Below are 72,089 nucleotides of genomic sequence, written 5' to 3'. Positions count from 1 at the left end.
CAGACGCACCTCATTCCTGGCGGTGAAGAAAGCACTGCGGGAAGAGGGGCTGCAATATTCCTTGTTGTTCCCGGCCCGACTCCGAGTGGTGATGGATGGGGAAGCTGCCTTCTTCAATGACCCTGCAGCAGCCTGGAGTTGGTTGGAGTCGGCCAGGCCCCGAGCGACGGCGCGTGCTGATGGAGAGGGGCCACGGGGTACTCCGACGAAGAACCGTCGCACCAGACGTAACAGGGCGAGGACGGCGGGGGCCCGATCTCCGGGTGCATCCCAGACAGCATTGGAGAGGCGAGCCGCGTTGCGGGCGGTCTCTGTGATCTCCGGGGCCACGGCCTCCCAGCCCAGTGTGGATTCGGGATCTAGAAAAGGCACGGAGGACTCCCAGTCGGATGGCGCTGTCGACGAAGTGGAGGAGCTGCCAGATGTTACCCCGGGGACAGCGGATGGCATGTTGGACGCTTGAAGGTTTGGGGAGCGCTTGGGGCCCGGAACTAAGGGACCTGGGTTGGGAGGCCTGGGTGCGTGTGGAGCGGGACAATGCTTCGGGCTCGCTGAGGCCCACGGAGAGCCGCACAGCGGGATGCGCCCATGGCTGGCAGGTCTGGAGATTCTGGGGGATCCCGGGGGTGGAGGTGGGGGAGCCCACGGGGGATGGACTGCTGGGGGGGGTGACATTGATGGAGCCTGGGCATGGATGCTTTGAAGAGGACCTTTGTCAACCCGTCTGGCGTAGAGTCACCACCTCAACCTCACGGACATAGTGAGACTCTGGTGGCTACCAGAGTATTTGGTTTCTGTTTGGGGGAGTATTTGGATGGGTGACTGTGGTTTAGAACCTGTTCTGGGGAGGGGTGGGGAATCGGGGAGTTGGGGAGTTTTAGGGAGTCAAGGGACTGTCAGTGTGCCTCGGAGGGATAGGATGGGATGGTTGATCAGACGATGGGATGGGGACCCCCCTTGAATTGAAAATTGTAACTTGGAATGTGAGAGGGCTCACCTCTATGGTGAAGAGACATAAAATCCATGCATACCTAGTGCGGAGAGGGGTCCAGGTAGCCTTCCTTCAGGAGACCCACTTAGATAAAGAGGAGGGGAAGGCATTGCAGCGGCGCTGGCGGGGTCAACTGTACTACACCACCTTCTCGAGGTTTGCCCGGGGGGCCCTGATCTGGGTGAGAGCGGGGGTTCCTTTCCAGCCCCAGATGACATTGGTGGATCCGGAGGGTAGATTTGTGGCAGTGCAAGGGCGACTGGATGGGAGGGACTTGAGCATGTGTAGCATATATGCCCCTAATGTGGACCAGGCGGCGTTTTTCTCTAGGCTGTCAGGGCAGCTGGCGGCGTATCTGGCGGGGCCGGTGGTATTGGGAGGGGACTTTAATTCTGTAACGGATGTGGAGTTGGATAGGTCCCACCCCCCCCTGGCACAGTCGGCAGTGCGTCGGGTGGCCACTGCTCGGAGTGGCTGGCAGGACACCTGGGGCCTGGTGGATTCCTGGCGTGTTCATCACCCGCTGGACAGGGATTACTCATTCTATTCCACCCCCCATGAGTTGTACGTCAGATTGGATAGTATACTGTGCTCCTCGGACGTCCAATCGCTGATGCGCCATAGTGAGTATTTAGCGAAAACTCTCTCGGACCATAACCCCTGTCTGGGGGTATTGCAGTGGACCAGGCAGCGGCAGGCTATTCCGACGTGGCGTCTCAACCCACTGCTCCTGGAGGACCCGGTATTCCGGGCGGAGGTTAGCGACTGCTTAACCCAATATTTCGAGCGAAACTCGGGCTCGACGGCGAGCCGGGCGACGGAATGGGACGCGCTCAAGGCGGTGGTCCGGGGGGTTTGCATCTCATCCACGGCCGGGGTGAGGAAGTCGCTGCTGAAGGAGGTGGCGGGGGCGGAGGCCCTGCTGCGGGCGGCGGAACAGGCGCATCAGTCGGGGGCTGGGGAGCTGGCTGCGGTGGCTGAAGCACGCGAGGCGGTAGCGATCCAGGTGGAGAGGCTCCGCTGCTTTGACCATAAAGGCTACCTAATGAGAGCACACGCGGAGCGTGATAAGGTGGGATCCCTTTTGGCTTGGTTGGCGAACCCGGCGGCCCGAGGGGAACCGATACTGGCCCTGACTGACGCAGGGGGCGCCCCGGTATACTCCCAGAAGGGGATCAATCAGCAGTTCGCTGACTATTATGCTGGGTTATACGACAGCACCATGGCGGGGGAGCCGGAGGGCCTAGCGGACTTCTTGTTGGAGGCCCACCTGCCTCGCCTAGACCCGGAGGTGGGGAAGGAACTTGGCGGTGCCATCTCGCTGAGCGAAATTCGGGCGGCGATCCGACAAATGGCGCGCCGGAAAACCCCGGGGGCGGATGGGCTGCCTGTTGAGTTTTATGCGGCGTTTTCGGACCTGTTGGCCCCGCAGCTGCAGGCCCTCTATGGTGAAGCTTGGCGCCGTGGGTGCCTGCCCGCCTCGGCTCGGGAGGCGATTGTGATTCCCTTGTTAAAGCCTGGAGGGAAGGCCGACGCGCACACGGCCTATCGACCGCTCTCCATGTTGACGGTGGACTACAAGATATTGAGCAAGGTGCTGGCGTCGCGCCTCCTGAGTCACATGGCCGCCTTAGTCCACCCAGACCAGGCGGGCTTCATTCCTCGACGCAGCACTGCCACCTCGGTGAGGAGGTTGCTGCGGGTGATGGAACTGAACCGGGAGGACTTCCCGGAGGCCTGCACGCTGTCGGTCGACATAGAAAAGGCCTTCGACAGTGTGGAATGGCCCTACTTGTACCGAGTGTTGCGGGAGTTCGGTCTGGGGGAGGACTTCGTGCGCTGGACCTCGTTGCTTTACAGCGAGGCCACAGCCCGGGTGAAGACGGGAGTCACTGTATCGGCCTCCTACCATGTCCGGAGGGGGACGAGACAGGGGTGTTCCCTTTCCCCCCTGCTATTCGCGCTGGCCATTGAACCGTTGGCGGCTCATGCCCGACGAGGGGGCGCGTATGTAGGGGTGGCCTTGCGGGAGGATACGCATTATATCTCCCTCTATGCGGACGATCTACTGATGTTCTTGGAGGACGCGGCGGGTGCGTTGGAGGGAGCGGTGGCCCTATTGGAGATGTTTGGCCGGTTGTCTGGACTTAGGGTCAATTGGCGTAAAACCTGTTTGTTCCCGCTGTCGCGAGGGGGACAGCCACCGCAGGCGGTGGGCCAAATCCGCTGGGAGGGCAGCTGTCTCCGTTACCTGGGGGTTAACATCTATCACACCCAGGCGGATCTGTTGGACGGTAATGTAGGTAGGGCGCTTCGTGGCCTAAAGGGCAGCATGGGATTTTGGAGAACGCTCCCGCTCTCGTGTGCAGGGAGGGTGGCGCTGCTGAAAATGGTGGCGCTGCCGCGGCTCCTTTACTACTTCCGCACCCTTCCGATATGGATCCCGGCGTCGTTCTTTGCGGCGCTGCGGGTACTCTCCACGGGCTTCATTTGGGGTTCGGGTAGGCGTCGAGTGGCGCTGACCACCTTGCGGCGGCCGCGGGCGGAGGGAGGCTTAGCGGCTCCGGACTTCGAATGGTATTATCTGGCGGCCCAGCTCCAGTGGCTCACACAGGCGGTGGCCAGGGAGTACAGGGGCCCGGATGGCCCACAGGGCAGGCTAATCCCGCGCCACGTGCTGGCCTTTATAATCCTTCACCAGAGGCTGGACCTCGCCCAGCTCACCATGGAGGAGCGGACCCTCCGGTTATGCTGGAATAGATGCCAGAAAAAGGCCGCCGTAGTTCACCCCTATGCCCCTGAGATACCCCTGGGGATGTGCACGGCGTTTCCGCATGGCGGAGACTGGTCGGGGTTAGCGGTCTGGGAGGAATTGGGGGTCCTGATGGTGGGGGACCTATTTCGAGAAGGAGTACTGCTGCCTTTCCAAGACTTGCAGGACTCATATGGGCTTCCGCGGGGAGACTTCCTGCTTCATGCGGCCTTGGTGGCGAGCCTCCAAAGGCACTGGAACATGGGGCTGTCGGAGCCCCCGACGGCCACAGGTTGCCAATATGTAGTGATGGCGGCGGGGACGACCAAAGCCATCACATGCCTTTATCGTAGGTTGTCGACTGAGAGTCTCCCTCCATTAGGCGCCTTGAGGGGGAAATGGGAGGCAGACCTGGGGAAGGAGATCCCTGAAGCTACATGGTCCACGCTGGTGCGGAGGGCTTGGAAGGGGACGAGGAACGCCCGGTTCCAGCTAGTCCAGTTTTTTACGCTACATAGAGCGTACCTGACGCCGGCTAAGGTCTTACAACATTACGGGGGAGCGCACTCTCAGTGTCCGCGGTGCGGGGTGGACGGAGCAGACTTCAGGCACATGTTTTGGGCCTGTAGGCAGTTGGGGGACTACTGGGAGGCGGTGGTGGAATGCCTGAACCAGGTTACGGATCGCTCCATTGCCCCGGAGATGGGCACCTGCTTGCTGCTTTGGTTCCCACATACCCGTCGCACAAAGGTCACGAGCAAGTTCTATGATTTAGGGCTGATATTGGCCAAGAGGGAGCTGACGCTGCACTGGAAGTCCCGGGGGGGACCCAGTTTCCTGCGCTGGAGATCGGCCCTGGAGCGCTGGGCGGGGGCTGAGGGCACGCTCCGGGTGCAGCTGGCCCTCCGGCAAGATGATGAAAAAGCGCTAGCGACAGCCCGGGCGTGGGAAGCGTTGGTGGTAGAACTCCAGGGACTGCTGGCCGAGCCGGAGGAGGAAGGGAGTGGGCCGGAGGAGGGAGTGGTAGTGGGGAGCGGGGAGTAGTGGAGGCGATTGGCGGGCTCTGACCGATTGTACTCTGGATAGGGCTGGGGGGGGAAGGCACTATGGCTGTAGGGAAAGGTGGGGCTCCTGTATTGCATTGACCGAGGAGTGGGGAAGCATCGAGAGTGGGACAGGGGTAGCAAAAGGGGGCACACTGACAGAGGGTGGGGGGCGGGGGGGGAGGGGGCCGGGCGGGGCGGCTGAGTGGAAATGCTGGTATCGGAGGGGTATTTCCGAGCTGGGGCGGGGATTGAACGTTGGTTGTTGTATTGCTGTGTATGAAAACAATAAAAAATGTTTCAACAAAAAAAAAAAGAAACATTCCCATAATGCATTCTGAATCTGAGAGCGGATGTGACGTAACAGGCAGAGCTGCAGACTTTGGCCTTGGGGAACATGACATCGGCGTCAGCACCACATCCTGTGATCCTGGGCAAATCACTTTAATTTTCCCGTGCCTAAAAAAATGAGCGTGACTTTATGTAAGGTAATTGATGCTCATATAAGCAGTTTCAATACCCCCCCCCCCCCCCCCAACACCTCTTCCACCCCAAAGGGGCAGGCTCTGCAGGAAAAACTGGCGTGCACAACCCTGCATGATCCCGATGTTACATGCAGCGTGACGCATAAGCAAAGGATATTTCAATTTATGTTTAGGCAAAAGGAGGCTAGTTTTTGCGGGGGATAAACATTTATACCAACATTCCATTGAATACGAGCGCTGAACTAGCATTTATTTCAACGTTAAAAAAATCTACTTTCAACATTCTGCATGTCGAGACAACCCGAACAGCCAACATATCATAATAGTTGCCCTACAACTTGAGTGCTTGTACAAACGTGTAGTTCCAAGCGCCCCCCTCCTCCCTCTGTAAAGTGCACGCCAATGACACGGGAATTGAAACACGCAGTTCGCTGACTGTACATTCCTCCTCACACATACCTCCTTCCAGCATTAGAGCTGGTCTGGTTTTCCAAGGGTCGTCCTGTAGCCGACCTCTGGAAGTTAAGCGTGCTCCCTACTCAACGGCAGCCGCGCGTCTGCACCCCGGTTCCCTGCAGCCGAGCACGCGACCCGCAGTGCGCCCCTCCACGGCCGGGATAAAAGGGTGGATGTGTGAGATGAATGGGTGGATGAATGGATACGTTGATAGATGGTTGCATGGATGGTAATCGGAAGTATGAGTGTGGAGATGAATGTATCGAGGGATGAATAGATGGATGGATTGACAGAACGATCACTGGATTCATCCGTGAATGAAGGGGCTGGCTGAGGAAGCGTGCGGATTTAAAATGCTAAGATTACATGAAATATACAGCTGACATGCACGGAGAAAAATGACCCGGTGTGTCAATGACGTCATTTCACCTGCAGTGCTGTGCAACCTGCTGGCACTGATGCACCAACATCAAAATACTGGCGGTTCATAGGAGGAACATGTTCATTTGTAGTGCCTAGTGACATAAACCCACACAGTGCTCAATATAAACACTGGAACCACACAGGCTGCCGCACGAAGATGTTCTTCAGTTCCACCTACAGTATCAATGAAGCCCTGTGCACTTCGGTGGTACTCTGAGGGCCCCCACCATGTCTGCCGGCATGAACAACAGTGCACACAGACCCACCTACGTCTCCCTCTCGGCAGCCATCCTCCGGGCTCACTGCGATCTCAGATTCCTTAAGCCAGGTCCAGCTTTACATCCAAAAAAAAGTCCCAATATCGGAGTCCAAAAGATGAGAGAGACCCCGGAAACAGCCCGATGCGGAGAATACCCCTTCCTCTCCGGCCTCCACTAAAACAGACTCATTCACGGGATGCCAAAAATGCTGCGTGCACCTCTGTGCCCAAATAGGGTGTGGGCAACTTTAAACAAGGGCCAAGCCCCCTCATACCCCCCCCCTCCTCCGATTACTTCTGGCACTTCTTCCTACTGGGCTCCCACTCACGCGCATAAACTCTGCCTCGGAGCCTTCTCAGCGCCTCAGATTCATTGGCGGTCTCGAGAGGCCGTAGACAGAGCGACGCATGATGGAGCGGGGCATCTCTTGGCTAAGCGTGCCAGGGGTAGGGGTTAAGTTATCAACTTCCCAACTAGTAGCCACGAGTTGTCTGCCCTGCTTCCCAACTGTGATCCTGGGCAAATCGCACACGTGACCAATGCCTAGATGTTTTGTGAACCCACGTTCATTTGAAGTAATCCAAAAATGATATTTGCTGTCAAAATGTAGCTGTCCTACTTTGTATTTTTTTAGGACTCCCATACACGCTTGCTACAGTACAGAAACATCCACTGGTAAAACGCAAAAAACAACTGCAAGTAGCACACTGTAAAGAGAAAACACAGAACTTAATTACTACGAACAATGAACCAGGCTTACCAGGACGAGCACACCACCGCCTTTCTCCGAGGCGAAGCAGAAATGCCTCGGAGAAAGGCAGCGGCGCTTTCGGATTCGGGGGCGTGTTCTCCTCTTGCCATTGGCTGTAGGAGATAATCAGAAAAGTTGAAAAATACACGCCCCCGAATCCGAAAAGGACGGGGCCTGTTCGGAGTGACGAAGCTCGTCTCCAATGGCTGGCCAGCATTCAAGAGGCCAGCCAATGGAGAAGAGGGGCGGGTGCAAGCCCCTCTTCTCCAAAACATTAAATCTCCGACTTCCGGTTCTGCCTTCGGCAGACCGGACGGTCCTCGACCTAAAAATGGTGTAGGAAGCTGGCTCTCTAAATTGTGCACTAAAAAGAAGTACACTGAGCAGAGTCCAGTTGGTCCCCAATTGGCTTGCAGAGTCAAAAGTAGATAATACCAGCACTCTCTTTTGTGGTAGTGTGTACGAGCAGTTAAGCTTATCAGAGGATAGTGCTAAGCATTTGTAGTGCTCACAGAGGCAATAAATGGGACACACGCTCAAAGAATAAATCTGAGACCAAATTAGAAAAATACACTTCTTTTTTATATATATTGGAAAACAAAGAACTATGTTCAAAGATAAGTACATTCTTTCGCAATAAATTGTACAAGGAAAAATCAAGCTTTTACAGTTGTGCACTTTAACACACGATACATTCCTATGGAAGGGAAATCAAAAATGCGATATCGGTAGGTACAGCTGGATTCAGGGGTGCACCATCAGAGTTCAGAGTGGTAACAGGCCAAGGTTCGAAGTACTACCAGCAGTTTGTTGCTATAGGCCAAGATTCTGCCGGGAGCAGGGTGCAGGGAGGCTAGTAGCTGGTGTGCTACGGTGAAGAAGAGGGGGGCGCACCTGGAAAAAGGCTGCACAAGGGAACTTGCGGGCAAGTCCGAGGGCTCCCAAATGGGGGATGAGATTACAAGGATCTTAGGGACAAGGGAGCACAGCCAGTTCGTCGTTGCCCAGGGCAGGCAGACTGGGTGCAGAACAGGTAGGTGATCTGAGCTCGATGCGCAAAGGTGCTCCCCACCGTCAGGGGCAAGCAGCTTGGAATGAGGATTTCAGGACTGCTGGGCCACTCACAGAGTGAGTCTTAGGGTTGCTGGCATCCCTTGAAGGGTGCTTGCTTCCTAGGCAGTTGAAACCCCTGCTGTACTCTTAAGGTCAGTCTTTGTTGCAGGGTCTCAGTACCCTGGGGATTGGTGCTGCATTGATCCAGTTGGTCCTGGTGCCTCCACACTCGGTGGCAAGGCAGATCTGACCTTCCAGAGTACGAGTACCTTTTCCTGGTCTGTTGCAGTGCCGGTCGGGCCAGGGAGTGGCAAGTCGGTGGACCGAACTCTGCAGTTCGGTGCCTGCAGGCTGCAAGGGAGTAGCTCTTCTTCACAAAGGGAGTTCATAGGCGATTAGCGATGGGCTGGTGGGACTCTGGGGTTCTTAGAGGCCACACAGTGGGAGGACAAGCCCTTTCACCTCGATTGTAGAGTCTTGAAGCATTAGGCAGAGTTTTGCACTAAAAGTCCACATCAGGCACTTATGTTCTTTACCTCAACAGCTCTTCTTTGTCCTTTTCTTTTTCAGGTCCGTCAAATCTGTTTTTTGGGGTAAGGGGTGCCTCCTAAATACTCAATTTAATGGCATTACAGGGTGTGGCAGGTAGTAGCCAATTGGCTACCTATCTTTAGGGTGTCTACACCCTCTATGTATTGTATTTACATTTTTATAGCACTTACTACCACAGGCGTTGAAGCGCTTTTTCGTACGCTACTCCGGAACCCATAAAGGATTACTATTGAGTTAGTATAGTGAAATTTCAAAGTAATTTGAGTAGTAGATATTAGTCAGTTATTTGGATTGAGAAGGATAGCGGAGTGATAGAAGGGGGGAACAAGGTTTGCATTTATATAGAACTTACCACCATTAATGGGGTGTTAAAGCGCTTTTTTCGGCGAGTAGCACGCTACTTCGGAACCCATAAAGGATTAGTGGTGAATTAGTATAGTGAAATATGAAAGTAATTTGAGTAGTAGATATTAGTCAGTTATTTGGATTGAGAAGGATAGTAAAGGGATAGAAGAGGGGAAAAAAGGTTTGCATTCATATAGCACTTGTTATCCCTAATGGGGTGTTGAAGCACTTTCTTGGCACGCTACTCCGGAACCCATAAGGATTGGTGTTGAATTAGTATAGTGGTGAATTAGTATAGTGAAGTATGAAAGTAATTTGAGTGGAGGATATTAGTCAGTTATTTGGAACTAGAAGGATAGTGGAGGGATAGTGCCCCCAAGAGTTCATGTGATTGCATTACCTTAATCTGGATCTCTTATTTTTTCTGGCACATCTTCATATGGATAGATACCCCACGTGGAACTGGAGGTTTCCAAGGTAATGATACAACCTCCGCAGTGCATCTTTAACTCATCCTCTGGGTCTCTTTATACAATACCATCCGATTGGTACTCACTCTCTCGCTCGCTTTCCTGTGGGAAGTGGGCTTACCCCTGACCCAAGTTGCCTGAATCCATCCTACAACAATATGGAAGAATCTGAAAAATAGGGTCCAGATCACCTGGCTCACCCTAGGGGAGGTGCTGGCTGAGTTTGTGCACACCTTCTAATCTAACTAATTTTCCCGCCTATCTTGTCGCCTTAAGTGGGTGCAGGAAAGGGGAGGTGGGCATCTCCAGTACCTGGAGAGGCCCAGGGTCGCATAACAAAGGTGGCAAGGCCTTTGAAGCTTCCCGCCCCGGAATGTACATTGTGCTTAGAGGAGGTGTGAGCACCTCCGTCCAGAGTAGGCTTTGTTCCTGGCCTCCGAAAGTGTTGGCTCTCACCCCAGGAAGCCAGAAACCTGTCTAGGGTTGCTGGCTGATCGAGACCGGTCTGTGAGCACACTAGTAGTCGGTAGGTTTTCAGGGAACCCCCTCTAAGAGGTCCTCTGTGTGCATTTATTAATAAATCAAACATTGGCATCAGTGTGGGTTTATTAAGACAAGGTGTTTGGTACCAAAGACCTTAGGGTACAGTGAAGCCATCATGTAGCTAGGGGAACTCGTACTGACGAGTGTCCAGCACATGTACTCGTTATGGCTTCCCTGTGCACTTGTAATATCTAAAGTTTTGCTTCGATATTACAGGGACACTTCTACTCGTACAGATGTGCCCACACATTGGGTATAGTGCACCCTGCCTTCGGGTTGTCTTACCTATACCACATGCAGTGTGTTGCTGGCATGGCACACATGCAAGTGTCTTTTACAGGCCATCATCCCTGGATGGATTTTCAAACATTCACACACATGTGAGCTTACTAATTAATATCCATCATGTAGGACATTTTGCAACCCCAAATATAAATTACAGCCCCTTTCTCGCTAACCAGTTGGTGTGGAATTTGCACATCTATGGGGGTGGGACTGTGACTTAGATATAAGGAGAAGTAGGAGGTCAGACACATTAGTGGAGCGGTGTGTACATCTCAGTAGATGAGTAGTGGGAGGGCAGGAAATCACCAAGTGTAGATCTTACTATGTTCAGGAGGTCATTACTGTGCTGCATTAACAATGCAATGTGTAATTGGCGATCCTGAAATACCAGGCATCGATAAAATTCAGTAAAGAGATGCATGGGCAAAACCGCATGCAATCACAGCCCTGGATTTATAGGGTCGCTGGATTATTATTCAGTGGCACTGCTGCTTTGGTTGTATTATTTGAATTAAAATGGAGTTTGCTACATATCATTAATGTGGGGTGATCATACATCAGTGAAGAGTTTTTAGTAAAGATCCATCCCAAGCACTGGAAAAGCAATGGGCGATGTAAGTCGGGAAACAGATGCATCAGCAGATTTGTGAGTGGACTCTTGTACAGGAATAGGACTGTGTTCAAATATTTAAGTTTGGGGTGCATCAGTAGTTTTGTGCGTTGGTTCTACCCCTCTGAAAACAGATCTGCTACCGCTGGGCATCACTGGCCCATCTGTGTAAGGTCTCAGTGCTGGAATGAAATGGATGCTTCAGTTCAAGTACATAGGTCGAGATTTGTTGGTTACCCCCAGTATTGCGAAAGCTGACTGGTCCTATGGGACCGCAACAAAGTGCAGAGTAAGAGCTGTTCGTGTGGGTCGCAGAGCTGGAACTGTCAGCAGTGCTGCTGATCAAGAGTGATGCTCCCAGAGTTGTGGTTTGGCCAGTGCTTAATCTGTAAAAGAAAAATGTGCTGGATCCGGTTAGGAGGCCACTGCAGCTTGCACCACTGGTTGCCAATGACAGCACCAACACACTATTAATGATCACACTTGTTACAATTCTAGTCCCCCAATTCTATAAAATGGCCTGGGTGGTAAGTATTAGTCATTAGGTCTCACCTAGGCAACACTTGCACTGTCTCTTTGAACATGCTGTATCTAGGCTATGGGCTTGACAAAAGGCCCATCTTTTTCATTCGTTCCTGTTGCTGTTCATTAGGAATGCTGGTTTTTCATTGATGAATACTCTTAGTAGTCCCTTCTTTTGGAATTTTGTATCCTCCCATGAGGATTGCCCTCCCTACAGGTGGTCTTACTGTTAAGCGTATTTATACTTAGAGAGAATTCTTTTTTTAGTTGGCCTGCCTCTTTGCTTGTTAATTGTTCGATTTACTTGTGCAGTGAAACTTCTGTCACATTATTTGCTTGCCGTTGCTTTATCGCCTGTGCCTCCCCCTCAACCGTCCCAAAACTCTGCTTCAGTTGCTTCATATCCCTTACTCCCCTCGTGCCTTCCTCTCACCCATGGGCTTGGGGAAATTAAACAATCAGCCCATTATCACCGGATGTTGAGCCTGACAGCAGACTTGAACTGGGATCCCCAGCTCACCAGTAGGCTCTCACTGCTGCGCCATATCCTTTGCCGACTCATGTTGCAGGGTGCAGTACCATATGTGGCCAAAAGAGGTTGCAAGGGACACCTAGTGGCATCCTGTGATACTGCACCCTCACAACACTGCTTGTTTTATGTGCATTGCCTTTATGTTTTCCCTGCAGACAGCGATGCCCTTGCGCAGACCTTCTTGACTGAGAAGCTCCTCCTCCTCTACCCATCAGTTGCCCCTGGAGCTCGTTGTAAATATCATACTGTTTATGAGGGGCTCAAACAAAACTGCATACATAGCAACTGGCTACATGTACCACAACGGCAGCCACAGCCCTGGCACCTCGTTCACATGCCCCTGCCTTGCTGCAGTCAGTATAGAGAAGAAACATGCAGAACACTGCGCACACACGGCAACCAGTTCAACAAACCTACTTGGAGCACCCAGGAACATCACAGCGCAGAGGTAAAGCCTGCAATATCGCCCAATAACTAAGCCAACTCCATTCCATAGAGAGGCGAACGTGCTGCTGCTGTTCTCACCCGAACCTCTGATCGCAGCCAGGTAGTGATGTGGGCCTGACAACATTGTGATTACCGCTCCTAACCTCTCTACTTCACCGGCCGTCCAGACCCGCCGCTCACCTATTGGGCACCAGCCTCCAGTCCAATAAAATCAATATGCCTTCGGTCACGCCTAACCACCACATCCTGACCACTTCAAACTACCTAAAACCGCACGACCCGAACTCCCACTCGATCAACTTCCTCCCCAACCTCTCACCCAAAGCGCAAAAAAAACTTAAACACAAACTGGTTAGACAGCACTAAGAATCACGATTCGCGGACATATCCGTGCTCTTCCAAAGGCCAGATTAAAATGGATTTCATCTTTCACACGGAAAGTCCCGATGAGTAGACTTCCATCTTTAGATCACAACTTCACTTTTCCAAAACGACGAATACACCCCTCAGTTGCAAACTAACGATTTCTTTCCTCAACCGCTAGAGGCAGAGGGGGAATACTTCTGTGATCATATACCCCAACGGCACAGTCCTAATCCAAGCTAACAACGACAACCTTGAGGCTTTTGACGCACTCTTCCCCTCACTTCGGTCTACCTCCTCTCATGCCCCCTTCCCCATCCTACCCACCCCCTCTCCCTGGACAGTCGGTCCCTCCAGCAGAGCACCCAAACATCTCACGTGCACCCCAAGAACAACACTAGCCTCCTGGCACATGACACCACCCTCTCAGCTGTCACCAAGAACGCGGCTCCCCCCTTCGATAGTCTCCTCGACCACCCCCCCGCCTACTACCCTACCCAATCATCAATGATCAACTGCAACACTCAGTCGATGATCCCCAGCTACTTCCCTATACCTACACTCATAAGAACGCGGCAACCACAACATAACCCTCCTCCCGCTGTGCCCGCGGCCCTTCCCACTGACCACACAAACAACATACTATCTACCAGACGTCAAGGCAGCAGCGTCAGTGCTCCCCCCTCTAGGGAGGGCCCCTTTCAGAACCTCCCTACCCACTCCCTTGAAGAGACGGGTCAACGTCTCACCCTGCTTGAAAACCAGCTTGCAATTGTTATCAAGGGCTTCAACGAAATCCTTACCAACCTCGTCTCACTCCGTAAACCACACACAAATCCCCACTTCTCCCCCACCATCAACAACCCTACTTACCAGTGGCGCCCCACGACTCCCCTCCACAGAGAGACCCCAACCACCCACCCAAATTAAAATCGGCACCCAGACCGTACCAACAGAACTAGAATAGCTATGTCCCCAAGTGAAGCAGCAGATCTGGCTGCCTCTTACGACATCCCTTCCACCACCACCTCTCTATCCAAAATCCTGGTGATCACAGGATTCCGAAGGGACCACTCCCCTCCTAATCACCCTAGAGCCCCTGCTTCCCTTACCAACATCCCCAGGGCCCCCCTTAAGAAGAACCCCAATAAAGAGGCACCCACCACTAACTGCATGCTCATCAACTGCAGATCAGCCCCTAAACATGCTACTGAACTAGCAGAATCCATCCTCACCCATGAGCTAGACATAGCCTTCATCACAGAGATGTGGCTAAACGATTGCTTGACGCCTATCATGGACACTCTCGTGCCACCAGGCTTTGTAATCCTCAACAAAGATCGAAATGACCAAAAAAGCGGAGGTGTAGCTATCGTCCATAAAATCAATATATCTGTGACTGAAATTGATACCTTTAACTATAACACCTGTGAATGCCTTTCCGCCAACATCAACACAAGCGACAAGTCATTCCAGTGCCATCTTCTATATCATCCTCCAGGAAAAACCACCACATTCACCAAACATCTGTCCGACATGATTGCTCAATGCTCACTACGAGACACCAACAACCTAGTTCTGGGAGACCTGAACCTACACTGGAACGATAACAACAACACGGTAATCCAGAACCTAAATGAGCTGCTACACAGCAACAACCTTACCCAGCAATGTTCAGCAGCTACCCACGACAAAGGTGCGATCCTTGATGCCATCATCTCCCAACGGGACACTATCACAATCGATCAGATCCTACCTATCGACTGGTCTGACCACCACCGTATCCTATTCCACTTCACTCAACCAATCAAACATCAACCCCCTCACCCAAGACCCCCCCAAATGGACGAGAAATCTTAGGCAGATCTCCATCAACGACTTTGAAAAAAGGGTATGCTCACTCCTGCCCACCTCCACGGATGATCTCTCTACAACGGAACTCACCACTCAATATAACTCTACTTGGACTTCCATCCTTGATGAGGATCCGCGAGGACCCCAACTACCATCGGGACAAACAAAAAGGAGGCAACAGGTAGCTGGCAGGACCCGGCTTGCGGCAGCCTCAATAGCGGACATATTCCCTAAAGTCGTTAAGGAGAAGGAGAAGGGGCCTAGGGTTGCGGAGGGCGATGTGAATTCCCTGGTGGATATTTTAGCTGGCAACTCCCCTTTGACTACCGAGGAGCGCACCGACTCGACCTTCTGCCCCGATATACCCTCAGTTAATGCCTCAAGCTCGATCTCTGTCCCCGCAGATACAGAAGTTGCTCCAAAGGAGTCGGTCCCAGCTGAGGTCGCCATGACCCCCTTAGACAGGGGAAAAGGGAGCGGTGGTACTGTAGGGCAGATCTCAGGGGGTGATTGCCCAAGAGGTCAGCTGAAGTTAGGAACAGCAGTAGATACTGAACTACTGAAAGTTGAACTGTTGCCAGGCGCTACTATTATCAAGAGGGAAAAAGCGCCAAGTGAATACTTCTTCTCTGTCTCTGATGGGGCGGAGTGGTCTGAGGAAGAACGCAGCTCCTATCTTGGCTCAGAATCCGACTCTGAGGATGGTCTCCCGGCAACCATAGTGCGGCCTCCTGTTGTTAAGGGCCAGACTCTGAAAACCGGTCACTCTTCTCGAGAGCTGAGGTGGGATCACTCTCCTGACTTAGCCTTGCAGGGTGGGCCAGCGGCGGATAGCACTCATCGTTCACTTTTGGAGACCATTCATCAGGAGCTACTGGCGCACAGAGAAGAGACTCGCCAGGATAATCGCAAGGCTCAGGCCGCAATGAGGAAGATGCAGGGAGTGGTCAGAAAGCGATCTAAAGTTTGCACCAATACGGGGGATAGAGTATCCAATCTGGAAGAGAGGGTTGTATCCACGGAGGCTGAGGTAGCTGTGGCCACTAGCAAAGTCAATGCCCAATGCTCCCAGGTTGTGGACTTGCAGTGGAAAATGGAGGAGATGGAGAATAGGCTCCGTAGGAATAACTTGAGGGTTCTGGGGATCCCGGAGGGGATGGAAGGGTCGGACATAAGGTCATTTATGAGCAAGCATTCCCAGAGCTTTCAAGTTGGAACTGGTCCATCGAGCTACAACGAGTCCACCGCACCCCCTTTAAGATTCGGAGCAATGCTAAAGAAGGAGACAAACCTAGAGCAGTATTGATTTTTCTGGGCAACTTTATACTGAGACAGTCCATCGCGGAGAAAGCTAGGCCGGATGCGAGGAGGAGCGGTGATGGGTTTTCTTTCTTTGCCCGCCCAGACTATTGCCATATGACGGTGGAAAGGAGATGGCGATTGAGGGAAATGATCAAACCATTTCAGGAGAAGAGGATTCAAGCCTATCTTATAAATCCGGCTCAGCTTAAAATCATCAACGAAGGGAGGGTTTTATTTTTTTCGTCAGAAATTAAAGCGAAGGAGTATTTGGACTCGCTGGGTAAATAAGTTGACTAGTTTGCAGATTGGTCACTGAATGGAAAATAATCTCTCATGAAGGGGGTGTGGGTGGGTTGTTTGTAGTTAATGTGATTTGAGTAAATATACAAAAACAGGCTTAGGGGCTTTAAAGGGGTTCATGTATTCCGTTATTTTTTGTGCGTGCCCTCACTCTGCTCACTGTGGCTCCATCACATGCACAGACTAGGTCTGAGCGCTTCACTAAGGAGGGTTTGGGGGAGGGATAGTCAACGGGGTGGGACTCACAGTGGGAGAGAGGGAGTTTGAGGTGGGAGGGAGGATGCTAGGGGTTTGGGGGCTAAGGGGGGAGAAAATAGGGGGAAAAATGCAGTTTGTTTCATCTTGTTTATGTTTTTAGTCAGATTATGGATATAGAGAGGCTGAAGGAGTTTAAAGCGCAGGTTTATTGCTATACTCAAATAGTCCTTCAAGATGGCCAGCATTAGGCTCTGTTCTGTCAATATAGATGGGTTAAATGATTGGAGGAAACGACCAAGGTTGGCTTACTTTGTTAAAAATAACAGGATTGATATTCTTTGTCTGCAGGAGACCCACCTTCCATGGTCCAAAAGGAGCCTTATGTCCATCCGTGGTTTCGAGTTGGTGGCTTGTTCCACCCAATCCTCAACAAACAGGGGAGTCGCGATCCTGGTAAAAAAATTTTTGGAAGGGGTTAGGCGGATAGCTACGGTAGATGGGTCTTAGCGGAACTGGAAAGGGGCCCGACACTGTGTAGTGTATGGGTCAAATGAAGATGATCCTGAGATCTTTGACTCCCTAGAACTAGAGCTTGCAATCTGGCCAACCCCCATAATAATCTGTGGCGATTTAAATATATCCGCTGATTGGAGCGACACTGCTGTGTATCAAGGACGGAAACCAAGAGTCTTTAGGGCAGTTAAAGCCCTTATTAATTCCCACGGGTTGAAGGATGTGTGGGGGGAAAAAGAACCGACAAAGCCCGGCTACACATATTTCTCAAATCCTTACCAGAAGTTCTCTAAATTGGATTATTTTTTTATATCTGCTACTGAAATAAATAAAGTAGGAATAATGAAACTTCCGAAACTATTGTCTGATCATAACCCTTTGTTATTGTCTTACGAGTTTTCTGGATCTGACAGGGTTAGGACTAGATGGACATTTGAAAGGCGCTTATTGGCAGATATAAGATTTACCGAGCATATCCTGAAATGGGTTGGCAAATTTTTTGCAGCTAACAGGTATAGTGCCTCTAGAAATGGCGTTTGGGAGGCATTTAAAGCTGCTCTAAGGGGAGAATTTATAAGCTTCGGTGCCAGGATAAGAAAGGAGGATAAGCAGGAAGTGGAGAGGCTAATGGGTAATTTGTCAGACGTTGAAGAACAACATATGAGAGATGTAATCAGTGGAGGAGATAGCAGCAAGAGTCAGAGGGAGATGCTGAAAATCAGAGCAGAACTTCAGAAGATGATTACTCAGAAGGCTACGGGAGAGTATCAAACATCAAGGGCCAAACGCTATGAAACGGGAGAGCAGGCCGGTAGAGTGTTAGCGCTGCAAATAAGACAAGGGAAAGCAAGGAATTTAATTCCCTTGATTGAAGAAAATGGGGTGGAATTCACGTAGGCCAACGAAATAATACAGGCCTTTAAAAAATTTTACCAACGCCTGGATGATGAGGATACGCGGGAAAGCAATCAGGGGGACGAGGTAGAGGATAATGGTCCGCGTCTCAATGTCTTTGGGAGAGATGAACTGGACAGGGATATTAGCGGGAGCGAGATAATTGAGGCCTTGCACGAGCTTGCCTCCGGTAAGGCCGCAGGCCCAGATGGGATCCCTTTGGAGGTCTACAAATGTATAGAACTAGAGATTATACCTTTATTAGTGGATTTATTTAATGGCAATGTGTACAGGAGTGGTTCCAGCTTCCTGGCGGGAAACTAATATTGTAGTCTTTCATAAGAAGGGGAAACCCCGGGAGAAACTAGGTTCTTACCGCCCAATATCGCTAATTAATGCAGACACTAAGTTATATTCAAAGATCTGGGCGAAGAGGTTGGGCAGGATCATTGGCGGTCTCGTCTCCCCCTGGCAACATGGGTTTATACCGGGGCGCAGTACTACGGACCATATTAGAAGAGCAATAGCACTGTTCGATGCCCGGGCGGCAGGGGGAGGGGAGATGGCCATGATCCTGCTCGACGCAGAAAAGACCTTCGATCGTGTTGTCTGGGATTTCCTATGGGGTGTATTGGAAGGGAGAGGATCTGGGGGGATAGCTATCAGAGCTCTTAAAGCTATGTATCAAGATCCGGTTGCGAGGGTAGTGGTTATGGGGGAGAGCTCTAAGAAGATAGTCATAAAGAGAGGCACTCGTCAAGGGTGCCCCTGTTCCCCGATCCTCTTCGCTCTGTACATTGACCCACTGATCCAGAAAATATTAGGGTCCCCCAGGATTAGTCCGGTGGTGTGTAATGGCCACTCTAGTAAAATCTTGGCCTATGCTGATGATTTGGCAATTATTACAACTAACCCACAACAGGCGCTCACGGCCTTGGTCGAAATAGCAGAGGAGTTTGGTAAGTGGTCAGGTTATCTCTTGAATGAATCCAAAACGCAAATAATTTGTACCAAGAATATAGTTAAAAGCGATGCGAGATATGTGGATTCGGCAATATATTTGGGGATTAAGATCAACGCCACTGTCGAGGAAATAGTAGCCGAGAATTTTCCACCTCTTATGAAATCTATCGAAAAAGAGCTAAAGAGATTAGACGTGCTACATCTCTCTTTGATTGGGAGGGTAAATGTGTTGAAAATGTCAATATTCCCAAAAATCCTTTATTTGTTCAGAGCCATACCCCTTTTTTTGGAGGAAAAATTAATTAAAAGCCTTGATTCTATGTTTATAAGATTTATCTGACAGTATGGCAATGTCAGGCGCTCTACAAACCTTATGTCACTCCCTAGGGAAAGGGGAGGGTTGGCCCTACCAATTTGAGACTTTATCATTGGTCCTGTCTTCTGACACCAAATGTCTATTTTGTTTCAGCATGAATCTAATTGTGGTATTACTAATCCGGCAGCCCAGGATCTACCCTCCATTTTTGAATTGTTAATTGGGGGAAAGGCTATCGGGCTACTGTGGCCTGAAGATTTTGGAGGGGGTTTGGGGGGGGTCTGGAGGGCCTTGTTAAGGCTATGCAAAATCCCATAAAGGTTAATCGAAATCTCTATTTGTGTAACTCAAGCCTGCTTCCTCATGTGGGGGCTGATAGGAACTTGCAGGTTTGAAGAGACCTTGGTATTAAGACTCTTGGGGATATATGGGGAGGATTGGAACCGCTTGGGTTTGATGCCCTCCAACAAAAGTTTGATATTCCGGTCAACCACTGACTTTTGTATGGCCAAGTAGTACGGTCATTAAAGGCACTGAGGCCAAAACCCTCCCTATTGGAGGACGTCACCGTGATAGAATTGTTAATTAGGGGGTGTAACAAGATAAAATGGGCCTATAAGATGCTCATTGCAGAACTCCAAGATGATATGGAAAAAACGGAGGCCGCCTTGGCTACAAAATTGGGAGACCCTGATGTTGATCTGGATTTGCCCCTCACCTTGAATTAAAAAAGTATTTAGATCTACTAATTTGAGGGCCCAGCATTATAAAACTGTTTTCAATCTATATCACTCTCCCGCAAAATTATTTGCCTGGGGAGTCAGGGTGGATGATAGATGCCCTAGATGTAATGCCGGGCAAGCCGATTTATTGCATATGTTTTTTTACTGCAGCTCACTAACCCCAATCCAGAGGGAATTGGGAAAGTTCTGGGAGGGGCTGCTAGGTCATAAGATCGATCTATCCCCTACCCTGATGCTATTGGGCTGTGATCATAAGCTGAAATTGGTTAAGGCTGAAGAAGCTTTGGTTTTTATTTCCGTGGCTGTGCTTCGGATCTTAATTTCTTCGGGTTGGAAGGATACATCGGCCCCCTCTTTCACAATGTGGCTCTCTAGGCTGTTGAGCATTCATAATATTGAGAGATATCTGTATGAGCAGAAGGGTAAAAAATTGCGGGATTTTGGATATAGTCTATGGGCCCCGATATCAACGTGGAGGGAGTTGGACAGCAATCAGATAAGATAGTGTCACAAGTTTTAAATCTGCTTTGAGTCTTGTTCTTTTGTCTGTATCAGCTGTGTTTCTCTGTTGTATTGATGTGTTCAAACTGCAATAAAAATTTATAAAAAAATAAATAAAAAGGACTTCCATCCTTGATCAAGTAGCCCCCCTGAAACTAAAAAAAACAGGAACATTCCGTCCAGATCATGGTTCAACTCCGACATCAACGCGGAACGAAGACAAGTAAGAGCCGCAGAAAGACTATGGAGGAACAACCCCTCTAAAAGCCTCCACAAGCAACTCAAAGAAACCCGAAGGAAATCTAAAAAACCTCAACAACGAAAAAACCCACCTTCTGCACCACCCTGGCCACCACGAAAAATAGACCCAAAGAACTATTCAACATCATCAGACAACAAACATCCAAGCCCTCAGCTGCCCCTGGCCAGACCTCCAAAGACCTATGCGACAACTTCGCAAACTTCTTTAAAAGACAAAATATCCAAGATTGAACTTTCACTTGACATCAACCCAAACCCCTCATGCACTAACCCACCCCCAGACACCGAAGCCACCACACCCAAACACCCCACGAAATCCTGGAAATCCTTCAACCCCATACCCGAAATTCTCAAACTGATCGCCACCTCCAAACCCGCATCTCACGTACTCGACCCATTACCCACCCAACTGACTAAAAAGATGCAACTCTCCATAGCTCCATTCTGGTGCAAGATCATAAACAGCTCCTTGAGTACCGGCGTCATTCCAGACTGCCTCAAAGTCGGCCAAGTCACACCTCTCCTGAAAAAACCTGGTCTTGACACCAACGATTTGAACAACTTCAGACCCGTTTCCAACCTCCCCCTCCTTGCTAAAATCCTTGAAAATGTGTTCTTTTACAACTAATAGCACATAGATAACTTCAACCTTCTAGATCCCCAACAATCGGGATTCAGAAAAGGCTATAGCACCGAGACCGCGATACGAAACATCGTGGATGACATGCAAATCTCTAGATACCAACAAATGCTGCCTACTCATCCTCCTGGACTTATCGGCAGCCTTTGACATGGTGGATCACAATTAGGGCTCCCGGTTTTCCGTATTTACGGATTTATACATATAAATACAGACGGAAATCGATATTTCCTTTGTCTGTATTTATATTTATAAACGGTAAAATACGAGTAAATGTTGCCGCGCTGCCTTGCCTTGTGGTCGACAGAACTGCTGAGTCAGGGAGGGAGCTGGGAGCCTCGACAGGCAGACTGTCCCGTCCTCTGAGGACTGATAACACAGCCACGCAGAGTCTTATCAGTGCAATCGTTGATGCTGCCAAATGTTATCTATGCACACACACACACACACACAGAGGCGCAACTAGAGCCAAATTTCGGGGGGGCTAAGCAAAAATTTCGGGGGGGGGGGGCTGCATCTTTAAACAGAAGGCAGAGTGGCGCTGATTACGGGGGTGGGGGGCTGAATCTAGGCAGAGTGGAGCTGCAGGGGCTGTTAGAAGGGGTGAAACAACAGCGAGGCCTCATTAACATGCAAATGGTCTTTTTAAAGACCTGTGAAGTGCTCGGTGCGGCTTTGTGTCTGCCCGGGATCTGTCTCATCCCGGGATTCCACACATGAGGGGGGGTGGGGGCTGAAGCCCTTCGAGTCCAATGGGTGTTGCGCGCCTGCGACGCACACATACACAACATTTCGCCATGCCCCCCAGCACTAAACACGAACAATGGAACACGCAGAAGCCCCCAATCACAAAGCCAACAGCTGCACTCCCGCCTCAGCCTTTGCAGGGCAGGCTGACAATGATAATGTGTAACCCCATCTCTGCTCTCAGCTCTGCATAATTTATTTATAGATGCAATATCTATTGCTTGCATCTATTTAGGAATGCCCTTTTTTAAATAAAATGCTAGGAAGTGAAACGCTATACGTGCTGCCTTAAAGATTAATTAATAAGCCCTACATAGAAAAGCTGCAGCGGGCTCAAACAAAACGTAATAGGCGAAAGATGGTTAATTGCTTATTTCTGCTCTGGGAGAATTAATTCTGTCATCAAGTTTGTTATTACTGCCAAGTCATAAGTGGCAACCGCACAGTGTAAACACTGTAATTTAACTGTATATCATAGAGGTCTTGCGGAGGCCATGTAGGTGAGAAGAGAATGTTTCAGAATTAAATTACTTCCTTGGTCTTTTTGAAGCCAGTTGCATTTACTTAAAGAAATGCTGCCCGTTTACTTGCATTTCTAATTTTTGTGTCTCAGAGTATCCTCGCTGAGGCTTTGGCAGTGACTATAGCTCTTTTAAATGAAGTGTGCCTTAGTTGTCAATGCTTCAACATAATTTCAGAGTGCAGCACATGGGCAGGAGTCGGGTAACGAATTGTACAAATGCTGGTGAATGTTCTTTGCTGAAAGTTGAGGTCAATGAATTTTCCCGTTTGTTTAGACCCCATGAGGCTAAAAATGTTTTCTCAATGTCATGTGGTGAAGACCAATTGACAGCAAACTGTTGGGTTTATATTTTCAAGTTTTCGGATAGTAAAAATGTATTGCCTTCCAAGATCCATGCAGTGTGCAGTCAGGGCTGTGACTAAATCCAGGCTTACGTTTCTTTCACTATCCTTACAGTAATAAGCCACGCACAGGCACAGGTAGATTAAGTGATTTGCCCAGAATCACAGGATGCTGAGCCGACGCCCAGGCTCGATCGAACCCAGTTCCTCAGCTCCAAAGTCACCAGACGTCCTCTCCCCCCTCCATGTTTTCTTTACATGTTTGTGCACAGTACCCAAAGAGTTGAAGCGGAAAATGTTTTATTCGCTTTTTTAATGCCACATTTAAATAGGGGCTCGTCAATGAACCCCAAAATATGTGTGAAGTATCTTCATACTTTTTGTTGTGAATGTTTTGAATCAATACAACACTGTTGTGCGGCAAGATTGATTTGGGAAAGTACGTGGGTAAAAACAGATTACTATCAAGGTATACCTACGTAACCCTCCAGTGCCTTGTTATAAAACCTGACTGCCGGGGCACAATGTCCTGTTACAAAAACATTGTGGACGTATGTGACCTTTTATATTCAGAAGTACTTTGCAGAAGTGCACAAGCGCATGCATTCTCAGACTATAGAAATGTCTCGGAGTTGTGAATTTGGCTTCTGTGCAGGTTCATAGTAAATGTTTCCCTGTCTGCCGGCTTCGGAGTGAGGGGTTTATTACATGGTTTTGTTAAGGCCTCTGGGGCAGGTTTCAGAGGGGTGAAGCTCTAACAGAATATTGTGGCCATTCCGGTATCATCAGCAAATATTGAACGGGTTTTCAGTGGTCTTCACTTCATTAACAAACCAGAAAGAGCCTCAATGCCCTCAAAGTCTCTTGAAATGCACATGTGCTTGTACTACAATGGCAAAGTTTTCAGCTGAATGTATTGTGTTGCCCAATAACAACCGGGCGCAGGTGTGCCTTGTCAATGTAAATAAATGTGGAAAAATACTAGCTGTAGCGTCGCCTTTTGCTTGTGGCAAAAATAAATATGGATAAATACAGAAAAAAAGCCCAAAAAATAAATATGGATAAATACAGACGGAAATGGCAAAAAAATAAATACCATAAAACCGGGAGCCCTAATCACAATCTACTTATCAAGGCTCTGCAAGACAGAGTAGGTGTGGATGAGGTGGTCCTACAATGGTTCTCCTCCTTACAAAACCGCTCCCAAAAGATAAAAATTAAAACCTTCACATCCGACTCACACCCCGTCAACAGAGGTGTCCCACAAGGATCAGTGCTCTCCCTTCAACTGTTCAACATTTATATGGAACTCCTCACCTCCATACTTAAAAAAGCCAACATCACCTTTATGCAGACAACACCCAGATTCTATCTGGAAACCTCATCCTTTGAAGATATTCAGAGATTAAACAACACTCTCAAAGAAGTCCAACATTGGCTATCCATAAACCACCTCAAACAAGACCAAACCGAAATCCTCCTCATCTCCAACAAAGAAGAAAATCCCCAAACCATGGAATGGCTGAAAGCAATCGATGCTCTCACCAGTAATCTCACTCCAGCCAACTCCATAAAATCATTAGGAATCACCCTAGACCCAAAACTTGACATGGACAGACACATCAAGAACTCCGTGAAGAGTGCCTTCCTCAATCTGAAGCTTCTCAACAAAATAAAACCCTTCATCCCACCCAAAGACCTCAAACAAGCCACCCAATCCGTGGTGATAACTAGACTAGACTATGGAAATGCTATCCTGACCGGTACAGCGAAATACCACCTAGCCCCCCTCAAAACTACTCTAAATGCAGCAGCCAGAATGGTCACCGGAGTCAGGAAATTTGAGCACATTGCACCTGCACTCAAAGAACTAAAATGGCTCCCAGTAGAGATGTGTGCCAGCTTCAGAACTGCCTGTCTCACACACAAAGCCCTCCACACAGGGAAACCGGAATATCTGGTTTCCAAACTCAAAAAGGCCAGCCAGACAAGGAACCTCAGGAGCTCCAACTCCCTAATGCTCATCCCTATGACAACACGCAAACAAAAAACGGTGCACGATCCTTCACTGGAAACGCACCCAAAATCTGGAACTCCATTCCAGCACACATTAGGGCTATCCCGTTGTTTGTAAAATTAAAAAAACTCCTAGAAGACCTCTTCCTCAACCATGACCTCCCGAACCGTTAACCCTCGCCGACTTCCTTCAGCACCATGCCACTTTGTCACCATTTTCTACCTCCTCCAAGTGCCACTACGCCCCTCCCCGCTCCCCCCGTCCCTGTAAATGGTTCCGCTCAAGACAGGGTGAGAGGCTCTCGGGACTGCCATGCCTCATTAGTCGCACCTCATGCCGGGACTTTACAAACCAATATGTATACCTATTCTGGGACTCCTGCATTATAATCTGTTGTAAAGCGCTCCGATACCCTCGGGTCTAGCCAGCGCTATATAAAACTCCTTAAAGAAAAAAAAAAATCAAATTAATTAGCTGGAATCAGGCTCTCCAATTTACCCACCTAATGTAACAGTTGTTGACATTTTCATTTGCTGCTTCATGCCTAGCAAAGCACGCTCCCCTCAATTAATTTAATAGTAGAAGGGGTTGTTTTTTATTCCAGCAGGTCCATTTCTTGATTGCCGCCAACATTAGTTGTAAAATGTAGAAGATGTTTGCAGTGACTTAATTATTGTGAGTAAAAATTTCCCATAAGTAAATTCCCTCTGTTAGGTACAACAGGTACATCATCCATTAAACTTCGCAATAAATGCACGTATTTGTGTTTTATTTATGTGCGACACAATTCATGCATATTCTAGTATACATGTATATACCAATATATAGTCTGTTATCCCACCAATGCTCCACAGCTTCGTCGCTTTGGAACTACTGACAATAAATAATGCTATATTGACTAATTACATTTGTGACTCACTTGTGACTTTGTAGGTTCATTTCAGCATAGATGATTCAGCATTTTGTTTTGCATCTCAATAGTATGTTTACAAAGTATGACAACACAGGGTGACGCCAGAACAGGATCAGCTTTAGGAGCAGCTTATCCCTGACAATGCTTTTTACAAGTGTCCGTTGCCACCTACATGTAACTCTACCTGTCTCTAACTCTCTTACACTCGCTATCTCATTCTCTCTCTCTTCACTCTACCTCTCACTTATATACGCAAATAACTATCCCTATATACCATCTCACTTTCCCTTTCTATCACTTTCGCACTCTCTTACATAAGTAAAACACATTTCCATTACAACGCCAATAGCCCTAACTCTAAAAGAAATGCGAGACCTATTGCATTGCAAATGCTTATTTTTATTCTGTACTGAATTAATAAACAGCTGTTGTGCTCATCTCTAAATTCGACTTACAATGCCACTTCGTGGCAGACTATCATAAGTGGCAGTTTTGACAATTAAGTAACGGTGCCGAGCACCCGAAACCACCGGGTCAAATTAAGCAATTGTTTGGTCTCAGTATTCGTCAGAACATTTCTGTACGACCTAACCAACTCAGCGGCTACTTGCTGTCTCTAGAAACCCAGCAACCAAACACTGGTGTAAACTAACCGAATTAGCAAATCTGTCCTTTTTGGATTTTTTATTTCTGCTGTAGCAAAGATCAGTAGTCGAGGTTTACTCTTGGAAAGTACGCCTAAAATAAGAAAATCAGATACGAGTACCACAGTGAAAATCACTCAATAACTATAATGTCCAATCAGCATTTTTTTTTTAAAGAATAAGACTTTTATTCAATAGTAGGTTTAAAAGTTTAACAAATGTGAAAACTCTACAGTTGAAACGTTTCCACCAAGCAGGTTTTACTGGTGGGTTTGTCATTATGACTCAAGAAACCCATCTGTGTTCAATACAGCTCTGGGTGCTGGGTGTCTAGACTGCACAATAGATTCAGAGAGACCTTCAAACTTTAGCAGTTATGTTCTTCTCACCTTGGTTGGTGTGTGGTGAGGTCTGTGGTGCTGCACCATACTGTCTGCACACCAGACTTACGGGGTGTATGGAAATCAAGCCGCATGCATCTTGGCGCCCGATTGCGTATGGCCCATTTAATGGGAGCAATAAATTGAACTAATTCCCGCTTTCCCTGAGCAATGGCAAATAATGTGAATGTTGGTGCTTCCTGCACCAAATTTGCACATATCCCAGTAATTACCACACGGTTTCCCTGGTTAAATTCCTACAGTCGAGGCCTAAAAAAAAGTTAGCGGGCTGGGAGCGGTCTTTACTGCTAAAAACCCTTAAGTCCACAATAATCAAAATTCCAGCCTCTTGCCAAATAGGGGTTTGGATAGGCTTGGACATCATATGGTCCAGTTGTAATAAGGACCTCAATGTTGGGTGGTTCCCAGGAGCAGGGGGACACATAGGTGCAACCCAGGAACCAGGAAGGCATGCTGGTTGGGTAGACTACCACAACTGGGGGAGGCAGTCTCTGCAGCAACTATGTTTTTCAGGTGTGGGCACCTGACTCTAGGGAAGCAGCAAGTGACTTGGAAGATGGAAGCACAGGAAGGTCAGTCACGTTTCAGGGTTCAGCTTTATAAAGAACATGGAAGCTTCTGCTCATACACAAGCCTCATCCCTGTTCCTCTTCAGAAAAACAAAGACTTGAAGCACCTATATGGGATAAGGTCTGCTTAAAGTGCAGACGTCCTATATAATCCGCACTGTACATAGAGCAATTATCCCCATTTAGCAGCTTCAGAAGCAGGGATAGAGGTGACAGGGAAGATATCAGAGCCCGGTATCATCTCTTCCATCTCCTTACAGCCTCACAGTGGAGAAACCGAGATAGCAGCTTCTACACCAGCCTCAGCTCTGCCCCTCCCCAGAGTCCAAAGTATGGAAAGAGTCTGCGTGCGAACGGGGCCTCGTGGAAGGTGTAGAGCAGCTCTTTGGAGTCAGCATTGTACAGGGACAGGCACCTCCCTTCATAGTCCAAATACACCCCCAACCTTCTGGGCTTTTCGCGTAGGGACAGATAGGTCACAGGCGAGGTGAGTGCGAGGTACTGATCATTCCACCTTTGCACAGCCCAGATTCCTGTCTCGGGTGACCTTATGAAGTACCCCTTCCTGTTTACAGACTCTGCTGCGACTCCTATATGCCACTGTTTCCCCTCCTGCAGGAGCTGCACCTCCCAGTAATGTCTGCCTGAGGTGAAACCCTCGCTCCCCAGTGCACAGGGCCAGAAGGTGAATCTTTTGGAGTTATCCCCAAGGGGCTGGACTGCTCCTTTTTCTCTTGCACGTCGCTGCCCCTCAAACAGGATGAGCCGAGGATGCGCTGTGCCTGGATCCAGAGTCACCATCACTGCAGAAAGAGAGACCATATAGTGTTAATACAGTAGTGCAAGCCCTTGCAGATGTAATACACACAGTCCTTTACATCACTGCAGAAGAGAGACCACTGAGTATTAAGACAGATAGTCCAAGCCCATTGAGATGTAATGCACACAGGGCAAAAGACAGATCACTGCAGAGAGGAGATCGAAAGGAGTCCAAACAGTCCAAAACAATAGAGTTGTAATATACAGATCTAGACTCATCATCCCTATTGAGATGAGATCAATAATACGTTATTTCAGGCGTACATATTAAAAGGCAGTATATAATTCATATTTATTTTAATTTCCGGCATTTTACATAAAATAAACCTATATGGCAGGTGCAGTGGAACGGTTTGCAATTTTTTTTATTTTAGCACAATCACTGCAAACACAAGGTGTTGTCCACTGATCAGTGGGCTGTGAGATTCAGTGAGATCATAACGAACAAGACAAGACATTTTGCCTGAGAAATCAGTGCACTAGACCGTACACTGAACGAGAAACTTTACTGCACTAGAGCGTAAACTATACGGTTAGCAACTGTGTTGGACAGGACAATACGCTGGAAAGAAGCTTGCTAGACATCCCACCATTTTTATACTACAACGCACTATACGCTGCACTAGACAGAACACTGCTTTAGACTGCACGCATCACAAAACAACAGAGAAATAGCACAACACAAGACTCCCTACTGCTCTAGACATAGTCAAAAATAAAGACACCGCACTGCATGCTACACTAGACAGTATTCTGCACCAGATAACAAAAAAAAGTAGGCTGCACACTGAATTAGACAACACAATGCACGAGGCAACACACTGCAATAGACAGTAGGCTACATTCAATATCACACAATGCATAACACCACATTGCAGTAGACCGCACACACCACTAGACATCACTACTAGGCCATACCTGACAGCATGCACCATTAGGTAGATTACTGTACTAGATAACACACTGTACTAAACAGCATACTGTATACACTGACCTCATCCCGAGCTAGACAGCACCTTGATTAGACTGTCAACTGGACTGGAAGGCACAACGTAGTAGACGGTATACTGCTATAGACACCATGTTGCAGGTTTCAGCAACCTGTTTTAAGTAGCATGCAGTACTCGGCAGCACTCTGTATTAAGTAGCATGCGGCACTAGGCTACATTCTACACTGGACCATAGACTTTACTAAACAGCATGCAGAGAGAGAACGCACACAGTACTAGGTTGCCCTAGACAGCATGCCGCAATAGAGAGCTCACTATAACACACATTACTAGATAGCACACTTCCCTGGATAAACAAGTACTAGACTACACTTCATAACATGTGGCTCTAAACTGCACAGCGCCGCATAACACTATGGTAGAACTCATACTGTAGTAGAAAGCATGCTTTACTCGTCAAACCACTGCTCCAGCTAGCATGCTGTAGCAGACAGTGTGCTGCACTAGATAACACCCTATTCTGGACATCACTTCGAATGAGGCAACATGCTGCCCTCGACTACACTACACCAAAATGCACATGCTGTTAGACAGCTCACTGATCAAAGGCACACAATATGAAGTGTACAGATTTATATTTCTGCCTGCTAATACAGCCTGCTTTTACAGTAACATAAGCCACCTGCTAAATTGCTGTCATTTCCATCTACCGAACAAGGTAGGTAGGTAGGTGTGTGAATGTGAATATGTGTGTGCACGTGTGTGTGTATATATATATATATATATATACACGCACACACACATATTGTGCCAGTTAGTAAATTGTCAATTATGCTATGTACTTGGAGTGGTATCCCTACATAAAAGTGTTAAAAGATCATCGGTATTGGCGTTCTTAAATTGAGATCACATCAATTTATAACTTTTTTGCAAAATCTCCAGTTTTCTTTCAAGACCACTGAGGAAGGCATTGTGCTTCACACCCATTAGATGAAACGTGTTGGAGGCAGAAAAAACATATACAGCATATTTGACAAGAAAGTTTCCAAAAGCAGAATTGGACTGGACAGTATATTATGATTGATTCTTGGAGAAAGTTCAGGTGGAAGATATAATCAATGGACTTATGATATTGTAAGGATGATTTCACACTATAATACACATGTACAGGCAGATTTGTATTGATTGTTATATCAATTCATGGAATTAAGTTTCAGACGAGTTAAATCACAAGCCATATGCCTAAACTAACACATCTTTGGCGGCAAAACACGACTGAGTCGCTTCATCAGAGCTTAACAAATAAACGAGAGTATTAAATCCACTAGAAGATAGGAAAATGTACCATTAATAAAAAATAGGTATTGGTTTGGAGAAAGGACAACAATAGCGGATGAGACAGAAACATAAGACCAAACAAAAGTTAAGACAATCATGACATTTAAATCAACACAGTGGACGCAATAAAAAAGTGAATCTTGAGACAAGTTAAATCAATCATGATTAATACGTCGTAAATGCAGTGATCATTATATGTGATGTTGCGCATAGCCGAAACCCCATTTTCATAATTGGCCTAATTCAATTTGTATTTGACTTTTAAATAGGCAATATTCATTAAGGTCATATTGTTATAGGCAGAGGCTGTAGAACAACTGCTGATTACAGCATTTAAGAGTGCCTATTGGGTCCAATATTCACTCTTTTATGGGCAATCCCATATTGATATAAATGAAGTAATGTTCAACAGGAACCTTTTTAAGAAAGAGGGATGCAGGTTGGAATCGCATATTGGTTTGTAAACCATACAGAACAATAATTTCAAAGACACGTAAATTAAGTACAGATTTGAATATTTATGGGTTATTAGCTAGCTTAACGTTTCCCTATTTCAGGTTACATGTCTTATACTTACCTGACAAGTATTTAGTGTCAAAGTTTAGAATTCACTGTACTATTCAATTCCTTCGAGTAAATGTCATCTCTGTATCACCCCAACCCCTTTGTGAATGACAAAAACATTTTTACAAGAGTAAGATTTGTAAAAGTTTTTTTTAAACATCCCATTTTCTTTAAAAGCAATCACAGACATGTTGATCTGCTGACTTCAGCAGGCTACCATTCCTGTGATGGCAACGAATTGAAACGGGTCGCAATCTGTAACCTAATTTATTAATATGCACGAGGTAGGTCAAATTGTGGTCCACTACGATTTGGTATTTTGCAAAGCAACCCATTAGTAAATAGGTCGGTGGGCAAAACACCACTCAGGTCGTAAACATACTGGTCGCCCATTATTTTGAGACCTGTGTCAACTACATCTGTCCCATGGTCTTCTAAATCACGGCTGTTATTAACCTCCAATTACTGCTTACTTTCACTACAACTATCTTTTCATAATTACTGGATACGGTTACTTTCTCGAATCTCCCTCAAACATTTATACACTTTTTAACATAGTATAGCTTTGCTACCGCCTTAAAAAAAAGTTCAGTTTAGGAACAAAATACGTTGGCCATGTCTTAGCGCTTGAAATTGTAAGTGGCTTAATTTTGCTAACAATCAAGTGTTGGCTCTTGAACACTTTGAACTGAACAAATCTTCTTTTGGCATGGTTTGTTAACTTGCCAAATATAGAGACATATTTATTTAAAAAGCTTGATTTAGCGCAAACATGGCCCAAGAGGGTATCAGGGCGCTGAATAAAGATTCATGAACTCATTAGAAGGAGAAAAGTGAGGCTAAACAACAAAATGGTCGTAACAGATACAGTCATCTTCGAATTAATGGAGGAGGACCAGTATAACGTAAATATACAATAGCACAAGTAAGCAAAAGAACATGGATGTTGAATACAGCAAAATGTTCTGGAACGCTACAGGATGTAGCAATGTCAAATTGGGTGAGGAGGCCCGTACAGAGTGAGGTTGACAAGACAATAGACAACGGCTAATTTCTAATTCAGAAAAGTATTCATCAGTAAAGCTTTCACTTCCTTTTTTGAAGAACACCGTTGATGGATTTAATCTGGTTTCTGGAGGCAGGGAGTTCCAGATTTTGAAGGCAATACCAGAGGAGGCCCGATTATAAATTTTCATTCCTTGAAATTATTTTGGTTTCAGCAGCGGGGTGCTGGAGCTCCTAGAGGATCGGCAACCACCCGAAGGTTTCAGTTTTTGAGGGAGGTACAGAGGGGTTTTGAAATGAAGGGCTTCATGGGACATGCAGGCAATTTTTAGTTTTATCCTGGCCTCATATTGGAGCCAATTTAGGGCTTACAGATCCGGATTGCTGTGGTTGCTTTTTTTAGATCGTGATGAATCTTGCAGCCGAGTTCAGAGAAGCCCTAAGAGAAACCAATTTGTATCACGGTAGACCGCAACGGGTTGCACTGCCATACCCCCGCCTTGAGATGACTAAGGCTTGAATAGCGGGCTTGAAGTCATCAGAGGGGGGAGGAAGGGTTTTACTTTTTCTTAGGATGCTCAGTTAAAAAAGTTTGCTCCTGAGCTGATGTATTCCTGCGTATTCAAGTTCTTATCTAGTATTATTCCCAGAGATCTCGTAGAGTCTATGTTCGGTATGCAGTTGAGAGTCTTTAGGTGTTTCATATATTCTTCAATAATGGGGGACTGCTTGGGTGGAGAGATTAGGAGGAATTCTTTAAGGGAGTGAAGTTTGAGATACGGGATATTACCCTAAATCTTGAGACTTCTTCCATATAAACTTTGGTAGTGCTGCCACCCACTTCACACTGTTGAGCTAGGACACTACACTGTGTGCATTCCTTACCCCCTGCTCTCACCGACCAACTGTCTAGGGTTACTGTGTCCTGTGGGTGGGGTGGGGGTGGTGTGGGGGGGGGGGGGGGGGTATGAAGGCCTCTTCAAAATTGCTGTCGTGCTTTGCAATTTTTCCAGGGCAATCCGTGTGGACCTTTACATGGGTCCATCACCCTTTTACAAGATAATATGTCTTGCTGTGCCTCACAAGAGCCCTCCCAACTCCAGTTTTGATCAGCAACTGCAAGCCATGAGGCCTTCAGCCAGGAGCCCAAAACACATTTTATATGGGCATGTTGAGCCAGCCATCCTCACCAGACCTGAGTATATTGGAGAGGTAGGTGGACAAGGCCACTCTGAATAATGACCATGACTAGCCTTGAAGTAATTCTAGAGACATCAGGCTAGAATTGAATCTTGAGTCTGTTTCCATTTTTGTTTTGATTCCTTGAGTCCGTGCCCATGGATCTGTGGTCACTCCTGGTGCTAAACAAATCCAAATGCAACCAGCAGTTCCAAAGCCTACAGGGCCTTTAAAATACCTTGTGCCATGTATGGGCATTCCAGACCCAGCAATAGTCCCCTATTAGTAGTCTCTGAGGTAGTGGACTCCAGTGCACTGTACGAAGACACGAGACACTGCCCACCATACCCCTAAGTGAACATTTGGATTTACAAGGCTTGACTGAGCTCTTTATGCTTTTGGGAGGGCTGTGGCCATCACACTGGAGTCCGAGAGGCTTCTTAGCTGGTGGACTGAAATCTTGTAAAACAAATGGACCCTTTTTTTTTTTTTAAAGTGTATACAACATGACTGGGACTGTTAAGTTCTATCTAGTGAGAAACTGAGATTGTGGTATGCTCTTCTCCCTACCTGGACCCTTTCTCGCAAACACTGTGTTAACTGTCCCCACTGATGTTATCGGTCAAAGATCTGAGTATTAGTTCCATGCCCGCCATGCCATGAATTGATCATAAACACCTCCAACAATTTTGCCCAGTGACTTACTTAATTGTTTAATAAAAATTAAGCGCTGCGTGTGCAGGAACTATAATAGAGTTTGGGGGTCAGATCTTTGGCTAGAAGAAGCAACAGAGTTCTGGTTTTCTTTTATGTTACTATTTTGTGTAAAATTCAATTCATGGGTATTGAATTAATTTTTTTTCTTTGCCGGAATTCCAAGTTGGGCAGATTTTTTACTCTCCCATATAAAATCATGTCGTATGTCATGAAGTGTCCACTCAGTTCCTCTGAATGAGAGGTTTGTGTATAATAGCTGTGGCATATTGCAGTATGGTGTTGTTTAGAGACATCTGTAGTATATAAAGTTACCCGTTTCCCCGCACATGAATTTTTCCCTGCACCTCTGTCTACATTCCTCATTGACAGCATTAGCCATTTTAAGCCATTGTCTGAAGGCATAACAGCCTCAACGTAGAAGGGCGCTTTCTTTGTGTTCACTTTTCCTTGACCAAGATGGTTTAGGTCAGCCTATGGAAAGAGAGAGGGAACACCCAAACAAAAGAATGTGTCCAAGGGTATGCGACTACCAAACATCTCAACTGAGACAGATGGTCTATTCATCCCTTTGCAGTGTCCAGCTCTGTCCTTGCCAGTCAAGGATAGCTGACCCTGGCAACTGTCTCCCTAAGGTACCATTATAAGGGCCTGTTTGTGCTATTCAATACCATATTATTCAATTTTCATGAACACTACAATACAATTATTGTCAGCACAGTTGTATTTACCTTTATAACTCTTCATATTCTCTTCAGGTTTCTCAATTTTTGCACGTTTATTATGGTTTACTTTTGCCATCATTTTTTTTATTTCTGGCTCTGGACCGTGAAAGTTTACAGCATTACACCTGAAAGAGTAGACAGGTTTTTTGGTATAAATGAATAACAACAATTTGCATGATGTCTCAAATGTTTCTAGTAGAAATAAAATACAGTAGTTAAAGGGTCTCCGTGGGTCCAGTACAGTGATTACTATTCACATACAAAACACAGCGCTCCAAGACTCTGAAACCCACCATGTCTAAAATTGGTAAACCCAGTCATAATTTTTCCTCAAACCCTGGAGGAATAGGCTCACAATCACTGATGCACTAAATTCCACCATCACTGCACTAGGACCCTGTATTGATTTGCACATAATAATCCAAGCGTCAAGCGCTCAAAAGTAGCTTCAAATAATTTTATACACTCTCACAACCACATATCATAACATGGCTCTGGTAGACCATGGGAGTTTATTAAACACTAGCGCATGTGTAGTTATGGCCAGCATTTTCTTTAACAATTCACTTGCTACCATATATGGTAATGCTTTTGAGACTTACAGACCAAATTCAAGATGTTGATACTATCTTGCTGAGAGAATGCTGCTCATCTAACCTGATATTAGGTTAACGAACGTCCTGATATGATAGGGACGAAATGCATTGGCTGACCACTTTTTGTATGGAAATTTAGAATAGCAACAAAAAATTACAGATATATATAAACAAACAGTAAAGTGAAGTCTTTTGAAAAAGAATGTTAAGATTGCTTACTTGGAAAGTTTAAGTGCAGCTTATGTTTTGTAAATATAATTGCTTGATGGGTCAATACTCTTTTTATTATTGATACGTTCGACCCGCTCAGAGCTGGTTTGCGTATGGTGCCTTTGTCAAGACTTTGGGTTCTGTATCTTGATTCTAGGATTATCTGTGTGTTTGATTAAGGTCTCCAACCAGTAGCCTGTGAGCTACTGTAGCTCTCCAGCTACCTCGAAGTAGCTCACCTGTGTGTAGCCTGGCTTATTTAATTAGAAAGCTTTTGCTTGGTTTAATTATTGTGTATATATATTTTTTTTAAATTATACAACACTAATAATAGTAGTTGTCATTGCGTTTGATTGAACATAAGTAGCTCTCAGTTCAGAAAAGGTTGGAGACCCCCGGTAGTCATTTTACAATGCAGGATACTGTCCTTTCTATGATTGGATTATGACATTATTTCAGGACGTCCTTTGGTGCTGTATGCTCTCTCGTTTTGACTCTATGGTCTCCCTAAATATCACACCTCCAACATCTAGACCGCCTTGACTATCCATAACCTTACAAAGTCATGATCAGAAGACTCTTAGACCTGGAATTTTACTCAACTGCATGGTGTCCAACACATTAAGAAGCATACAATTTCATAGCACATTGGTAAAGCAAGCACGTTTTCCTGCCAACTGTATGTCAACGTGATCCCAACAGCAGTATGGGTCCCCAGTGTTGGATCGAAGATGATGTAAGGTGTAAATTTGTGTTCCCTGCCATGTGTACCCAACTATGAATATCTAGCATCTCCATTTCTAGATTTTTATGTCCCTGTTTAACACTAATCTAGCAGGTGCAAGAGGCCTAGACCTACCCTTGATTTGTGACTGGTTTCGGACATATCCTGAATCTGGAGGGGTACACCTATCAAGCCCTCAGTAGTGACAGAAGGACTACAGTCCCTGTCACAAGATCATGCATGTAGCACAATGCCCTGCACCAGCTTTGCTTGAGCAGTTTTGCTGCATGCCATGACCACTGTCCAACACACCTCCAGTGAACCAGCCTGCAAGCGGAAGGCCTACTGCGGCCCTCCGCCGCCAGAAGAGATGGGTGAGAGACAATTTGGGCTACCAAACCTGGAGAGACTGTGGGCTAAGGACAAGGGTAGAGCACTGCACCTGCCTAGCGATTATGCCACTGAGTTCCAGTCTATTAGGGTTTACTGGGAAGCACAATTTCCTACGTAGGGCCCCATCTTTAAGCACCCTGGACTTGCATCTGTATATCAGGTATCTATCACATTATTAAATAGTTTGTAGTATTTTGCCCAACTGTAAAATAAAGTACTTGTCTTTTTTCAAAAAAGAAGCACTGGTCAGGATATTCAAGTTCTTGCGCTGCTGAATGCATTGTTGAGTGCTGTGTCTGTGTATATCCTCACATAAACCTCCCTGAGAAGCCTGTGGCGGCTCACCATCCCTTCTGCTGAGAATAGTGTGGAAGAGGTTGTACTTGGCCCAGATTGCAGAACCAAATAAGGACAGACCCCGGGACAACTGAGGCAAAGGACCCCAGGCCCCATGGCTGCAGCCCAGAAGCTCCTTCCTGCCCCTTGCTAAACAACCTAACCCCCCCCCCCCCCCATTTTACCAAGGCTTGCTCTTTCAAAATCCAAGATTACAAACATATATACTGTCTTAGCTCCTTTTTTCTCTCAACATCGAGGACCTCAACGTAGATGTCATGGAGTCAACGTAGATGTCAAGAACCTTCCTAGACATAGAGGTTTGAGTTAAAGGATACTACTTGGGCCCATATTATGAGTGATCTGGTCAATGGAATAGACCCCCTCCGGTCCACAGATACTGATAGCAGGGGTACTGATAACTTAGGAAGTGGAGAGAATTCGGCACAGTAAAAGGAGGATTCAGAGGGTGCACTAACAAACCAGAATCTGATTCCTCTGTCATTCTTCACAGGGAGATTTCAGCAGAAAACATTTCTGGGTGAAAGTAAAGAGGTCTGCGGTGTTCTGCAGATCTTATAATTCAGATGGGACTAATAAATCTTGTTACCGGTGCCATTGGAATTAAGAGGCCACTCACAATGAAACGAGGGCCTAGAAATCAAATTTCCTCCTTAAAATGGAGCACTCTCTCAAAATCAAGAGCATCTTCCAGGTGTCAAAAACCTCTGCAGAGATACGGGTTTGGCACAAAAGAATTCTCTTGAAGTCAGTGCAATTTTTCGATGTTGAGGTTCGTAGGAAATGGAATGCAACACCAAGGGACCAATTTATCTAGCTAAGGGAAAGTCATACGGATGCAGGTATGACTAAAACCTCTTTGTGCTTCTATTTGTTAATAGGGCATTGAAAGAGGTCTCTCCAAGAAAGGATTTGCATCCTAGCCCAGCAGTGACTGCAGAGATGTCATATGGGTACGAAAGTTAGACTCAGTCTGTGAGTTCTTTTACTGAGATTCCTAGCACCCAGATTAGTTAAAGCGCATTGAGTCAAGTCTCTGGTGCAGGATCATTTAGAGTAACCCTGAGATGGTACCAGTGGCAGCTTCAATTCTAAAAATATTTCAGGGGTGCTACGGTGCCAACCTCACCATATACTGCTCTCCAGGTGTGCACCTCTCCCCCCGATCGGCGTCCACGAGCAGGAAAGGGAAGGACTTCTTTAATGCTCAGTGGACACCAGCAAAACCAATCCTAGAGCTGCCCTCATGCTGACAGCTCCAGGATTGGTGGGAGCAGGCTAACCCAGCGCTCATTTTGAGGCTGGGGGGGCCTGTGCCAGCAGTCCCCTGGCTGGGATTGCTGGATGCGCACATCAGGCTGGCCGTAGCAATAGAGCCGGCCACACCGTGCATTGGAGGGGCAGCTGTAATCCTGCAATTCCAGGATTCCGCCCAGCCCCCTGCCCTCACACTGCGGCGTTTTATTTATTTGTGTGCCTGTTGCACTCGCAGCAGGTGGTGATGCTTCTCTGCTCAAACAGAGGAGCCACCCCTGGCTGGTACGGGACCATGGAGTGAAGGCTTTGCTTGTACAGTCCCGTAGGGTGACCCAAGTCTTTAGAAATGGCATGGTTCTCATAAAGATAATCACACAGAGAAAGAATGAAGGCTTAGCAGAAATGTGAATGTGTAGACAATCTGGCATAGAGTTTGAATACATTAATTATACCTAACCTAATAAACAGGTAAAACAAATTTTAATACTAGCTCAATATGAATATATATGTTAAGACCTTTGCGTTTCATTTTTCTCAGCATCTACCTTTACATTCTCAATTATACCATGCTTATCATCGGAGGAAAGCACATCGTTCACTGTGCTAGATGTTCTGGGATAAAATTGTGACACCTTTATTTTGCCAGTACTTATAACGAAGTAGTGACTAAGGGCCAGATGTATCGAGAATGCTTTTGCGATTCCTAAATAGCGAATTTTACAGATTCGCTATTTAAGAATCGCAAAATGCAATATATGAAGGATTTGGAAAGAAAATTGCGAAGCCTACATATTTCTTATATTTGCTATTAAGGAATACCTTCCCATTCATTCCCATGGGCCTGGAGGCCCATAGGAATGAATAGGATTGCATTAGCAATTTGCGAGTACCAAATAGTTACGCGCAATTTGCGCATGCAATTTCAAGGGTGCCAAAGGGACACCCTGGTGCACCCCTGAAATATGCATGTATGGACATGTGGCACACATACATGCACCACATGGCACTTACATAAAAGCTAAAAAGTTCATTTTTAAAGGAATTTGCAAATTACCACCAACTAGAAGTTGGTGGAAATTTGCAATTCCTTTAAGCCAAGCTGCTACATTTTCTTGCTTCCCGCACTGCATTTAAGGAATCGCAAATTCAGATTCCCTAAATGCATTCACAAAATAGGTAAATCGCAAAAATTGTGATTACCTATTTTGCAAATGCCTTTTGGGATGATACATGCAGAAGCACCAACCTGGGGGGAGGTACCAACACTATTGTTTGCAGACGATACCCTGCTGGTGTCTAAGACCCAGGCGGGACTTCAGCTTCTGCTCAGTAGGTTCCAATCTTTTTGTGACACCAGGGGTTTTGTTATTAACACCACCAAAACTAAATTCATGGCCTTTAACCTGCACAAGTTCTTCAAAGGCAGTGTAGTATTAGATGGGTCCCCCCTGGAAAGAGTGGATGCCTTTGACTACCCAAGTGTCCGCCTGTCCGATAGAATGTCTTGGAACCCACACATAACCAAGATGTTACTGGGCCACAAGTGTGTTACGGATGTGTTAGGGAAGGAACACCGCTTCTCGCATAGCAGACCGGTTGCGGCCCTCTTCGGGTCTATGATCTGAAGGCGGATAGCGTAGCGCTGTGGGGCTTTGACAAGACATCCTAGCTTAGTACCTCAGCACATAAATTTCATAGGAACCTCGTGATGCTACCCCAAAGCACCCCACTTACACCCTTAATGCTCGATATGGACAGACGTACTATTAGCGACAGAGCAAAGCTCCATCCGTTGCGTTACTGGGCACGCATTATGAAGACACCGGAGCTACTGCCTTTCGCTGAAGCCCTGGCAGAGGTCATCCGTCTTGACACGTGCAATAAGGTAGGGTGGGTTAGAGACGTCAGGAAATTGGGTGTCAGACGTCGGGCTCCAGGGTCTTTGGGATAAGCCAGACCCCACCCTGCTTGGAAAAGAGGTCCTGAAGCAATATTACTGGAATTGGGTGGAGCAACGCGAGTCTATCAAGCCTAATAGGGGGAAACTCACCTAGGAATTCCTGCAATGTCAACAGGTTGGATTGTTGGAACCCTACCTAGATACAATCCAGATCCCCCAGGACAGGATGTTATATATTCAATTTAAGTTTGGTACCCTTCCTGTGGGTGAGGTTACAGTTATGTGGCACCCAAACTCTCCAAGTCCAAGCAATTGCCCTGGTTGCAATGCCCCTGTGGAGTCTGTAGCCCACGTGCTGTTTGCATGCCCTGCTTAACGATGGGCAGCCCACGGACAAGTGGCTCAAACCAGTCTGCCGACAATTGGGCACACGGAACTACTGGGATGCAAAGCGCATACTTGAAGTCGGACACCAGGCCCCTCTTTTCCTGTGCTATGTCTAAGTTTTTAAGCCACAAGTGGGACATTAGAAGGAAGGCAGTCATGAGAGCACCTCAGTATTGGCCAGGTTGGCCCCTAGCCCGAGTTGTTTTTCGGCTCCCAGTGACTGAATTTAGGTTAGTCTCACTTGCACTAGACGTTGCACAAGCACTTATTGCAGATTGATTGCACAACCGTATTTCTAGTGGAGGACCCTTAGGTCAAACTTGTGACATCCTTTGTTAGATGTTTTTATTATCTTTTATTAGTTTTTACATCAGCTTTTAACTAATGAATCGAATCCTATTGCTAAATGTATGAAAGATTTTATGATGCATAACTCTCAATTCGCTGCTGCCGAACAGATATGGTATCCATTTGCCGGCTGATACATGGGTTTGTTTTCAATTTTAATTATTGCGGGTAGTTGAACCGAGCACTCTATGTAATTTTTACATATTGGTCTAACATGTTTTAGCCATGAAGGCAATTTGCTGCCAAATAACAATCTTGTGACACAAAGATTTCACATGTCTATTGTGGGATGCGGTGTTCGAATTCTTTTTCTTTTACACTTGTAACTGTGTTTTATTATGTATGTCTTTTGTAGCTCTTATGACAGGAATAGTCTAAATAAAGCTTAAATGAATGAATGATATGCACTCTAGTGCTGTTTCTCTCTCCCTTGATTAGATCGCTTGAGAATAGTTATGATAAATGAAGCACGTTATGTCACTCTGATTAATAAGAAGGAATCAGGTGACAGAGGATTAGATTGTTAGAGATAGGGTGCTAAGGATTGAGAAAACATCACTGAGGACTGGAGAGAGATTTTTTTTAGAACAGTTGCGTATCTGAGGTGTATGTGAGATTTCTGAGATCTTGTGGCAACACCTCTCCAGGAGAGGGAGCTCACTAAAGATAGTTAACAGTTGTCTGTAGTAGACATGGTTTTTGAGAACTTTCATGAGATTTCTAAGCACTATATGAATGCACATTGGCCAGATGAGAGTCCAGGAAGTCTTAAAGGAGTTTTCTGAGTACTCTGAATTTTTGGAGTAACTCAAGGAGTTTTCTGTTGGATTAATGGGAGTTGTCCTACTACTTCTGTCGTTTTCCCAATGATTCAAACAATTTTCCAGAGGACTCGTGTCATTTTCTGATTATGTATGCAAGAGAGTTTTCCATGGATTCTACAGAGATTTATTTGAACGCAAGGGACTTTCGTGAGGACTCAATGGAGTTTTCAGAAGGTTCAAAGAAGGTTGCTTAGTGTGAGTGGATGTTTGAAGGTTTCAGAGGAGGGACTCAGTATTGTTTGGAGTGAAGTTTCTGAAGACCTGAGATAAGCCACATACGGTTATACTATGAGCCCTAGTCAGGAAATTTAATTTGCTGCACAGTGGATTTGTAGGCGTTCAGCAGGGATCTGTATATAGTGCAACCAGGCCTGCTTGTTAAACACGGACATTAGGAAAATAATCAACCATACCTGCTTAGGGTGCTTTTGATGTCCTGCAAAACAAGGGGAACAAAAACAGGAAGCAAGTTAGTTTTCACAGAGGATGTTAAATTCTAGAAGCAGTCTAACTGTAAAAGAATGTAAAATCTGAGCTTCATGAAATGTGTGGCAGTCTAGCCTGAGGAAATTTTGGGGGGCTCCTCCGCATACAGTGCCTATGATATTGTGAATGGGAATACATGACACGCACAGCCTGTGATATTCTTAAAGGAGGTTATAGGGCACAAGATGGACTGTAGTAATCTGAACAGCGTCCCAAGGCAATCACAGTCTCTGATAAGCTGAATACCATCATATGCCAGTGAAATAATAGATCTGTGCCAAATTCTACAATCTATAATATATAAAAAATTATGAATGGCTCCAGAAAGGAAATATTTTACAAGACCTTGAAGGATTATTGGAGCCAAAGATATAGTCACCAATGTTACATACCAAATACATTTCATGTACTCCTTTCTGTGGTGTGCCATGCACCTCACTTGCCCCTCATGTGTTCCTCTCAAATTTACTATGTCCCTCGCTTTCCTCCTACATGCCCTTTCTCTTAACTTCCAAATGTCCATTTCTTGACTCCATTTACCACCTCACATGCCCCTTTCCTGCCTTCCCTGTATGCTAACATGCGCAAAGCTCTCTATGCAAAGTGTGCCCAGATAATGTGAATAAGTAATCAGCATGCACAGTGCTTGTCTGTTGGGTGTGTTGGACTGTCAGCAGCCGAGGGGGTAACTGCAAATTAGCCAACTCTGGAAATCAAACAGGTTTTCTTCATGCATGTAAAGCTGCTCCCAACACATTGCTTCCTCATTTATTAGGTAAGCGATGTCTTACCTTCAATAGATCCCAAACGGACTCCTTGCACTTCTTCTCTATCTCGGTTATCAGGATATTGAGAGAGTTGATTTGATTGGATAGTTTGGTTATATTTGCATTTTCTACTTTTGTTATGTTCTTCTCCATCTCTTCAAGTCTCCCCTGTATTGTCTTTTCCCTTTCTTTGAGAAGCTGGCGCAGCTGACCAATCTCAGATGCAATTTTTTTCTTCTCGTCTCTTAAAATGTTCTGTCAGCAGCAAAGAAAAGAGGGTAAGATATTGCTTCATGCATTCACTGTCTTCCTTAAGGTACAGGTCCAGAGGGGCAGGAAGTTCTGTCAGAGGGCAAAAATTAGGAAAAGAAGCTTTTCTTCAGTTCTGAATTTCAGACTCTTACTACTCCTTCTACCATCTTCCTTACATCTCACACTCCCCCCCCCACTGGTTGGCAAGCGGGTGCTTAGGAGGTAGAACCTGAGTTCTCTGTCAGTTTTAGGCACTGGCCAGGCATACATCAAGGAGAATCTAGTGATGTGGTTGTTGGTTTGAGCTGTGAATGAATTGGCTCAAGCAGAAAGTAGAATCTAAATAAATAAGGTACTCCAAGGCTGGGGAGTGATGGAGACGCCTCACTCTGAAGGGACAAAAGTGAAGTGCATTATAGAATTCCTCAATAAATGAGATGTTGAGTTAAGGAATGTCAAAGGAGTGGTGCTTGCACTGCAGATAGTCTTCCTCCCAGAGAGTTCAGTATTTATAAGGAGGAGAGGTAATTAGTTTCATGTTTGAAGAGTGAAGTGGCTTCAGCTTCTTGTGATAGGGGAATAGAATTGAGATGTATTGTGCTGCACTTCATGGGCCTGTGTAAGAGATTTTAATAATCTCACTGGAGCCAATGGAGGGCCTTCAGGATTGGTGAGATAGGGTTGGGGTAGCCTGCGCTGGAAGGGACTCAAACTGCGGAGATGAAGCAAATGTCCTTATAACACTGGAGTTTACCTGCTTCTGTGAAATGCTTAATGTTGAGGAAGCAGGAACCAGGAAGAGGGTCTGATTAACATAGGGAACAGTTGAGGCGGATGGGAATGGGGGAGAGAGACAAATGTTGGGGGTGGACTTGAGGGGAATGAAATAATAAAGCACGAGAGAGAAAAATAGACTTTAGAGAGAAAGAAGTAGGAAGTCGCAAAAAGCACACAAAAAATCCAAAGGAAAAAATATTAATCCTGATGTTAGTAGTGGAAGACCACGCTCAACCAATCAAAAAGAAGGGTACAACCTCCTTGCACCAGTCACAGGACAACAATAATGTGCAAGCATCTAATCAGGAGCAGAGAATTGAAAAAGAGAAGAAAGCCAAACAGCCATAAGCAAGATACAGACCAAAAGTCCAATCTAAGCAGATATTAAAATATTGGTTAACATGCTCTACTGACAGGCAGTTGATGCTTTCTGTACTAAGCAATTTAAAAAAAACTATAACTTTCGACATTGCAGACACCCATATAAATCACACTGCAGAAATCTCTACAAAAATAAAATATTAAAGACGTATGATAAATGTATATTGTCATATATCTTTAGACACTGGAGGCACCCTTACGAATAACAATATAAATATGAAGACATACTAGATGCACATACTTAGAAAATTGCTAATTAATTTTGATAAAACGCATGACTCTTACACAACTATAAACACACTCAAAGACAAATAACATATTGCATGTCCCAAGCACACGGATGTAGCTGATGTCTGGCTTCATGAAATTGCATATCAGTAGGGGAAGAAGATAAAGTACAGGGTGTGAGATGCTTTTATGTTCATCAGCTTGTGATGAGTTCAGGTAAGTATTTTCCTCAGTTATACAATTAAAAGTTAATAGTCACACACAGCGTAGGCAGTGATCTGTCTATGCTATGTGGAACTACATATGGCAGAGTGATGCCTAAAATATCACCGTAAATTACCATCAATAACTATTCAGTCCTATTTTAAGTCTTTAGTATATACACCGCCTCATAAAAGGGAGTGGAGTTTCGTGCTCCTATTACTATGCATACATCTCTGCCCAAAGTTGCTGATCTCTGCCCAAAGTTGCTGATTTATGTCACGGCTAAGATTTACACCTTGGTATAGGTGTAAACCAATAAGATGTATGCACAGGGAAATTTCCGTCTGTAAAATATACGTTTGTGAATTGGGCCACATATTTTTAAGGAATGAGTGACAATGTTGCAGAGTCTGATGGAGACCACTGCCACTGAAAACAGGTCTTGAACTGCATCAAACACTTCAGAATAATTGAGAGCGATGAGGAAGGTACTGACATTTAGGACCATCAGTAACTGCAGGTCTGTCTCCACTGGCCACTGCTACCAGGATATTAATTCCTTAGAAGATATCCCATCTCTGATAAAAAAAATTATGGATACTGGCGTGACTCTTGAATGGGAGAATTTGGTCCTCATGTTTGGTTTCTCCACACTAGTAAAGTCGGGGTGAACCTATGAAATTTTCCCACCAGGGCACTGTTTACAGCTTTAGAAATTCCTTTTGCGATATCTGTTAGCTTTGTTGTGCTGTCTCAAACATTCTGTTGCATATGTTTAGATTTCTTTGGTGGACTGTCTTTCTAACGGGACGTAAAAGTCCTTTAAGGGATTCCTAGTTTAACTGCTTCCCTTTTAATAGATATCTTTATACATCTGTGGAGCTCCTTTCCACACTTTTCTATCAGCTGCTATGTTTCAGGCGAGTTATTCTTTGTAGCATATTAAGACAGATTTACTAGGCTCCTGTTCAAGGGTTAGATAGCCACATTCGCCTTGTAGTATTGCTGTGGAAAGGCATGTGGCCTGTGAAGAATCTTCTTCCTATCTCCCGCCAAAGCTCTCCCTACTGTTTGGGTGAGGAGCCCTTCTGAAGCCAGGATCTTTGCTGCATGTAGAATAATGATTTTTGATAGAGGAAAAACATATCCGTTAGCAAGTCATCCACCAACAAAAATTATTGCTTGGATAAATTTGAAAGGATGAGGAGATCATATAGTCCATGGACAATGCATTTTCCCTTGTTGTGAGCAGTAACTTGAATTTGGGAGGATATGGGACAAGCAGATAAGAGCTCCAAATGAGGGGTATAACAGAGCATTGAGGTTAATGATGTTCATCCTGTCCCATAAACGTACAGCTAAGCCATGACTGGTGAAGTTTTGCTTTGTCACGTGATGGTCCTGTAACCGTCAAAGGAGGAAATTGATGAAAGAACATCAGGCGTTGCCCAGCCAAGATTCAGAATAAACATCGATAGTGTGAGCCAGGTGCAACTTAATACTGCACCTTTACACATCTCTTTATTACCAGATAAAGTGGGTACACTAAGACTAATGCCTAATACTTGGTCTAAGATCAGCCAGTGTTTCACACACAGGGTTTGGACTTCTAACTAAGTCTTTGACCTCATTGTGATTTTTTTTTAGTGGGACTGACTTTGAAATTGAATGACAAATGGGTCGTTCAACAACACTGGGTTTACTTTCAGTTTATCCACTTACTCCCACTCCCTAAGGACTAAGACAACCAACAAAAATCCTACGTATAATAAATACAATTATCTGCTCTATCTGCTCTCTTCTTTCGTTTACCCAAGCTTGATGGTGGACTCCGGTTAATTTCTACGTCTACCCTCCTTTTTAGGTCGCGCCTACGCAGCGCACATGCTCTGCATAGGAGGGCCTTTATCCATCGCTATGCTCATTTTCAAGCACACACTTGTGCTTGTTGCGGCATCCACCTTGTGGGAGCGAGCAGGGGAGCGCCACAAGCACGAGTGCAGTGCTTGAAAATGACCAGACTGTGCGCGCACGCACCACTCCCGGGCTCACCTCCTGCTCCCCCTCTCTCTCATACGCATTCCTTGTTTTGTCATCTTGCGGATGACTCATCTCCCCGATTTAACTTTATTACTGACAGCACTTTTTAATCAATTCCCTTTGGGGGAATTAAAAGTGAAAGCCCTTAATTTTTTAAACAGTCAAAATATTTGAAATGCGTTTCATTTGTATGTGCCTTTTTAAATAGCATCCGATATTTCACTCATACGGTGGACGTTTTGTTGAAGCAAATGCCCTGTATCATCACCATGCTGTATGGATCCTAACAGCAAATGTGCCAGCTATTTGAACACCACGTCCTCCACCAGCACCACCATGTCCACCGCCACCACGTCCACCGCCACCACGTCCACGTCTACCACCACCACGTCCACCCCATCCACCACCACCACATCCTCCACCACGTCCTCCACCAGCACCATTTCCCCCACCACCAGCACCACGTCCGCCGCCACCACGTCCACCACCATGTCCACCCCATCCACCACCACGTCCTCCACGTCCACCACCACCACGTTGACCACCACCGCCATGTCTACCACCAAGGCCACCACCATATCCACCACGTCCACCGCCCCCACACTCACCCCCCCCCCCACCACACCCACCAAGGCGCAATGTTACAGGTGCTCCTGTAAAAGCACTCGCAGCATCCGTACCTCACAGTGGCATACCTGCCCAAGCCACTCAAAACAAGCATTGGCATAGCCAATCGGTCTCGCCTTTGGGACCTTATAAGGGTTTAGCCATGCAACACTCGATGTTGTTGCACCAAGGATATTGTGTTGAATAACTGAACACTTATAAGGTCCCAAAGGCGAGACCGAATGGCTATGCCAATGCTTGTTGCCTATTGTGATTATAAGATGTCATAGAGAAATTCTGTTTATTGCTACTTTCTGGGAAAGACTTGGGAGTATCTTGGAACCAACATCCCAAGACAGTGACTCTGAGACCATATTTACTTGCAGAGATCACGGTCCAGAAAGTAGGTGACCCATTAGCTTTGCACGTTTCAAAACTTGGCAGGTATGTACAGGCTCATGCAGGTATACATACATAGAAGCACAGACCCTGAAATCACGGCTACCGCTCACCTTCATTGTTTTATATTGTTCTTCTTCCTTGAGTTTTGACTGCAAAATATATTCGGTCTCCTTCTTTAGAGGACATAGCCAGTCCTGAAGCTTTCCCTGTGGTAGGCAAAGCATACAAGAACTTACTGTAGACCTGTAGAGTAAGGTATTTCAAGCAATTAAGGCAATAGTAAAGAACCACTACATACTCAATTTATCTATGCCCTTTTACAAATGATAAAAAATAGTTTACCAATCTCTCATCAGTTGCCCTGGTTGATCCATTGTAACCAGTGGTTGCTTGTTCATGGGTTCGGGTCTGGTGGGGCCAGAAAAACAAAAGTACACTATGCCCCCCCCCCCATCTATGAGCCCGAGGTGCTGAGCAGTCAGTCTCCCTTTCCTAATTAGGTTAGGCACATTTCGTGCCGCCCTCCAACCCTTTAGCAAGCAGTTCATGTAAAGTTTAAAAGTTTCCTAGGTTAAAAAATAAAAATTTTAAAAAAGCATTTTGTTCATCTGTACGCCCAATAGCTTCTCCATAATAAATGCCATATTTTTGGCCAGCAGAGCCCCGGGGAAGGAAAGGACTCCTGATTCTCGCAATAGGCAAGTGCCGGTCTCCACAATAGAAGGTTTGAGTTAACTGTGCCTATGAGACAGCGTAGCCCTCTGAGGGCTGGTATTTCCTACCCTCCAAAGGGTGGCCTTGAAGTATAACTGTTGTGTCTAATGGCAGGGCCATCCTGTCATTTCCCATATAAAAGTTACCAGTTACATGTTTTGAGCCCTCTGGTCCTACGGTTTGGTCCCTAAATCCTTGTTTGGATCAGTCTCCCTCACACCACTCCCAGAGCCAGGACTAGCCGACACATATCAGATGCCTATTCAATATTTAGGGTCACCTGACAAGGATGCCACCTGTCATTATTATTTGTACTGGTGCTAGAACGACTGGCGATGTAACTTTGATTTAGGGGTCGGGACTAGAGCATACCACTAGGAACCCAGACGCTAATTATCTCCCTATACACAGACATCATGATCCTCTTTTTGCACAACGTTTACAGAGATCTGACCCAGCTTACTTCAGTTCTAAACATTTTTGGCAAGATTGCAGGCCTCAAAGTAAACTAGGCCAAATCCCATGCCTTTCTATTCAGTAATCGCCTCCCAGCACAGCCACTAAGAACCCAACCTGGGGCCTCATACATTTAAATATTTAGGGATTCAAATATATCTCAAACAGGGAAACCTATGCAAAGCGGTACTAATCTCATTTTGGACAGCCCTCCCATTGTCAGAGGCGGTCGCTTCACTCTGTCGAAAATGCTGAGGTTACCCCGACTACTATACTACTTCAAAAATCTCCCGGTTGCGATTCCTGAACGCACCCTCAGCAACTTAGACCGTGAGTTGCATTATGCACAGAACTTCCAAACCACCAGTGGCTGCATGGAGGCTTCAAATTTCACACATTACTATCCAGATGCCAAACTTCAGAGGATGGTCCTCTGGTTGGCGGTCGCCACACAAACGAGATGGGGCTCCCCCAAGCTGGCATTCGCGAAGGTCACATTCTGACCTTGCTATTTTGGGCCCACATCCACTCTTCTACACACTTACCGGGAGTGCTTACAGCAGGGATTGCCAGAGGCCAAAATCCTCAGGCTCTACTCCCCATCAATAATGCTCCTAGGTCTCTTTGGGAAGGCATGCTTATAATCGGACATTGGCTGGAGATATGGGAGGAAGCCTGCAGCACAACACTTGGCGACCTCTTCACAGACGGAATGCTAATGACTTTCCAGGAGCTCCAGAACCTCCATGGCTTGCACAGGGGAGCCTTCCTACCCAACAGTGCACTCAGGGCAACACTACAACAATGACGGGAAATTTGAGGCCCGGAAACAACTCAGGACCTGTTACTATACACATTACACTTCATAGGACAGATGCCTAGTGACCTGGCTATATCAGGCTTTCGTACAGGACCCCATACTGCACTGGCACAGCTGCGGTCTAGATGGGAGGACTCCCTGGTGCAACCGTTCTATGACTCGGAGTGGCTAAAGGCCCTGGAGTACCCTTGCAAGTTTCCCCGAGAAGCTAGTTTCAAATACATACGATTCTGCATGTTACACAGGGCCTACCTATCCCCTTGACGCCTGCAACTTACATACTTTTCGGCCATAGATGAGGGCCCCCTTTGCAGGTCAGACTCAGCAGATATGATGCATATGTTCTGGGCCTGCAGGCTTATTGGTTCGCAATACTATCGGACATTTCCCAGGCCACCGGCTGGGAGCAACTTCACAATGTCTGCTCAGTCAGTTTTACCATCCCAAAAACAAAAAAGGCCACAAATCGCTTTATAGAATTTTCTCTACTCCTGGCCAAACGGGTGGTGGCAAGGAAATGGAAACCGGCCATGCCTCACTCGAGCCTGCATTGGCGAACAGAAGTCAGTAGATAGGCACAAGCTAAGATCAGGGCCCTCCGTAGTGAGGAAAGAAGAGGTCTACAGAAGTACCCCCTGGAGGCCTACTTATATACGACCTTTCAGGACTTTGTATCGCTCACTAGGAACGACACTTGGCCACCCTAGCTTCTTCAGCATGAATATACGTCTGCTCCCGTACTCATCCCCCCCCCCCACACCCCCCCCCCCATAAGTGACCTCAACCCCATCACCCGCCATTTCATTATACCACCTCACCCTGGACACCAAGACTTTGGTAGTGGATCTCAACACTATAGGTTGCTCTACTTGAAGACCCTATTGTGGTGAGTCTCCCGGGATATCGATCGGGGTGGACTTTAGTTTGCTTTTCTTTTTCTCCCACTGTTTTAAGGATATGCAATAAAAATGGCATTCAAATGCAAGCAGTCATCCTAGCCTGAAGCCCCAGGTCCCCCTTGACCAAACATCCTACCCAGATACAAAATTGCCTCAAACTTGCTTTATATGTACCTATATGACCATTACCTGCTCTTTCTACAATGCTGCATTTTGAAAATGTCAATAATATGTTTAAAAAATATCTCCCGTTCGCAATAACAAACCAATATTTTGTGTGCATGTTTTTTATAGATATACTGTAATTCTGTATTTGTATACTCTTGGTGTATGTTTTAATACAAGTATTGTGTGCCTACCTAATGACTGACTTACCTATCGGGGATTGGGTCTCTAATGAGATGAACAGTTGATATCTGGAAATCCTTGAATTAAATGGTTAACTGTAAATGTTTGATACTAATATCTGATTGAATGGTTATACGGATTGTTCCATGAAATTCTTTTTACATCATGTAAAATTTGTTGCAATACAAATAGTTCTATTTGAGCACGGGACATGTCCACAATGAATATTCCCGTCAGTTACATTGTTCGCTAGTTTTAGCAATACATACAAGGACTGTACTATGGGGTTGTTTCAATTAAAATTTAATCAGTTTGTATTGCACAGATCTCTAGGGAAGTGTGTATTTCTATGGAACGGACACGATAATTGATTGCGAACTAGAACGTGTAAACGAATCAGCGATATCGGGAAAGCTACAATGTATCCAGTTAGGCATGCCCAGCACCTTTTCTTTTAGCAGTGCTCAATTAGCAGTGCTTTTTTCGTTTTTTGCTTCCTGTTTTTAGTGGCTCTATAAAACTCAGCATACGGGTGTGAGCTGATTGTCTGCGTGGAAATATTGGCACGCTTTGGGGACATCAGGAAATCTTTTAAGAAATTTTCCAGAAATCATTCAGGATGATCGAGGTGAGCGTTTCTCCCTTGCTTTTATTTTACAAGCGGCAGCTAGCAAATTAAGAGCATTATTGAGTCACGTTTGTGGCTTTTTGGACTTAAAGTGGGTGCATACAACTCTGCAAACTTTACAGCATATTCATATGTGTACGTGTATGTCAGCACCTGATCGGTTGATGTGAATATGCCATTTTAAGAAGATGAGATCAGAAATAGGTCACGGTGGGGTCCCGGAGATTTCATAAAGCTAAATAGAGCTCATGAAGACTGGGCTTGTCATCACTCATAACCAGGGGAGTATGTGTACTTTTTCAGAAAAGCACAGAGGCAGATTTTGTTTTGTCCTCTTTTGGGTAGGATGTCTCCATTAGTTTGTCCTGCAGAAGACCCCGACAGATGACTAAACCACACACACTAAAAAGGGTTGAAACATTAGCAGAAAATACATGTGGTTTGCACTGTAGAATTGAATAGGGAAATAAAAGCGCAGATTTGTTTGTCTACCCATCTTCAGATTAGTGTTTAGAGACTTCACAGCTGGGCCTGTTTAACAACTGTAAAACAGAAAGAAATTGTTTTTTTTACTTTCTTAAATATGGTCAAGCATACTTTCACATGACACAGCCCTTTTGTGTTTCATAGGTGCCTTGCTGATATTGTATTTTTGATGACATAATATGAAATTGCCTCAACAAGATACATTTTGTTTTTTCCTTAAAGTAGTGTGCTTCTTGTAACTTTTTGCCATCATTGTTTGTGGGGGAAGGATTGGATAGCCTCCTAGGAATCGAGAAAATGCGAAGGAAGAAATTCCAAAAGACCCACTAATGTGTTGTACTATGAGACGCCCAGGTTCTGATTAATACACATAGTATTCTGTGTGGAGGGATGGGAGAGGCAGATTCCTTGAAAGCCAGACATGAATATGTTCTACTAAAGTCATCCACTCAACTGCTGGTCCGAGTTGTGCTGCCACAATATAGCATGCTATAGCGGAGAATCTCAGACCACCCGTTGACAGTTTTGTGAAGCGGGCTGATCTTGCAATCCTATGCGCTTTGTTCCTTCTCTATACGAACTGAAGGCAACAAAATTGAATGTCTTTATGTAAATTTTGGGGAAATCTTACTAGATAGTTTTGGGCCACAAATAACAGGCGGGGCAGGAAATTTAACACAGCTAAACCATGATCGGGCTAGTCAACCTCCATCTATACAGATCTTTAAACAGCGTTTCTAAGAAGGTTAGGATATTTATTGCTCATGTACAGAGCAACAGACACACAAATGAAGGGCGGAATGCGGAACAAATCAGACATTCACCCCCAGTCAAGAGATCTAGGTGAAATGCAATGTGCTTTTGCTCACCATGACACCCCATTTTAAATCCGACCATGTGCAAATCAGTCTGGACTCTGCTCTGCCTGGTAACAGCCCAAACTGCCAGGCCCTCCCCGGACCGAAACAAGCATCCTGGGACCAGTTTCAGGGGGTATCGGCCCTCATCAGCTAGGCTATGACTTTCATATGGCTGGGTTTAAACTGGAATGGCATGGGGAGCAAAAAAGATGGATTTAGGCCAGGATCTCTGTACTGGGGTGAATGTTTGACATTGTTCAGCATTCTGTCAGTCAGTTGTTTCTTTTTGCATGTACAGAGCACGGCAATCGTTGTAGGTCTAAACACCAAGATATTTTAACCAGCCTTCCATATATTAGAATCTGTCCCTTAATAGGTGAGGGGTGCGTAGGGTCAGCTTCTTCCATCCTTGATGATTCCAAGATTTTCGTCTTCATTGCACTTTTGGGTGCGTAGGGTCTGCCTCTTCCATCATTGATGATTTCTCGTATTTCGTCTTAAATCATTGCACTTTTCTGAATGAAAAAACTCTCTCTACAACCAGGGCTGGTGATGAAACAGCCATGTCTGTTAGAAAGCATAAAATATAATCTGCGAAGTAGGTCAGCCTTATATGGCCCCGATTTACTTGCAAAGCCTTCAGTCTTCTTTTGATTTCCTGGTCTCTGTCCCAGACATTAGTAGAGGCCAGTGCCTGCTCTCTTACTCTCGCTGCCTGTTCTCCGCCACCGACTGTGCACTGGGCTGGCACCTGCTTTCTAGTTCTTTTCTTCTCGTTCCATGGGGCAGTCTGCAAATCATGCCTAGTACTGTTGCCCGCTCTCTTGCTCTGGCTAACTGGTTCTTGTCAGACCTTTGGTATGTGTTCGGTGCCTGCTCTCTTGTTCTGGCTTCCTCTTACCTACAGCTGGTGCATGGTCTCCCAATCTAGCTACCTGGTTCTAGTCACAGACAATGTGGGCATTTGTTTCCTGCTCTTGCGCACAATTAGTCTGCTGAAAACCATGGAGGATCTCTGTCAGACAACAAGCTACTAGAGAAAGAGAGAAGAGTCAAGAGTCAGACCAATTACCAAGTATGTGTCAGGAAGCAGGCAGTCAGAGCAAGGGGGGTGGGGGGGAAGGCGCCAGCGCCATAAAGGGCATGTGTAAGGGAGCAAGCAGCCACAGCTTGCAGGTAGGAAGGCACGAGCACCCACACATGGGCTGCGACTAGGAACAAGCATTGAGAGTGAAAAAGTGGAGGTACTAGCCCTGTGCTCTATATGCGACAGGGAAAAAACAGGCAAGGCAAAAATATCAAGAGAGGCAAGCATTGGCAATGGGTCTCGCATTTGTGTGAGTTGGAGCTATTGGCACTGAAAATGACAATGTCTTTTACCCATGTGTTATGGAGTGGAGTGGATGTATGTGAGTGGGTGGAGTGGAATTATGTGGGTTGAATTGGATTAGTTAGTTCTGGAATTGTGTGGAGTAGATGTGTGTAGCAGAATTATGTGGCATGGTTTGCTGTGGAAGTATGTGGATTTTAAGTATGTAGTATTAAGAGCACTGAATTGTGTGGAGTGGGATTGTGTGTTATGGAGTGTAATTATGTGGAATGGTATTTTTTGTTATGGAGTGGTATGCAGTGGAGTTTAATTACGTATTGTGCTGTTGAATTTAGTGCCATGGTTTGGAATTGTGTGTTGTGGATTGGATGTATGTGTTGTGTAATTGTGTTTAGTTGTATCATGTGGTCTGGTGTAGAATAATGTGGTGTGGATTGGAAATATGTGGAGTTGAATTGTGTGGTATGGAACTGTGTGGATACCTTTGCGTTTTTTGTGACGAAAACGAACTAATAGGTAGGAGCTAAGCTCCAGAACGGTGCGTTTGAATGTAAAAAAAGAAAAAAAAAAAGCCATTGGTGATGTAGATGTCAGTGTTTTACCTATGTGTTATGGATTGGAGTGGATGTATGGGGTGTGTAGTGGGATTATGTGGGTTGGAATGGAATGTTTAGTTGTGCCATTGTGTGCCATGGAATTGTGGGGAGTGGATTTGGATCGTGGAATCATGTGGCATGGTATGCAGTTGTACTATGTGGTTAGTAATTATGTATTTTTGAGCGTGTTGGAATTATGTGTAGGTGGATTGTGTGCAACTGTATTCTGTGCTTTGGATTGTTATGTAGTGAAGTTTAATTATGTGGTGAGCTGTAGAAGTTTGTGGTATTATGTTGAATTATAAGTTCTAAATTCGATATATGTGGTGTGTAGTGGAATTGTGTTGTGGAATGATGTGGTTTGGTGTTGAATTACGTGGTGTGGAATGGATGTGTGTGGAGTTCAATAGTGTGGCATGTAACAGTGTGGTGTTGAGAGTGAAATTATGTGGCATGTATGTGGAAAAGAGTGGATTTATGTGGGGTGTATTTGTGTGGTGCTGAGTAGTGTGTAATTAGGTATGAGTTAAATTATGTTGTGTTGAGTGGTATTATGTGGCTTGTAATTATGTTGAATTGTGTAGAATTGTGTGGCGTGGTATTGTCACTTATGCGGAGCCGAATGCTTGTTGTTTATCTAGAGCAGTGTTGAGGGAGCAGCCTTCATAGGAGATGAAAGGATTTTATTTTTTCTGTCCTTTTACCACCCTGAAACTGTCTAAAACAGTGTTAAACGGCATGCAGCAGTTTTTTCTGCCTTTCCTGTAAGGAAGTTGGAGTCCTGAGATGACCACAGCAGACAGGAATATGTGCACGTGGCACCGGTGTTGCAAAAAGAAGTGGGCTGATACACTAGCTGCAAAAAAATTATTATCTACTTGAAAAAAAAAACTCACAATAGCTTATTTCGCATCATATAGAGGCTACAAATAGTCTTATTTGGAACATAAGCACTTGAAGACCAACATAATTTGGAGCCAGGGGCATCACAACAAAACTATAGGTGCCAAGATTAGGACTAGTATAAATTTACTGATTTTAGCCTGTTTATGCTACAACCACAGGAAACGTGGCATTTTGGATTGTGACTATACTGGGTGGTCAGCGAAGCAGGAGAGGAAAGCACATGATGTGCACAAGAGAAAACCGCTGAAATATGTGATAAAGTATGGTTGCCATTTCAACCTGTTTAAATTCTTTGTCTGAGAACGTCAGAAAAGGAAATACCATCCCCCAGGGGCAGTGAAAAGAAACTCCCTTTTAAAAACAAGCATTTGCAATGCAACAGGTCTCGCATTGCTGAAAGTTTGAGCTATAGGTGGTGCAAATAGTGTTGCAACGTCAATAGCTCAAATTCAGTAATGCACCATCTATTGCATTGCAAATGCTGGTTTGCTAGTTGTGACCTGCCTGTGTCAGCAATAAACGGAAACCCAGCTCGATACAGGCCACATCTCTTTATAGCCTCAGCAGACCATTGGGGTAAACAAAGATACAACTTGTAACACTTCACAAGTTAACCAAGTTGATAAGAGTTTCACTTTCTTGAGATGCACAGAGCTCTATGTGGTGCGAGGAGCGTCATGTCATGCGCTGTGAATGCAGCTGGCAATTGAACTTTTGTCAACAGACCCCTTTCCTAAAAGAAGCAAACCTGTACCTTAGAGCGTGTTATCAGGGTAGAGTTTGTGCGAACACCGCCCAGACACACGCTAATCATGGCCTGGCTCAATGTACAACAAGCAGCTTTCAAGTTGTAAGCAGACTCTGAGATGTAAACATGGAGAACAACGTAGTGCAAATGGTTAGCAAAGGGGTGAGTTTGGGATATTTACACAGAGTTCCGATTTTAAAAGGGTCTTTTGCTCTGTGTGTGCACTGCTCATACAGGGAGGGCTCGGGCAGACGGCGGGGGAAGGTCAGGCATGTCAAGAATTCACAGCTCACTGATAACTCTACTTTTTGCTCAGTTCAAAGATGGGAGCGGAGGGATCCTATGGGGTGGAGAGGATGAGGGCGGGCAAACCTGAAAGATGTCCTTTGGCTGACACACTTTTGCACACAGCCCCAGGGAAGCAGGCTCTGCCGTCGCAGTCTAAATGTAAACTCACTCTCAACTAACACCCAGGTGGAAAAAACATTGAAATCCTCACAAACCAAAAGATGGTATCTAAGGCCAGTATCTTCATAGGGCACTTCAAATTGTGTTCTCTTCGTTTCTAATTGACTATGAACCCCTTTAACACGGCCTTACCCACACACCATATGTCCTGTTGACATTCTATGGCTCCATGATAGAGCAGAGGTCTCTGGCCAAACTAAAAAACAGAAGTGGTTTCGATGTACTGACAATATAATAGACATTAGCGTTCCTGCTTGCAAGGCGCATTGTAACCTTCTTCAGGCGGATGTCAGCTTGACAATAAAGCTATAATCAGTAAATACAACAGTTGTGCGAAGGGCCTGTTTGGATTTGTTCTGCTGAAGCGCAAAATGAAAAGACCAAAGTCCTTACTTACCCGAATATTGGGGCACCTTTACAAGGAAAGAAAAACTAATTTTTTTTTTTTTTTTTTTTTAAAGCAAGACAATCGCCTTCTCCCTTATAAACATGCTCAAAGAGGAAGTGCAAAGGTTTAGTGAATTTATCCAAAATCTGTAGGCTCAGTTGACTGCATTAACCTTCAATTATTTGTTTTTCAAACATTTAAAACAAATTTTAATAAAAACTTGAAGTTAAATAAGATACAGTTAAATTCCCAGTGATGTTGACGGGCTGATTCCAAGGAGCAAAGATATTTTTTCAATCCTACTGTACCATCCACAAATGCCACTCTCACTTGTAATTCTATTGCAGAAGCCGGAGTGCTAGCACCATATTTTTACAAAAAGAGGACGTAAATACAAACGCCTTTTATTTTTAAACAAAACACACCTTGGCATTATTTTTCCAATGCATAATGCCATTTTTTTTTATTGAATTACTAAAGGGCCATTCTGTGAACCATGCCACAATACTATTCAAAACCCAATCTGAAATCATCTACAAACAAGCATTGGCATAGCCAATAGGTCTCGGGACCTTATAAGTATTTAGCTATGCAGCACAATATCCTTGGTGCAACAACATCAAATGTTGCATGGCTAAACACATAAGGTCCCAAAGGCGAGACCTATTGGCTATGTCAATGCTTAACATCCTTGTCCCCACGTTTCCACCCTGGTGACAATGCCACGCGTGAACTAAAAAGCAAGTTAGTGGTCATATGTACCCTGCACATGACCTAGATTATTTTAAAACATGGAGCAACATTATTACCTATGAAAAGTATGTTGTCTAGAACAAGAGGTTTTTGTGCAGAGCACATCCCGTGCTCATGCATTAAACTCGCGGTCATTTGTGGTAATGAAGTAAAAGGAGCTTGCTTAAATTAAATATTTGGCTAGGATCACACAATTTTGTCAAGAGTGGGAAGCAGGGATTGATCCCAAGTTTTCTGGTTTATTTATGCAATTCGTGTATACAATAAGGAGCTCTAGAGGGAGAGAGAAACCCAGGTCGCCCTCCACTCAAACAGTCTGTCGCTACAAAGACCTAGGTTTCTGAAGGTTTACATGCCATACAGATTGGTTCTAACCTTATAGGTATTTAGTACTCCCCTTAATTGGAAACTTTTTGGGGTAGTTGCCAACTAGTTAGCTACCTTCACTTTTTTTTAAAAAAAAGATAAACGATTTTACTCAAAGCAGTCTCCCAAATGATCGTGAAGGTGTCTAAACTCATGTGTAGTACACCTGGGGTTTCTCAATTCGATTGTCTCGTGAGAGAACCGTGGATAGACACATGAATGTGAAAAAAATGTGAAAAGAGACGTGATGGCACCTCACGTGCGCAACCCCAATTGAGCCTGCTGGCTGGTACTCGTCAGCTTTGCCCACTCTTCTCATCATCGGTAGCCATCACGCTCCAAAATAATAACGAGGTGTCCAAAGAATAAAGCCAACAAAAACAAGTGGTGCGACTTAATAGTGATGAATAAAAAGTGAAACAGGTACACCCACTATAGGTTCAAACTTTATTCCGCCTTAGGAGTGCACCTACTTCAATGCTTAAAAAGGTTGCTAAATATGCATACCATTCTTATATGCCAACATGTTTCATCGCCTGGAGTCTTTCTGGCGATTTCGTCAGGGCAACAACAGTCGCTTGGCACACGATAGGGACACTTCTTAAAATCACATTTGGAGACCTCGTGGAGCCTTGGCCTCGCGTACCAGCTCAGTCAATGAGGTCACCAATAGGCTCCTTATGTGAGTCCTCGTGGTTAGTGCGGCATTCCACCGTAATGCCAATCACCCAAAGCCTCACGGAGCTCCTTCTCTCCGCCGGTATGCAATTCACCAACTAGAAGGGTATCCCTCTATTTCGCATCAAAGGTTAATACTTTGACATTAATTTGTGGCATAAAATCGGAGCAAAGGATGTTTGTTCTAGCTGAGCAGCTCAAATGCTGCACACATAGGACAGGCTCGGAGTCCAGACTCTTAGAGACACACAGGAGGCCTCGCTTACAAGCACTGCAGCCTGAAGAAGCGGTGGGGGGGGGGGGGGGGGGTTGCTTCTCTTTACAGGTGATTAAAAAATATATATATAATATATATATATATATATATAACGCTTGTTGCGTGCTTCTTTAGATTTCCCGGGAAGCTTACCAGTCTCAAAATCGTGAAAAGCCTGCTTGACGTACAAACCAACGGGTCTATGGTCTCCAAGAACACGCAGACTCTTGGGGAACACCCAGCTGCACTCAGGAGGCAAGAGAGGGGAGTTGCGATGTAGAATACACGTCCCACAGGACTGTATTATACAAAAGGGAACGAGGTAGAAGTTACCTCACGAGACAATAACCAAAAACATTGAACGTCTGCTGAAAAGCGAGAGGAAATTGTGAAATCGAAGTACAAAGCGCCGATGCATATCGCTGCCATGAAGAATAATATCTAACTTCCTACAGACGTATTGATTACGGTTGCGTCCAATGAAATGACATCTGAAAGCAATACATTAATATGTGCACATAGTATTAAATGAAATCTTACTGCGCCACGCTCGGGAGTTAGACAGGAAATGCTGATCACATGTAAGAATTTGATTAGTGGGGGGACTGAGTGATGGGCACGAGGCAGTCGCCGAAGGGTTCTAGCGCTTTGACACCAGAGACTTACCCGAGGAGAGCTTAGAGATGATTGACGGAGTTTCATACTTTACGGGATTTTACTTTCTGTGAAACGAGGCGAAGCTGTATAGGGTTCTACGCTGCACTTACCCTATGTGAGGGTTGACCGCACTCTGATGACCGCTCTACGTGTTCACCACACTTCAGCCCAACTACAGGCTTTGTCAATGCTCGCTTCCCGCGCCTGAGGGAGTCGAGCAGAGCGGTGCTCCGGAACAGTTTCCCGTTGACACAAATGAAATGCTTTTAAAAGCCAACTCGTTTAATAAAAATCGTTTGGAGGTGGTTAGATGGAATTTCCACTGTCCTGGTTAGTCAGTGAAGTATGTGTGATGCAACAAGCCTTGCCTCAGTCATTAAAAGAAACGAGTGTACAGATCAACTCTGTAACCACTGCCAACAAGCGGGAGTGGAAAAAGTGAAAGTGATCGCAAGACAAAAACGTGTGATGCTGTGTACTTTCAACGTCACGTCGGGGGTAGTAAGAGCTATATAAATACAATTACATCCTTTTTGGCATGCGTGACATAGGAGCCAGTTTTGTAGCAAAACTCACTACCTGAACTTTAAGATATACAATAATGTTCCTTAGTATAAAAGTGGCGGTTCCCAGCTGTATTGACTAATATGTAAAATAACACAAGTGTATGTGTTTATTATACTGGCACCATAGATTATTGTTTGCCGAACTGTAGAACACACAGGGTACATGGTTGCAGCGACCCTGTATAAAGAATTGGCCCGGATGCTGCCCACAACTGACCATTGGGGGCCCCAGAGTGGTGGCCCTGAAATTGCTTAGAACCGATGTGGTGAGGGTGACTCCGCTTGAGTAAACACGTGGCTGTATCTACAGATGGTTGGGCGATGCATTATCGGCCTATTGGGAGCAAACGTTAGCATTGCGTTAACTGGCCATGTCATGGCGTTTCACAAAATGGTTGCCATGTTCTTGGCATTTAAAGGCACAAACACCTAATGGACATGCATTCTAGGTGTAAGGAACATGTTTGAACTATATTGTCGATTTGTGTTTGAAGTAAGCATATCTTGCACTCCATACTAACGCTCCAAATGGGTTGGGTCGAACCTTATCAGAGAGAGTGAAGGGGGCCATCCATGTTGACATTGCAGAGCGACTGCCACGTATTCCATGTTGCAGTATCAACAGCATTCGCATTGTTTTAGTCAGACATAGCATGACCGTGAAAGCACACGGATCTCACATTGAATGCCCAGGGACGGCTTTTATGTGATGTTTTGATTACTTGGGTTGAGATCAGGCCTGCCTTTCGGCAGGTGTGCGCATCCTCGGTCAGTACAGCTGCATATATTGAATGCTGTTAGAAATGAGGTGCAAGGGGCACCTCCTTCCTTCTGATATGAAAGAAATCAGCAGCCAGGTAGTCTGAGTGCAGCTGTGTGCTTTCACCTTCTCGTATTTGCTCTGTCCTGAAATACAACGCACACATCGTCAAGCTCTGCTATTGTAATGCCCTGTGTGCCCATTTTCGAATGAATCGTAAATGATGGCTGGAGGCCAAAGAAAGCTCTGTGCTTGCCTAGTGTCCACGAGTTGTGTTCGCTCCATGGTACCAGTGACGTAAGGAAAATGTCCAAGCTGCCTTTACAAATACATCAAACCAATTGCCTCCCACAGGAACTTACACATGCACCACCCGAGGAAAAAAAAGGAGTCGTGGTACTGTTTTCTCAGCAATCGCTGATGTAAATATGAGTGGTTGTGCACCCTGAGCAAAAGGATGGCAGGAAAATCTAGGTCATGCCAGAAATTCGTATTTCAGATTGGTGGCTTGAATAATTCACAGCGATGCAAGCCCCACCCACGATTAGGAGTCAGGCAGCCATTTTACATATGAAAAGGGTTTATACGCAGCTACCTGTCTGTGGTTAATATCATGGACCAGGCCACTTCTGCTTTCCAACAACTGCATTGTTTTGTTATCCTCAGAAAAGTACAGCTTACAAAACGGGTGTGAACATCAAGTGTATATGACCACATACAACACAGGCATACAATAACGCCGTCGTATATAGGGAATAGGAGACTAGAAACATGCATTCTCAGGAACACATCCGGAACTAGAACATTAGATTTTCCAGCAGGAAGGGGGCTATCAAATATGAATATGCTTGTACTTGCAAGGAAGCACGTGGAACAAAAAAAAACAAAAAAGCACGCAAGTGTTGTGCGCGCAGCAGCGCCAAAAGTGAAAGTAATCGCACATATTTTCAAAATTCAAAATGTGCGCAGTCTATTTCTTTAAGACTAACAAAACTGAAATATTTAAGCACAAAAACATTAATGATTATAAAACGAGTATGTCAAGGCACTGAAACACAGCGATAGAAGAGGCAAATGAAGCAGACAAGGAGGGAGGAGGAGAAGGTAGTGCGAGCAGAGGAGCATGATTCACGCGCTGTAAGGCTTAATGAGCCATTACAGAAAGCCAGATGACAGCTGTGCACGTTCACGCGCACGTAACCGCACGCTTGAGGCCAGCAAAAGCCTGTTGGTAGCACTTTGAAAACCCACTTACTAAATGTCTCGCAGCGCATGCGCTGGCTCAGGCGAGACCTAAAAAAGACCCAAATAAAATATCTTAGCCTGTTTGGCACCATATGAAAATGACATTCACTTCAGTTATTCGCACAGACGTCAAAAGAAGCCCTTGTGGCCGGCACATTACCTTGAAAAAAAGGAGAAGCGGAAACATAACGCTATTTATTATTCATGCAGCATAAATAATCCCACATTGTTGATTCCTTCTATAAACTCTATCTGATGGACACGTGCTGTCCTTCGTTTAATTCTACTCTTAAATTCCCATGCAAGTGTGCTAGGAATTGATCAAAAAGCTAGCGCGCGTTCCGGTTCCAGGGCCGTAAATGACAGAATAATCAGGTATTCTATGTGTGCCTTTTGTGTCCACTCTGTGGCCTCTTAAGCAGTTGCTTCAGAAAATAAAATTGTTGGTTAGAGCAGGCACTAGGCACCAATGGAACAAAGCTATGCTTAAAGCGTGAATGAGGCAGCAGTGGGACACAGCTGCACCATGCCTGCAGTGAAATTTGAAAAACAAATGAGTTCTCCAAAGAAACGGATAAAGAATAACACGGTAAGGAGACTAAACAGCCGGTGCTCCTCTGCCTGCAACGGAAGTGAGCTACCGGCTTCCAGACAACTCAGGATACAGCAAATCAGAGGGGCACTGGAGGGAGCCTATGACAAGCAGCAGGCGGGAATAACATGGTGTTAAGTGATTACAAAAGGCCTTGCAGAAAGCACATGCAAACTGATACTCGACCTAACAAGCATTTGCAATGCAATAGGTCTCGCATTTGCAAAAGTTTCAGCTATTGTCATTGTTCATGACAATGCCTTTTTTATCTATTTTATAAAACAAACACATAAATAAATGGCATAATTTACAATGCCAATGGCTAGTGTTGCATTATTATTAGCAATGCCAACTGCTCACACTTTTATAATGAGAGACCTATTGCATTGCAAATGCTTGTTATTTATCCCTCAGTGATGTTTAAATTATGTCTCGTAATTTTGGGCATTCTTTGTTATGCTTTTAGGAGAGATTTTGTAAATTATGCTATACTCCATAGATATGTTACTGGTCGCACCATAACTGCAGCACGGGGGTGTGGTAACAAAGCGAAAAAACAGAACGAGAGCAATTGTTTGTGGCAGTTGTTTTTTTGTGTTTCTTTATTTCAGAACGAGCTGTCAAAAATTGATGACAGGATGCTGTTCAGTCTAAAAATATAGCAGTAAACGTTACATTTGTATTTCGCGGAATTACGCATACATTTCCTGGCATGATTCCAATTTGAACCAAAATTAGGCCGAACACAATATGATATTTACAGTTCTTAATTGTTTTTGGTAGGTGCATTCCCTCATTTTGAATGAGTGTTAGGAAGGGTAGCTCTCTTTTTCATCATGTCATGTTTGGGACGGGATGTGGCCAGCCAGCTCGCTGTCCTCAGAAGCCAAGGGTTCGTTATGTGGTGGACTTCGAGCCTTGTCACGACAGCTGCGCGCAGACACCACTGTACATGGCCTGGAAATCAGAGTGCGACAGGCTGGACTAGGATATACTGCTGGCTCAACCATCAGGGAGAACAGATAAAAATAGAAAATCTATAGCAGTGTTCGCGACTTGCCACGACGGACGCCCGAGTGCCTGCCGAGCTCGCAAACTGCTGCGCACTTTTAACAATCAATGGTTTACATTTCATTTAGTGTAAAGAGTGATTTAAGGTTTGTGGAGCACCGAGAAATAGAAGATACAAAGGAGTGTGCGCTGCGATTCAGCGCCCGTTTGTGTTTTAAGGGTGTGTTTTGCTGCGCGAGTGCAGCATCTGTTCCCACTCAGCTGCTGGGCAAACACAGACCATCTCTGCTGGGCGGGCCTGTGAAAATGAAGGAAGGGCACACCAGATGCTCTGCTCACGGGGGCATGAACTGCTGCTTTGTTGAACGCGTGTCCTACCCAAACCAACACAGGCATTATGTGAATGAAGGGACTCACTGCAGCTAAACCAACACTGGCATATGTGCCACACACAAGATTGCATCTACAGTAACACAGAACAAGCAACAAAAAGACACGCGGCCGCGAGACGCGCTCTGTGGTGGGGAGGGGGAGGAGCATTGAAACCGGCAAAAGTGAAAGCAGGCTGGCTGGCGAGTGGTGTGCGATGTGCGCGCACCATGATGAGAGAGGAAAGCCACATGGCGCCTCTGCACGTCATTGTGCGCGTAACCGCACGCCCGTCGCCAGTGCACGCGCCAGTGGGCGGAAGCGTTTCCCCAAACGGATTGCATGGCGGCACGATGCACGTGATTGTGCTTGCCATGAAATCCACTTTTGGGAGCCCCTATTACTAGAGTCTTGCATAGCGATTGCGTAAACGCAATAGCTAGGCGAGACCTAAAAAGCAGGGTGCAGCTTTCAGTCAGATACCACGATAGAAACAGTCTTGAACGGATGCACACGATGAATCGGCCAAAAAGTGCTCTTTCAAAAAGAAAAAAACATTTTTATTGTTTTTAGTACGACAGTAACAAAAATAAACAGTGTTACATTGTTAGCGTCATGTCTTTCGGTCATTTGCAGCATCTCTTTTTACGACAAAATGTTTCCAAGTATGTATTCGTTGGACATGCATGTATGACAGTACCAATTGAATTGTACCAGGAACGTAATCTATTTTCAGAGTCCAGGCTTGTGAGGAAGCCTATAAACCTCTACGCATATTCATTAACATTGAGTCGCTGGAATTATGCAGAAACCCATGATAAAATGTATTTTCAACCACACAAGGGGAAGGACTTAGAACTTGGAGCCGAGTTGGAGTACCTCCACTTGCCTGTGCATGTGTAGAGATATGTTGCCTGTTATGTCGATGCCCTTACTATAGCCATATGCCCCCTGTAAATATGTCAGTGCCTGTCTTAGCGGCGGAATTGGTGTCCTTGGGCGCCTCAGGGATTCTAATCGCGTGCGCGGCATTGTCCGTCAGGGTCAGTCTTCCATGCCGGTTGGGCTAGCGGGTCTGGCCAAAAAGTGCTCTTTTACGAATTACGATACGAACAGCGTTCTGAAGGCTGAAATGGAGGGCCACTGGCACAGCATCTGCCCAATTCAGGTCTCCTCCACGTACTTAGAAAGATATTTAAAGCTGCCACATTTACCATTCGAACACACAAATATGGGGGGACAGCTATTCAGCAGAAATCTGGATAGTGGCAACACAGAAGGAGGCCTGAGCACGCTGTTCCTAAGCAAGAAACAGCTCCTTTTGTGGACACCCTAGTCAGTGTAATTTCTACTTTGTTTGGCTTTCACCCTTGTCTTTCTTCTGGTACACTGGTCGTATTCACAGAACGGAGGAGCAAAGAGTAGGTTAAGTGATCAAATAAATAAATACATGCATAATGCTATGTATGAAGAGGCACATAAATAGACTGGGAGGAATTTCCTGACCTTTACTCGAGCTCTTCTGAGGCAAGAAGGCAGCTAGCTCTTCAATTTGTGGCCAAGGAGGGGCTCAAAACGAGTCGTGGACATGTGCTTGAGAAGCAATCTTTAACAAGAGCGCAAAGATCATGCCGTACAAGTCACAAGTGCTCAAATTAAGGACACTGGAACACAGCAGTAAAGTGACTGTTGTGCACTAATGAACACGAGTGATTTGAGAAAGAAAGACGAGGCATGAAAAACAAGCTTTGGAGAAAATATATTTCCTTTACCTTGCACAACACTTAGCTGTCCGATCGGCAACTCCCTGTTAAGAACATACACCAAAGGTTCAGAGAGAGCGTGGCACCAGAAAGGTCCTGATCATGTGCCAAGGGATGAGGGCAGCAGCTTTCCCAGCTCAGTGAGGAGAATGTGAAGCAGTGCTTGGCCATCTCTGAGGGAGCAGGGAATACAGAGCTTGCAACCCACATTTGACCTTAATATGTCAGCAACAAGCAGGGGGAAGGAGGAGGCAGTCACTGCCGGAAGAGAGGGAGCGAACAGAGGTATCAGGGGAGCACTGAGGAAGGAGAGAGAGTGTGTGAAAGATAAAGCGCTGAGCCAGGCAAACACTTGTTCGAATTTTAAAAAATTGTTCCTCCACAGAAAGTAAAATAAAGAAGTGGAAGAGGACAAGTACAGGGGGCGCTATCTGGGAGTCAACAACTGAGAAAAAAGGTGGGTTAAGTAGTAACCATTAAAGTCATGAAAAAAATGAGGTGGACACGCCGAGCTGTGTAGAACAAAAAGGAGCGACCGCCATACTAATGGAGGTGGTCAGGCCGTGCAGAACAAAATGTGAAATATAAGCAGGAACCAGATGGTTACAGTAACGATTCTACGCTTATTTTGAAACCGCATTAAGAGGGAGGCGCGGGGCACAGATATTACTGTAGCGTGATGCAAAAAGAGCTTTAAAGAGCACGCCGTGGTCTGCGAAACAAAAGAAAGGCGGCACCCACTTCATGCCTGGGTGATATCACTATGCATAATCCACACCGAAGAGCCATCTATTTCACGGACTTCGTCCCCAAATGGAGATATGCACCGGAGGGACCTTGAACATCAGACAAGCCCTAGGGTCATGGAGGGCGGACACGCAACCCCTGCGAATGTAGGGTCGAAAGACGTTGTGGGAGCTGGTGTGAAAAAACAAAGCAGCGCCATTGTTGATTAGGAGCGGCATGCCACAGTGCCTTATGAAACCTGGCACCTGAGCGATGAGGAGCAGTCAGCAGAGTTGAAAAGTGGTCTTTTCAGGGAAGCATGTTGTGCGTGCAATAGAAGAAAGCCATTTAAGAAAAATAGTGCTAACAGACTGTAAATAAAACATTCTGTGTAACAACACATGTAAAAGGGCAAGTCCTCATGGGAGGTTACAAAAAGAGAAAAGGTGGCACTAAGGAGGAACTATTAAGCCTATTCATGTATCAAAAGCAACCATTTAGAAAGGACAGTAAAAAGGGCCAATTGAAAAGATGGGCGGGGCTTCAAGTCCATACCTGAATACAGCATGTCTCAAAGAGATAGCGCAAGGCGCTGCCTAGACAAGACCTAATAACTTGCTTTAAAATTTGTACCAAGGCTTCACTAAGATAACACACGAGGTGACATGATCTAAACTACGTGACTAGTCATTATTTCTCAGTTACTAGCAGTAGTCTAGAGGCGTATAACAATCACTGGCAAAGCCAATGTACCTTTTGTTATAATTATGAAGACCTATTGAGAATGAACAGACCTCTGTGTCTTTTGCAATTATTACTTCTGTTATCGAACTATGTAAACTTACTCACTGGTGGACGTAGGTCAATGCCCATATTTGGTGGCCAAAGGGTGCCAGTGGAGAGGAAAGGTACACATATTAACAAAAATAACTCTTTTGTAAGGGGTTCACCGTAAAAGAATTACTTTAATTGTGCAATTAATCAGATGGTCATTTCTCAACAGCACGGTTATACCTATTGAGACTGAACCGTGAATGCTAATAAAAAAAATATTAGACACACTTGCCAAAACGTACTCTGCTGGCTCACTCCAGACACACCTAAGTACACACAGGGGCCAACCAAGATCGAGCAGTGCTTGAGTAATATTGTAAAGCGCAAATAGGGAACATCATACAACACAGGTCCAGGATCACTCTGCACTAGTTAAATATACCTTCCTGATGGTTGGGCATTGGCCCTGCTCCAGACTCCATTTGGTGACTACCTGTCATTTCTTTTCCCCCTCCCATTTAAAGCACCCAACGTAACACACACGACAGCACCAGCACAACATGCATTAGGTACCACTTTTTCTCTCACATGCATCAGCTTCTCTTTGGGAAACGGCCACTACAACGCGGCCGTTCCCACCAAACCTTAACCAACCACGCATGCATTACAACGCATGCGTGGTTACCACAAAAGCCTTTACAACGCATACCTTTACTACGAGATACGTAGTAAAGGCATGTGTGGTAAAGGCTAAAATTAGAAAAAGGGGTCTTGGGGGGGGTCTCCCCCCAAAAATAAAAATAAAAGCATGGAGAAAAAAGGGGGCTTGGGGGGGGGGGCTTGGGGGGGGGGGGACTCCCCCCCCCTCCCCCAAAAAATAAAATATGCACCCGATGTCACGTCTCGAACGGGAGGCAATCGGCGTCGTTTGAGAGGAAACGGAAAGAAACTTCCGCTTCCTCTGTACTACGTCACCAAGGAAGATGAAGGAGAGGAGACGATGTGAAGAGGTAAGGGGAATTTTAGTTTTTTTTTTTTAAATATATATATATATATATATATATATATATAAGGATTGAGGGTTCAGGGCTGGGGTAATTATAAGAAGAATTGGGGGCTGAGGGGTCACGTAAGGGTACAGGGGAGGGGTATAACCTTCACCAAGAGTATGCTCTTACCATGCATAAATTCACAACGAAAATCGTTGTAAATGTATGCGTGGTAAAGGTTATGCGTGAAAATAGCATTCCGTTGTAACGCATGCGTGGTAAAGGCATGTGTTGCAACGGAATGCGTTGTAACGACATACAACCCTTCTCTTTAAGCCATAAGACCTTAGCGCTCGTAAACATACCTTGTAATATAGATGCGATTCGAGATCAATGAATACTTAAGAACTTAGCAAAGCATGTTATCAAACTGAGTTTCAACATGCTAACCCCCACCACTTACAGACATACTTTGTGCTCTTGTGTATACACCTCTATCGAAGTTCCTGGTACCCGTGGGCTTTCATAAAATATTCTTTATGGAGTCTGAAATGTCCACCATTAAATAATTGCAGAGATGCCGACGTATCAACTCCCTCCTATGAGGCCCCTGAATTACATCTCCAGCCTATACATGGACCACGGCTCTCGAGGGAGAGTGCGCGCCCAATACTAGGGGGGAGGATGTAACCTTGGGACCAGAGCAGCAGATTTTGGAACTGGAGAACCAGATTCCAGTCCCGACGTCGTCTCAACATACGGTGATTCTGGGCAAAATCACATAATTTCCTTTGGAAAAAAATGAATACATCTTAACTCGTGTAACGTAACTGAACCTTACGTAAAGTGCAACAATAACTTTTCTTGTTAGCACAATTAAAAAAAACGGCAAAAAATACCCATTTGGTTTCGCATAAGGGTGATCTTACCTTGTTTTCTGACTCCCCCCTTGAGTATGGGAATCCAGAGTATGTAATTTGTAATCCTTAGCACCCACACACATACCTTGTACTCCTCTGCAGCCTCATCTATGGGACTCGTTGAATGAGTTTTATGATCATTCGACTCTCGGCAAACCAGGCATATCATTGTAAGATCTTTCTCACAGAACAGCTTCAGTCTCTCTTCGTGTTTCTTGCATATATTCTTGCCCTGGTGCTTCAGTGAGGATCGCTGAAGCTGCTTTGCAATTTCCACCACGTTTCCCAGTTGCCTGTTGGGCCGGAAGTTTCTTCGAACAGATACTGCTCTGCACTGAGGACAGGGAAAGTTCTTCTCTTTTCGCTCCCAACATTTCGTGATGCAGGCGCGGCAGAAGTTGTGTCCGCAATCAATAAACACGGGTTTATCAAAATATTCCAAACAGATCGAGCACGTGGCCTCTTCCTGAAGATTCTCGATGGGAGCTACCACCGCCGCCGCCATGGTCACGGAAGTGCAGAAGTACAAACTAAGTTTCGTTTTCTAGTGTTGCCGGATGGAACGCTTTCTAGCCCAAAGACAACTGAAACCTAGCCCAAATATAGCCCAATAGTGCTAAAGCTCTATAGAACAAGCGGCTTGTGTGGGTAAAGGAAGAATAGTTTACACACCAACAGTTAAATTTCAACTGAAAGATTTATTATAACTGCGAGCACTCCCTACCTGGCCAGAAGACAACTGACATAGCATAGAACGTTCGCTTTCAAACACAGATATGGAATCGGAGATACGTCAGATTCCATGTCAAGCGAATGCACGAGTGCAGCACGAGACATAGGCTCATTTCTACACATCTCCTTACCTATTCCATAAACAACAACATTAGAAATACAGCATAAAATAACATTTCTAAAAGAAAATACATGGTTCTGGCACGGGATTATTGGCTTGTATGTCGCAAGTCTTGGGGTGGGATATCAGGGTGATGAAAAAAAACTGGGGGGGGGGGGTCTCAAAGGGGCGTGGCCAATATAATTAAGGGCGGGGATTAAAACACCTAGCATAGTATAGTGTGCCGTCCGACTTGTGTTTTGCTGTTTCTATTGTTGCATCCAGCTATATATATATATATAATTTTTTTTTGCATATTTATCTAGCGCGAACCCGACCCGAAGGTATTGAAGCGCTTTACATGAGCACCGTATGTACATTACACATTCAGGCACGGGGAGATTAAGTGATTTGCCCAGAATCACAGAATGTGGACGCGACCTCGAGGCTCGAACCCTGGTTTTCTGCACCAAAGTCGGCAGTTTAAGCCGAGGACCACATCCTCTCCCCTTTGATATTTATATAATACAAGTAACATCATACCTATAAAAAGTCAGGACTATTGGTTTTGTCAATGGTTGTTAGTTGCATACGATAAATATGCAGCAACGCCTAGCAACAGGCACGGTTCTAGAGGGTGGGCCGGGTGGGCCAGGCCCACCCAAACATGAGCCTGGCCCACCCAAACATGAGCCTTGGCCCTCGCAGTGAATCTGCCACCGATGTACAACAATAAAAACTGTTCAGATAACTTGTGATTTACAATCCTGCTGCAGAGCAACCATTTATCTGTTGGTAGTTTTTTTGTTTTTTTTCAATAGAATTTTATTGAGTTTTGTCATATACGAAAAACATACAAAACAAATACAACTAAACATAAAACATGCACTTTGTATCGCATAAAGTTACAGGGCAGCTCATGTTGGATGTACTAGTTAAGATACATATTTTTCTGTTTCATTTTTAGGCTGCCACCCACCCTCTGTTCTCGTAAACGGTCACATGATGCACAGATAGGGACAGGGAAGAAAGGGCCAGAGAGGAGTGAGAAGAAGCTTGCTTGTCTTTGTCTAAAAGGGTTGGTATCATGTCGAAATGCTAAACATCTACAGGGTGGTTCAGGGTGGGTCATAGGGGTCTAAGTATTTGTCCAGGGATGCCCATATGTTCCTGGTGGGCTGTCTCCATGGTGAGTCTCGAAGGGCCACCATATCTGCACCTCTAAGGTA

General features: G+C 45.6%; 1 protein-coding gene across 1 annotated transcript; it reads right to left on the bottom strand.

The window, feature by feature from the left end:
* Positions 1–26,716: 26,716 nt before the first annotated feature.
* On the bottom strand, positions 26,717–70,569 carry LOC146833548 (E3 ubiquitin-protein ligase TRIM39-like). Its single transcript, XM_085601403.1, has 6 exons — positions 70,114–70,569; positions 48,067–48,162; positions 43,091–43,321; positions 42,227–42,249; positions 34,824–34,942; positions 26,717–28,326 (listed from the first exon to the last, which is right to left on the bottom strand). The coding sequence occupies exons 1-6, from the start codon at positions 70,531–70,533 to the stop codon at positions 27,815–27,817; spliced, it is 1,401 nt and encodes a 466-aa protein (XP_085457529.1). The 5' UTR covers positions 70,534–70,569; the 3' UTR covers positions 26,717–27,814.
* Between the last annotated feature and the right edge of the window lie 1,520 nt (positions 70,570–72,089).

This window comes from Triturus cristatus, chromosome 4_2 (genome assembly GCF_964204655.1).
Source record: "Triturus cristatus chromosome 4_2, aTriCri1.1, whole genome shotgun sequence".
Classification (NCBI taxonomy): domain Eukaryota; kingdom Metazoa; phylum Chordata; class Amphibia; order Caudata; family Salamandridae; genus Triturus; species Triturus cristatus.
This window is presented reverse-complemented; position numbering and strand designations above follow the sequence as displayed.

Excerpts from the sequence above, each read along its gene's own strand:
- LOC146833548 (XM_085601403.1), bottom strand. The coding sequence starts at position 70,533 with ATGGCGGCGGCGGTGGTAGCTCCCATCGAGAATCTTCAGGAAGAGGCC. Across the intron at positions 34,943-42,226 it reads ATCAAAAGCACCCTAAGCAG|GTGTAATGCTGTAAACTTTC; the intron begins GTATGGTTGATT and ends CTACTCTTTCAG. Across the intron at positions 28,327-34,823 it reads GAATATGAAGAGTTATAAAG|TGATGGTGACTCTGGATCCA; the intron begins GTAAATACAACT and ends CTCTTTCTGCAG.